Below are 72,089 nucleotides of genomic sequence, written 5' to 3' on the forward strand. Positions count from 1 at the left end.
TGAAAATTGCTCTTCTGAAAAATACCAGTGTTGTAAAGAGAATTAAGGATTGAGCTGAGTTGTTTTTCTTGTAAGAAGCTCTGAGAATTAGGTCAAAATGACCTGATAGATTTTACTGTTTGGGGGAGTTTTCTTGCATAAAAGGCTCTCTGTACTTAAAATTATAGATATCCCTGGGCAAACATAAAATTACTGACTTCATAAACTGAATTTAGGACATTGTAAAACACTTTATTATTTTCAAAAGCATCCAAGCTACTGTGTATATGGCCAAGGCTGTTATGGACACAGGCAAGTAACACTTTTATCCAAAATATTAAATGTGTAATTGGAAAATCCAGGCTATTCTAAGTACCTCTCCTCTTCTCTGTCCTACTCTATCCTTTGTTTTAAGTGTTGGTGTAGTATTGATATCCTACTATGTGCTTTTGGTAGATTACCCTTAATAAAGCAGATGGACCTTATTTAGTAATCCTGTATCCATATGAAAAAAATCTAAATGCCTTCCAGAGAAAAATTCTATATACAAAACCCCTGCTGGTTCATCCTACAGGTTGAACTTGTTAGCCCCACAACGGCATGAGAGTTTCTTGAGATTAATCTTTTTATATAATCATATGTTTTGCTTGACTCTTATCTTTCCTCAACCTTAAATTCAAGGGTATTGATTATGTCTTATGTATCTGAATCCTTAAATTTAATTATAGAACCTTCTCCAAATTCCGACTACTCAATATGGCTAGAATAATTCAAAATGATGGAGCACATGTCTTACATGGATAAAAGTATGTATTTGATCCCTGGCACTTCATGGTGCTTTGAGAACTGTGCAGTGTAACCTGATGGACCCTAGAACCAGTTAGAATAAGTAATACTAAGCACCAAACCATCAAGTCTGCACTATCAGGCCAAGCATCATCAGGAGTGGCCCCTAGTCTCCATGCACTGCTTGGGATGTACCACTAAAAAAATCTACTCCACAAATGTGTTTTTATCTGTTTCATTTTGGGCTGCAACCAGAGGTACTCAGGAGTTACTTCTACACCTGCACTCAGAAATCACTTCTATATCTGCACTCAGAAATCACTCCTGGGGCCAGTGAGGTGGCGCTAGAGGTAAGGTGTCTGCCTTGCAAGCGCTAGCCAAGGAAGGACCGCGGTTCGATTTCCCGGCATCCCATATGGTCCCCCCAAGCCAGGGGCAATTTCTGAGCGCTTAGCCAGGAGTAACCCCTGAGCATCAAACGGGTGTGCCCCCCTCAAAAAAAAAAGAAAGAAAGAAATGATGAGTAAAAGTGAGGGATGGCAAGTATTACATAAAAACAAACCAGATAAACAATGTTTAATATCCTGTGGAACTGAATACAGGTTACTACAGGTTGACAAACAAAAACATCATTCTTAAAATAGCAAATGGTTTATTATGCACAAACTGTTAAATATCCATTTAGAAAATATGTACCCAGAAGCCAATTATATCACTTATAAAATTAATGTCTTCACTAATCATTGTTATTAAACTATTAACATAGTAAAATGTTCTAATATATGAGAAATTTTGAAAATCTAAAATTTCTTTGTACAGTTGTTTATTCTTGCTCTTCTAAAAGATTTTGTAGACTCACATAAAATTAGTTAGGAAAACAAATCCATTTTGCCCAGAAAACCTTGAAAATTCAACATATTTATTTATTAATAAGATAAAACAACTGATAAGAAGCTGTAAAACAAGTGACATTGTTTTGAATTAACATGTTTTAGTCAAGGGGATAAAACTAATGTGATCACCTATCAGTTAGGACCCATTTCTGTGATGCACCTCTGTGCCAAAAGCTTACTAATATGCTATCTTCTACTATCATGACCCCTTAACTCCAATCAAAAGACATAAAAAATATTGCAAGCTCTAAACTAAATTATATTCCAATGCCTATTCTCTCAAGGGCATATTTTGCTTTTAATATAAAAATTCAATTAATCAAATGGATACTATTAAAACATAGTGTGAGTAAAGTTAGGCTAAGAAATCTCTAATTTATGGAAATACATGGAAATGTTATTCACACTAAGAGAAGAATCATTTTTCCAGTGGCCCCACTGCTGTGAATGATATCTTCATGAGCCTGGGCCACTTTATCCAGTGGATACTGAGCACTTATTACAGGTCTCAACCAACCAATTTCCATTCCAGCTTGAAGGGCTGCTGCATATTGCTTAAATTCCTCCTAAGTGAAAGAAAAAGAATTGGGTATCTTGTGGATAGAGAGAGATATGACTTAATTTCCAGTTTTAAACAGCCTCAATATCTAAGAGTTGTAACACAGATTCTTATTAATACCTAGCTTTTTCACAACTTTTACAGAAAAGTAAAAGTTTATTCACATTTACAGCAAATGAAACTCTCTATAGGATAACACATACATCCCAATTTTTCTCATACTCTCAGTTTACAAACTGTCCTAATAATAACTAATAGTATTTCTCAAAAGTGTTCTGCATTTTGAAAAAAATTATATTGTCCTAATTATCTGTTATCAGCTAATCTTTAACCCATTGATAGATAACTAAAAATGAGGCAAATACTATCCATATTAAGATACCGAAATCAGAAACGTAATCTACCTTGGTTGAGGAGTAGAGAGCAACTCCAATTATACTAGATTCTTTTGCCATGGTGTCCCGAGGGTTTATTTCAATAGAACCTCTGTTGCCAACAATCTAATTCAGAAAAAAAGGTATTATATGTTTATATTTCATATGTCTACATTTATATTACTGAAAATAGTGTTAAATTATGGTATAACTTCAAATGGGTTAACAGAAAAAAAAGAATACTTACTATTACTCGTCCTCCATATGACAGAAGACTCAAATCCTTATTAAGATTTACATTAGCTAACATTTCAATAATGACATCAATTCCTTTCTCACCAACAGATTTCTATAAAACATAAGAATACAGTGCTAAATTTATAGACTGACTTATAGGTTTCCTTTTGTGTGTCACCAATCTCTGTAAGATCATAGTGTTATGAAAATTCAATTTTCTTAGAGTTTGAAATCAGCCACTGTAATCAGTCAGTATGGTTGTTCTATCTTGACTGCTTTGACTAGTCCACAGTTTGTTTGTTTGTTTGTTTGTTTGTTTTGGTTTTTTGGACCACACCTGGTGGTGCTCAGGGCTTACTCCTGGCTATCTACTCAGAAATAGCTTCTTGCAGGCACGGTGGACCATATGGGACACCAGGATTCGAACCAACGCCCTTAGGTCCTGGATCGGCTGCTTGCAAGGCAAACACCACTGTGCTATCTTTCCGGCCCCAGACCACAGTTTCTAATGGTTATATTGCACGAATTGACCTAAAAAGCTGAGATTTTTTATTTATTTATTTATTTATTTATTTATTTATTTATTTATTTATTTATTGGATTTCAGTGCCATACCCAGAGGAACACAGACAGGGCGTACTCTTGGCTCTGAATTGAGGTATCATACCTGGCCACACTCAGGGGATCATATAGAATGCCAGGGATCAAACTTGGGTCAGCCATGTTCAAGATAAGAACCCTGCCTTTTGTACCACCACTCCAGTCCCCAAATAGTCTTTTTTGTTAAAAATAAATAAATAAATAAATAATAAATAAAAGAAAAAACGATGAAAAGTTACATGAGAAAGGACACAATATAATTAATCATTAAAGAAATGCAAGAAAAAACACAATGAGATACCATTAGAATGGCCTATATCAAAAAAATATCAAGTGTTGGGGAGGACATAGAAAAAAGGAAACCCTTTTTCATGGCTAGGTAGATGCAAATAAATACAAACACTGTGAAAAACTGTAAGGAGATTCCTCAAAGACCAAAAACAAAGTGAAAACAGAACTCCCATCTATATGATCTAGCAATTCCATTTTTGGTTATTAATCTGAAGAAAATAAAACATAACTCAAAAGATATATACATCCACGCTTATTTAGTAGTATTTATAATAGTTAAGAAAGGAAAGCAATGGAGGTATCCATCCCTCACACACACAAACACACACACACACACACACACACACACACACACACACACACACATACACACGCATTTATTTCAGTATAAAAATGAATGAAATCTTTCCAATTCCCAACAACCTGGATGCACTTTGAGGACACTATGCTAAATAAATTATTCAGAGAGAAGTAAATAACAAATAATTTTACTTAGGAACCTGAGAAAAGGTGAAAAGCATAAATAGGTCATGAATAGTGAGAACAGACTGATGGTTTCAGAAACAAGGGTTGGGAATAGGGTAGACAAAATGGCAGAAGGGAATTGAAAAAGAAAATACTCAGCTATAAAAAGTATATAACATGGGGACATAATATTCAGCATTGGGATAATAATTAATAATACTGTATTATAGATGTGAAATGTATAAAGAAAGTATTACAAATTTATATCAAAAAATTGTTAAATATCTAAAGAAATCCTTTAAAACTACACAGGACTATATATATGTAACTATATAGATATATATAGTCATAAAAAGAAAGAGGAAAGAACTTAAAGAGCTTTTTATTGTTGTTCTTATTATTATCATATTATTAATTTGTTATTATTATTGTTATTATTTGGGGGGAGCCACCCCAGGATTCAGGGTTTGCTCCTGGCTCTTCCTTCAGGAATCAGTACTGACAGGCTAGGGGACCGACCATATGTGATGCCAGGGATCAAACCCAGGCCGATCGTATAGAAGGCAAGTGCCCTATCTTCTATACAATTGCTCCAGCCCTTTAAATAGCATTCTTGATCAAAAGAACTTTAAAAAAACTATGGAAGTCTCCCAAGAGACAAATTTCCTCTTATATAACTATAGAACAATCTTACCTTAATTGCATCAATATAATTAACTTCTCTGTGATTAAACACTTCATGGGCTCCATTTTGCAAAACGATGTTTTGTCCTTCCTCAGTACCAGCAGTGCCCAAAACCCTTAAGCCATAAGCTCTAGCAATTTGGCATGCAGCTAGTCCAACCTGGGAAATAAAATATAGTCTAATTGTTTTTAATTTTGTGCATTCCTGCAAACAACACTTTATCAAGTATATATGTATATATACACACATATCTGTGTACATATACATGTATATTTATATAAAATGAAAAATTTTTGTCTAAGAAATTTCATGTCTAAATGAAGCAGTAAGAACAACAGAAAACTTCTTTTGAACATTTTTAATGTGTCAGAGCACTCAATACTTTCTGTTCACTGCTCTATTGTATCATCATAGTAAGTCTGAACATGCTGACATATATTCAGACAAAACCCACCTAAAGATATTCAGTAATCATTTGGGTTTGGGAATTGAATTAAAAGAATTCAGACTTAGAAGAAAAATAAATTTAAATAAATTTTCTATTCAACTTATAGGTAGTATTTAAAGCCAGACTAGATTAAAATAATAAGACACCCAGATTTAATGTGCTTACTATGAAGAAGAGATAAAATCTGTTAGAAATGTCAATAAAAACCGGATAAAACATATCTGTTCCTATACTAAATGAATGAGATGCTATATAAAGACAAGGCTCACATATTTTTGGAGCAGGGTCTCAGAAACTTGGTGTATGATATTCAATGCATAGTGTTATGCATTGAAGAACATTTCAGACTTATCCCCACTATAAGCCAGTGGCCCCTCTATCCAACGATGATAAGCAGAAATGTCCTCCCAAACTACCAACTATTCTTGGATGGGGCTTGGGGTGATGACATAACTACCCCCTTACAAAAACCACTGCCTTAAAGGAAGGGAACAACATTAAAGATGAGGCATGGCAAAAATAATTAAAATAAAAAAATAATGAAAGAAACTAATTAAAAATATAACAGAATCAAATACTTGAGCTTAAAACGACCTTAAAGACTAATGAAAAATAACAGCATGATGAGCCTGAAAAATGTTGGGTTATGGCAGGAATGTATATGATTTGACCAAAATAATCAATGAAACAAAAAAACTCACTGATGAGTGGGAGGAATATTCTGTTTCATAAAATATGATATACAGTGAGTTAAAATAATTGATTTTGCTACTTTAATTTTCAATTAAAAATAAATATGCCTATATTAAAGCTACACTTTAAAATAAAGATTTAATATAAGCATGTCGTGTACTCTAAAGAGACACAGTAGCTATTCTAAACATTATGTACTCTGTCAACAATTATATTAGTGATATCCTTTCAACAGCAACTACCAGTATGCATTAACTATTTTTCTTCTGTGTATTTTGCTGACAGTAAACAAGGGTATTCCCCATCAACATATTTGGATAATAGCTATCTTCATAAAGACCACAGCACTTTAAATAGCCAGCATAATCCCAAAGGAATTGAATTAAATGAGGACAGAAAGTACAAACAGAATTAAGACAAAACCCAGTGCAGCTTCTTTCTGTTAGGACAGGGAGGATCAGAAGCACTTCACACCAGGCCGCCAGCTTGTCCCTGCCAGCCAAGGATTTAACAAACATAGTCAGCTTTGGGAACAGTGTGGATTTTGCCTTTGGGGAAAAATCATGGCAAAGTGACTGAGCTTTTTACAAGAGGGTAAAAGGAATAAAAAGATTTTCCTTAAACTCTTTTTTTTTTTCCTACTGAAATCTCTTTTCTATGTGGAGGAGCACAAGATGAACTCTGAAAATAAAAAACAATTTAAATAAATGCAACTATCTGACAGATCCTTTAGCAGCTGAGTGGGTTAATTTTCATTTCACCTAAAAATAGTCCCTTCAGTGCAGCTGAACAATGGGAATTTTTGACTAGGTATATATCAGATTATCAGGCTATATAGGTCTTGCTCAATTTTCATAAAGACAATCTTGATGCTTTTGTTTTACAAACTAGGCTGATGTTTTCTGAGATCCTTCAAAACTGGCTTATGGGAAATATATCAGGAGCTGAGTGTGAAGACTTGTGACTCATCTCTAAAGTAATGGAATGAATGTTTTGTAGAAACCGTTAGAGGTTTTTAGGATATAGTCCTTCATTGTCCTCCTGACAATCGTGTCATTAATAGGATTCTTCTTCCAGTCTACTTTGAAAGACACCTTGTCCAGGAAGGGTTAACAAGTGTTCTTAAGGTGAGCTTTCTAGCCCCAGGCCCTTAACTTAAAAAATTCAAAATTCTAGACTCCAAAATTCCTAAAGCCTCCACATGCAGTAGAGAGGTCTTAAGGATTTCTTGTTAAAGTCCATCCTCAAGAGCTCTAACTTTTCCTCTTAAGCTCCTCAGAAGCAGACTGACAGCTAGTTTCTTGAAGAAGTTTCTGACAGGCCCATGCTGGACGATTTCACTGAAGGATTTATTTAATAAATTCCCAGTTCCCCCTCCCCACAGCCCTATTAGCATTTTAAGCCCTGGGTTACAGTGTTAAGGACACAGCTGTATGTATACAATGTGCTCAGAATGCCATCAAAGCACAGCAGGCAAGCAAAGAAAGGGAGAAAGGAAAAACTTAGAACTCAGTGTGGCTTTTGCAGTGCTGTCTGGGAAAAGTAGCACAGGTAAATCTTTAATGAGCCTTAGATTCCTTAGCAAGGGAATAGGGAATTAATATTAACCTTAAGGAACTGTTTAAAATTCTAAATAAATGTCTGATAACATAAAGACTAAAACAAGGTAAGTTTGATCATGGGCTACACCTTTATACTTGTGGAAAATCTAATATAAACATTTCTGGTGGAGTAGTTCTGTTAAATTTATTAATGAAAAAATGCTAAACTAATAACAAGGAATCACCTTCAGAAGAAACAAAATTTAAGGAAACTTAACTACCTGAAGAAAAAAGCCATGTTTGACTATATATATAAACAAAGACACATACACAAATGGCTTTTAAAAATGACTTAAGGCATAATAATGCCAAAGCACAAACATAAGTTCATTTAAAATTAAAAATATATGTATATATTTTTATACTTACTCCTCCACTAGCTCCATGAACCAGAACACTGTCTCCAGCTTTTACATGGGCACTATGAAAGAAAGTACAGATTTATCACCTTACTTTGAAGTTAATTAAGTTTATGTGTTTGTAATTATTCTCAAGGAAATTCTACCCTCAGCTCAGTTCCTTAAAAGAAAACTTATACTAATGCAGCTCAAAATATTCTTCACTTTCCAAAGGATCAAAAATGGCTATTCAAAACCACAGAGTAAACAAAATAAATAAAAATACAAAACCTTCAATAAATGTACTCATTTGACAAGTTTTTTGGTGCCCTATAATGTGCACAGCAATGTGATGTATCCCAAGGTCAAGTATGATTCTTCCAAGAGGCTATGTAGGTATGTAGGTATGTTAAGTGAAACTGCTGAACCTAGAACTCTATCTAGTCCTTCATATATTCTCACAAGTTCCCCCAGAGTCTCAAAAAGAAAAAAAATGTTTATGGTCTCATCTTTATATTGTGGTGCAGAACAATACCCAAGAAAACATAACAGCTGAATTATTTCTTGCCAGGTGTAAATATTTTCACTTTCCTTGCATTTGAACTCCAGGTTGTAGTGCCTGCAAGTTCATCATTTCAGAAAGCAGTGCTGAGTCAGCCAGGTAAAAGAGTAAGAAATACAATAAATCCTGCCCAAAGGCTCCCTTATCACTGTTAAAATGTACAATTCCTCTGGTTAAATGACATGCTGTCTTTACTTCTGGCTCATACCACAACTCTGCAATTATATGGAAAACAAGGAACATGAAGCAAAATAGACTGAGAATGCTTGATCATTCCAGATGGGGCAGGGTTAATGTCACAGGCTAGCAGCTGTGGTTTGATCTAGTTTTGACACTAAATGAGGATCTCTTACTGAAACAATAGGGGTGGCCACATCACAGAGGCATTATGTTCGATCTGGAAGTGAGAACACAGTAACCCAAGGTCCTACTCAAGGCTGCATGACAACTGACAAATGACAATTAAGAAAAAAAATAAAAATACATAAAGTTTTCCCAACACTTTTGCTGGAGAAATTGAGGGCAGTGAGTAAAAGTTTTAAATGATAAACTGAGGCAAATATTACTAAACTACTTCAACAGGTTTTTAAGTAAATCATTGGTGCCAAAGAAATAAAACAGGGGAAGAACTTGACTTACACTACTCAGGTTAGATCTCTGATACCACATTGGTTCTCCCATTACTTTCTGGGAGTGAACCCTGATCTCTGGATGAGAAGTATATCCTAAGCACCTCAGGATGTGGCCCTCAAACAAAAACAATTTTAATATAATTTTTATTTTAATCATACTGGCTTACATATAATTGACAATAATATTTTAGGTACATATTAACATAAAACAGGGGAATTCCCATCACTGAATTGTCCTCCCTCCACCTCCATTCCCATGCTACCTCCCATATCCTCCTCCCTCACCCCTGGGGCTGCTAGAATAAATGGTCCCCTCTGTGCCTAGCTTACTACTTAGTGGTCTTACACCTGTTTGGTCTTGGTACCTCTCTTATTTCCCCCTCTAATTGGGAGGTGGGAATAGATCGTTCAAGTTATGAGTTTGAAGAAGAGAAAAGTAACAAACTGGGGAAAAAAATCAAATATGCCGAAAATGGGCGAAGTCCTTCTAGAGGCTCTCATCCTAGGTTTGAGAGACGAAGGGGAAAAAGAAGGTGAAATACCACAACAGTACAAAAAGAAGTGTCAAATAAAATATCCAGTGAGCACTCCAACAATAAAGATAAGCACCACATAAAAGCCATGGTCTTGAGATAAAAAAAACATGGCAGAGGACATAAAGGAAGAAAAGAAGAAAAAAATATATAAATGGAGACAACTTCAATAACCACACCAAAACAAAAAAAATCGACAAAAAGTAGATAAATAAATAAAATTGTTTTGTGCTTTTTTCCTTTTTTTTTTTTCTTTTTTCTTCCCTCCTGCACATGCACAGTAAATATTGGGTCATTCGAAAAGGAATTCCCTTGGCCTAAGAGATATAGGGTTTCTCCACCCTTGAAGTATATTGTCATGGGATTAACTATAGACTCCTTTCAGGTTCATTTACTCTCCCCTTGGTGCTTTTGTGATGTATGGAAGACTTCTGCTCTGTCCTGGGTGATAACATCAGACCTCTGTATCTAAAGATCTCGGTATCTACACAGGTCAGGGAGTGGAACTTATGATGAAGTCTTTTTTTGTGGTTCTAGAAGTTCTGTTCCCTCAATGACATTTTAATCTGTCTTCTATGGTTGGTGGTTTTGGTCTTTGAGCTGATCCTAGGATGGAGCCTGGGATAGTGTCTTTCGTTATGTTTTCCAGAAGACCCATTCTGTTGCAATTGTCTCACACAGACCTCTGGAACTAGAGATCATGGTTGTTGTGCAGGTCATAGGGCTTTTTTTAAATGAAAAAAGTAAAATACTGGGCTAGATAGACAACTCAATGTACTGAGCACATGCTGTGCAAGTAAGAGGCCTGGATTTGATCTTGGTACGCATATGTTTACTGGAGCACAGAACCTGAGCTCTGGGCCCAGAGAGATAGCACAGCGGTGTTTGCCCTGCAAGCAGCCCATCCAGGACCTAAGGTGGTTGGTTCAAATCCCGGTGTCCCATATGGTCCCCCGTGCCTGCCAGGAGCTATATAACAGAATAGCATACTAACATTATACTACAGAATAAGAAATGCTTTCAAGTATATGTATTTTAAATAATGTAAATATACTCCTCAAACAGTAAAGCACATTTTCCTACTCTTAAATAAAAAGCTAGTTCATTATCTCTAAATGCCCAATGTTATCATGTCAACATATTAACTTGGTTGGTTAGGTCAGATGTCAAGGTTACAGCTAAACATTCTGAATATTCCTGTGATGGTTTTTCTTATTTCTAGTCTTAAACTCTAGTTTTGAGTGTAATTTTTTTTAAATTGTAAGTTGTTTCACATTATTATGTTTAATTCAGCAGTATTTAATTTTTTTCATACACTTCTTCAAAAACATGTTTTTATACCAAACACCATAAAAGTGCCTAAATGTTGCAAGTCAGCCCCTGAAGAGGTTGACTGATGGAGGGATGGAGGATGAGGTCTTTTCCCTCCAGCTCGGAGCACGCGTCTGACACCCTGTTCAGCCGACGGTTCTGAGGTGAAGCGGCGGGTAAACAGCTCAGCTTGTGGAAATATTAGCTTTATTCGGTGGACAAGACTGAAGTCCAAAGCCTCAGCATCAGTTCCAGCCAAAAGCCCCCGTCTTCCACAGACCCTTGCTTTTATCTCCCAGAATCAGGTACTACCCAATGGTGGGAGCAGAATCAGGTGCCACCTTAGGGTGGGAGCAGAATGCCAGGTCACACCCTAGGGTAGGGCACAATCACCGATCAGGGTAGGGGCAGTAACATAATAATCCCATTGAAATGTTTACATACACAACACCTAAATCTCTTCTCCATTTATTGAACTCATTTTAACCAATGTGACTCCCTGTTCCTTCTTGCCTTCTGGCAAAAAGTTTTGAGGTCCTGGGGCCGGAGAGATAGCACAGTGGTAGGGCATTTGCCTTGCATGCAGAAGGACAGTGGTTCCAATCCTGGCATCCTATATGGTCCCTCGAGCCTGCCGGGGTCAATTTCTTATCGTAGAGCTAGGAGTAGCCCCCTGAGCACTGCCGGGGGTGACCAAAAACACCAAAAAAAAAAAAAAAATGAAAAGTTTTGGGGTCCAAATCCAATATTGAGCTTTGGATTGGTTCTGTCTGTTTACTTGCTTTGTTTGTTTACATCCCTCACCTAAGTGAGATTATCTAGTCATCTTTCTCTTTGACGTCACTTAACATATCTTCGAATGTCATACGAGTTGTCCCAAAGAGCATCATTTTATTTTTTCTTGCAGCTGATTAAGTAGTAGTTTATGGTGCAAATTTACTACCTCTTATTTAGCTATTCATTTTCATTGGGACTTGGGTTGTTTCCATATCATTTTATTATTATTATTGTGCAGCAATGAAGAGAGGAACACACACACACACACACACACACACACACACACACACATATATTTAAATTAGAGGTTTTATATCCTTAGATAAAAATAGATGTATTGAATCAAATGCTATTCTATTTTTAGCACCTAGAAAAATTGCCATACCATTTCATAAAAACTCTAGAATTTGCCAACACTAATTTCTGATTTATATGAGCTATATCATTCCCAAAAGTGCAAGGTGATTTCATCATTGTAATTCTTTTTTTTTTTTTTTTTTTTTGGTTTTTGGGCCACACCCGGCAGTGCTCAGGGGTTACTCCTGGCTATCTGCTCAGAAATAGCTCCTGGCAGGCACGGGGGACCATATGGGACACCGGGATTCGAACCACCACCTTTGGTCCTGGATCGGCTGCTTGCAAGGCAAACGCCGCTGTGCTATCTCTCCGGGCCCTCATCATTGTAATTCTGACTTGCATTTCCCTTATAAGTGGTGCTGAATATTTTTAGACATTTCAATTCAACTCTTTGGACAAATTCTTTGTTTGAATTTTATGAGTTCCTTTTGGACCTTGGTATTTATGAACTTATCAGATATGACGTGCAAATATTTTCTTCCACTCAATAGGATATATTTCATCGTGCTGATTTCTTTTAGTTTGACACTGTTCCAACTGCTGTTGGAGTCAAGATAACAAAGACATCTATCAAGCCAATGTTGTAAAATTTTGCCTACAAACTTATTTTTTATGCTTTCAGATCTAACATATAGGTATTTTAAAATATTTCCTGTGCATATGTTGAACTACTTTTGTAACTATCCAGTTTTCCTAGTAGTATTTGTTGAAGAGAATTTTCTTTTCTACACTGTATGATCTTCACCTGTGTGGAAAATTGACTGCCTATATGTGTCTACTTATTTCCAAGTTTTATATTTCATTTCTTTGGATCATATGCCTATTTTATGGTATGATACCATACTGTTAATAATCTAGCTCTCCAATATAGTTTGAAGCAGATACCATGGTTCTTCTAATCATTTTGCCTTAGGAATGCTTTTAATATTTGGAATTCTTTATGTTCTCATATAAATTTCAGTAATGTGTGTTCTACTTCCTTAAGGAATACCATTAGAACTTTGGTAGGTACTGTATTCAGTCTGAAAATTTCTTTGAGAAGAAATATAAGTTTAACAATGCTAATTCTTGTGATCAATGAACAATAAATACTCTTGCTATTTCTATCTTATTTTTATTTCTTTGAACAATGTTTTATAGTTTTCATGTACAAATCTTGTACCTCTTTTGTAAATGCCTACATATTTAATTATTTTGTTGGAGAGTAAATAAAATTATTTTATTGATTTCTTTATCTCATGAAGGAGATTTATAAATAAAATTAATATTTACACATTTCAATTTAAGTAAAACAGATTACCTTCCATAATGGGGGGATCTCAACCAATTAGCTGATGGCTATTATAGAACAAAGACTATTTCCTCTGAACAAGAGATTGTGTCAGAAGACTGGTTTAACTCTTCCCTATCTACTTTATTAGAAAAAGAGAGAAGATATATATACACAGAGACACACATACATAGTCACACATCACTATCTAAATTGATTAAGCATTTAGTTTCTACCAAATTCTGTAGTAAGAGCTTTATATGTATTAGCTACTTAATTCTCACCACAGCCCTATAAGGTAGATGACTATATTTTTCAAATCAGTGAACTGCAAGTAAGAAAGTGAACTACTTGCCCAAGGTCACAGAGCTTCACATCCTAGGTGAAAAAGTACTTTAAACCTTAGATTCTGAAACTACAAGTTATAAGTAAACATAGGGCTTGGGAAAATAAAATTCAGTAGAAACTGAATTTCTGAACATGAAATGACTAAAACTTAATTCAAAACTAACCACATACTGAATCCAAGGTATTTCTGGCAACACATTCTTATACTGCATTTCTCAAGTGAAAAGGGGTCATAAGTGAAAAAATTTTAAGAACCCCTGTTCTAAACTAGCTTTCTAATCTTCAAAGCCCATGATCTTAACAGATATGTAAGGATTCCATGACCTCTAGCCTTCTTTGGCTTTGAGATACACTTTCTTTGGTATTCTTAGGATTTTGTCTCCTGTCTCTGACTACACTATTAAATGATGCTCATCAGGTTTTCCTCTTAATCCGCTGTTCTTTTCTCTCCATGGGATTTCAATCACTCTCACCTTGTCTACTTTCACCTATATGCTGATAACTCCAAATTTATCTCTCCAGCTTTTAAGATTCAGACTCTTTCATCCAAAGGCTGCTGGACTTCTCTATTACAAAGTCTTACTCAGTTTCAAGTTCAAAACTGAACTTAAGTTTTCCTTCAAAACATTGCTTCCTTTTCTTTGTCACAGTCAAATATCATTCAAGCAGGCAGGCTTTTACTTTATTTTATTTTATTTTTTGGTGGTAAAGAGGTAGTAGGGAGCCACAGCTGGATCCATGCTGGGGCTCAAAGAGCCCTATGGGTGCCAAGAATCAGATCCGTCATGCAAGGCAAGAGCTTTATCTGCTGCTATTTCTCTGTTTTCCAGCTGACAGTTTCTTAAGCTCTTCTTACTCACATACAGTAACCAAGTTTTTCTGGTTTTACTCCCAGACATCTCTTCTGCAACCACGAGTGTAACCCTAAAGAATCTTTCTGGACGATGTTCCTAGAAAACCAAAACCCTCCCATCTCTCTCATTCCTGTCTTTAATCATATCCTTCACACAACAGGTGTGATCTCAGGAAAAACAGGTATCACTCTCCTGATTAAAACATTTCAAGACACCAGTGCTTGTTTACAGGATAATGTACAGACTCTATATCCTAGTTTATTATAACCCTAAACATACCTATTTAATGATAACAAGTAGCATTTACAGATTACTTTGTTCTACCTCATTCTTTGCCGCTTTTCCTTTTGAAATATTCTATCTGACAAAATCGAACTTCTTTGCTCTTTCAGATACCAGGATTTTTTTCTCATACAGACCAGTGTATTCCCATCATATAGATTTTCTTTCTTTTCTTTCTTTTTTTTTTTTCAGGTACTGTTACCTAGCTAATTCTCTCTGCTTTTTAAATACAGAAACTGTAGCAAAAATGTGTATTATCACTTCACAGCCATGGAAAATAACCAATGGTTCCAATGGTTTCTAACGTGTACTTTAAAATTGTACAATAAGATACAGTGACTAGATAACAGGGTTTTTGAACCAGGGCCTTAAAATAGTCAAAGTTTTATACCTTGACCACCTCATCATCATCAATATATCTCTTGTTATTCCCTAAATCCCTATCTCTTATCACTGTTTCTACATTATATATAAAAACTACTCTTATATTTCCATCTTCTCGTACTAAACAAAGAGCATCTTGAAGACAAAAATAGTCTTTTGCTTTCTTATTACCCCAGTAATTAAAACAATCTTCGACCTTAGCAGTTTTTACTTTATGAATGTTAAAGAGCATTACATGAGGGAACAGAGATACAGTTCAATGGGCTGGAACATATGCTGTGCAATAGATCCTCAACTCAGCATGATCCCCCAAGTACAGCCAGAGTGATCACTAAGCAATGCCAGCAGGACCCATTGCCATCAACAGAATAACTATATGGTAACGCAAAAATGACAAATGGATGGTAGGGAGAAAGCAATCAATACCTCTCTCCTCTCCTATTAACAATACAGTCAACAGAGTGAGTTATTACCTGTGAAGCAGAGCTCGATAAGCAGTAAAATATGGGATACCAATGGCTGCTCCTTGTTGAAAGCTCAGTTTCTCTGGTAGTGCATAAACAGTATGGTCTGAAGCAAGAGCATACTCAGCATAGCCACCAGTGATCGTGCTGGTAGTAAAAACTCTGTCACCTTTCTTGAGAAAGTAATAATTCAGTAAATGCATCATGAATAAAAATGACATCAAAGGGTTATGATTATCTAAAATGCAGCCTTTTAAATTAATTTACTTCTTATGGGGTCAGAGAGATAACACAGAGGTAAGATATTTGCCTTGCATGGGGCCAATCCGGGACGGATCAGGTTCAATTCCTGACATCCCATATGGTCCCACAAGCTTGCAGGAGTAGTTTCTGAGCATAGAGTCAGGAGTAACCCCTGAGCCTCACTGGGTGGCCCAAAACTCAATCAATTAATAAATAAATAAACTGCTAAAAAATTAATTTGCTTCTTTGGTTTTGGGGGGTAGGGGGAATCACCCAGTGTTCCTTGATCCTGATTTCTTGCTCTGTGCTCTAGGATCACTCCTGGAAGAGGAGTGCAAGGAACTGAACACTTGAACAGTGCCTTGCCTGCTGTATAATCTCTCCAGGCTAATGAACCAATTATTAAACAAGTGACTTTTTGAGGCTAGACAGTAATGAGTTTTGGTTTGTTTGTTTTATTTTTTGTTTTTTTTTGGGGGGGGCACACCTGTTTGATGCTCAGGGGTAACTTTTGGCTAAGCGCTCAGAAATCACCCCTGGCTTGGGGGACCATATGGGACACCGGGGGATCGAACGGCGGTCCTTCCTTGGCTAGCACTTGAAAGGCAGACACCTTACCTCTAGCGCCACCTCTCCGACCTGGAGTTTTAATATATTATTTCAACATCTGTATTTTTATAAAAGTAACTATAAAATAAAAATCTTAAATGTTTTATGAAATTAATACCATTAAGAAGAAAACTGAAGATAGGAAGAAAGAGAAAAGAAAATTTTTCAGAAAATTTTCAGAAAAGCCTTAAGGTAAGTACTTTACAATATGTACCTTATATAGGTAATTATTATATATTACATATAAATATATTATATAACTATTATAAATATAAATGTATATAGATACAGATATTATATATTATAAAGATATTATATGATGAGAAAATTATATTATATAGATGAGAAAACTAAGCCTCAAATAAGTTCTGAAATTTTCTCAGATCAAAAAGTTAATTTGTTGCACTTCAGGGAAACTATTGCTTTTTCCAAAAATACTTGGGAGAAGAAACAAAATGCTCAATATCTTCTATAAGATTTACAACAAAAAAGCAGCAAACTTGCATAAACCAAGACAGGCTCTTTACTTTCCTGTCTACCGGAAACGAACCAAACTCAATACATGTCTGTATTGGTCCTTGTTAGTGAAAAGCAAAAGATTCACTAAGGCTGAGGCAAACACTAAAAATATCAATGATTGATCACTATGCCTACCTGCCCACTCCAACATCTACTCCAATTACTTTATCTTTAAAAAATAACAACTATTCCTTGGAATGAGTAAAACATTAAAGGAATAAATCTTAATATGTTTTAGTTTTCCATATCATAAGTAAATCAGAAAAATGTAATTGCCCTATACTGTTCATCAGAGAGCCAAAAGATGAAAGTGGTACCAAGGACAAAGCACCACAACAATGTTATTTGCAAATGGTCAAGGATAACTATGAGAATATCAATCCTGTTTTTAGAGTTTAAAAACATGATAATTTGATTTCAATTCAATTCAAATATGTACAAAAAAGTCACTATATACAAAGCATTACTTTGCATTCTGTGAAGGGTAATAAGACAGTCCCCTTAAACCGAAGTAATTTAAACCCTAATGGAAAGAAAGAAGGAAGTAATAATTACAAAGCATGGAAAATATGAGGAAACACCAGAGAGTTAAAGGAAGGAGTTGACTCTAAATTGAGGGAATATAAAACAGCTTCATGAATAAGCTAATATTTGAGACTGGTCGTAAAGGAAAGAGAACAAGACTTTTAAAATTAGAAAGGCTGAGTTGTCAGTGGCGAAGAAAAGAAACTAAAAGAATAGGGTCAGAGTAAATAATGAAAAGGGGACAACACAGATACCCCAATTAATTTTTTTATTTTAGTTTTGACACCACACCTAGCTGTGCTTAAGGTGCTCCTGGTTTTGCAGTCAGGGATCACTGCTGGTGGGCTTGGGGCCCATCTTGAATGCTGAGGATCAAAACTGGATGGAAACATGCAAGGGAAGCACCATACCACCTTTACTAATGATTCTGGCCCCGGATTCCCCAATCAATAATTAGTTTCACATATAAAATTACATTTCAGAAGATAAAGTAAAAATAATTGAAAATTAGAGCATAAAATTTCCTTAACTCATACTTGTCAGTTTAACTTTCATTCTTCCAAGTGTAAAAAAATACAATATAAATGAGAGTGATAAAAGTGTATGGAGAGACAGGGAAGAACAATTCATGAATAATCTACAGGGTAGGATAGATCAAAGGGCTGGAGCACAAGCTTTATACCTGAGAGGCCCAGGTTCAAGCCCTGAAACTAATCTTCATTGTTCCTGATTACTAGCAAGACAACCTCTTGAATATCAAGCCAGGTACAACTGCTGAGCACTGCTGGGTATGGTCCTCAAACAAACAACAGGGCAAATGGAATGGGAAATAAGGGTGGAAAATAAGCAGGAGACAGAGCATGGCAAATATCAAGTAACAAATATATCAAGTTACATGTAAGAATTACATCCTAGAAAATCATCATTAAAAAAATCCAGAAATTTCTATAACCAAAGATTCCTGTATTGTTGACCATGTAGGTCAGTCATGCTTCAACTCAAACTTCTTGATGATAAAAAAAATGTTCTCAGTCTGTGATGCTCAGTTGGATAGCCACAAGACAGCTGGGGTCAATAAGAATCTGAAATATTGCTATTATAACTGATATATATTTGTTATTTAAACCAATTTGATTTTAAAGTGCCACATCTAGTTAGTTGGTGGCTACTATTTTATATACCCTAAGGCCAAAGTACAATAGAAGTTCTAAGCTAAATATATTATACATGATTATTGAAACCTGGGGGCATGCAGGGATCACCATCAAGAAGATATGGAACATAAATAGCAGAGGCTTGAGTGACATCAAGATCTAAAGAGTAACCAGAGGGGAAAAGGGCTGGTAAAAGGATTCCTGGAGCAGCAGGGAGATGGAGATCAGAAGAAAATGATGTCATCAAAGCTAAAGAAAATTAATTTTTTAAGAAATAGTGGATGGGAATGTCAAATATCAGAGAAAATTCAAGAGGAGATGACATAAAAGGCCCATTAACTCCAGAAATAGAAAGGCTATTAGTGACATTAGCAAGACTCATTTCAGTAGAGCAAGGGGACAGAAGCCAGGTTGCCAAGGGCTGGAAAGTAGAAAGCCATAGGAATTGGAAGGCCTTCCGCAAGGAAGGGGGGAAGATGGGAGAACATTCATCTTTGTTGAAGTATGATTTGGGTAGATTGTGCTGTCAAACCTAAGCAAGTCAAGGGATTGTGAGGAAAGACACTAAAGCATAAATACACAATGTATGTTTTATATGTCTTTTTGGATGATAAAGAGTAAAAGCCCTGATCATAGGATTTTCATTTGACTCAATCACCTTGGTGTGAATCAGGGCTCTAAAGAAATGTATAATAACCTTGGTATTTTCTTTATCTTTGATTTATTATTCAAAAGCATTGGCATGTCCTTTATTCTGTGAAGCTGAATTATAGAATGAATGAAAGATTATGCTAACTTGTGTTATTGAGAGTTAGGATACAATATAATTTCCTTGTTTGTTGATATTTCTGTTAAATCAAAAGTATCACAATTAAATTCTGTGAGGATGTAAAAGAACATCAATTACCCAACATTCATTCCTAACCATGCAAATAAGCAAAAGTGTCTGAATCAAAAAAAATTAGTTTTTAACTAGAGGAGTACCGCAAGTGACAGAAATCATGTAAGGGGGCCTTTAAAAGACATATATTGTCACATTTTAAAAGCTACCTTAAATTACTTTAAGAAAAACTATTAAGCTAAAATAAAAATAATTTTAAAATGTGATACCTTGAAAGTAGACACATTATCTCCAATAGCTTCTATTATCCCAGCTACATCTGTACCAGGAGTATAGGGTAAGAGTGGTTTTCTACTATAGGTTCCAGAACGAATATATGTCTCCACTGGATTAATACCACAAGCATGTACTTTTATTAGAACCTGCAATAACAATATATCTGATTTCACAAAAAGCACTTAGACATTAATTCACCATCATGCCAGGACTACACTGATTATGAGGGTAGTACAAATGGACTTTCAACAAGCACCTGTTTCAATACAGTAAACCAACAAATAAAAACCTAAGAATAAATGGCTTATAAGCCATAGAAAACCATATTCCAGCTTAACAGTGGTAAAAATATTTTGTGGTAGAGAACACAGTGTGCTCATCTAATGCTATTTCTTCCTCCTCATACATAAGAATATTATTTTCTAGCCTCTCTCATAATGATGAGTAGTCACAGGGCTGAGTTCTAGCAATGGCTAAGCAGCCACTCTCAGACCTGACCCATAGTAACCTTCAGAGGCAATCCATATTGTGCTTCTTTTCTATGTCACCTCAGAAGACAGGTGGACAAAAACACTGAATGGAAGGAGCTATGATTCCTAAGTATTGCAAGAGGCCAGTTACCCACCAATATTTTAGAATTGGGTTTAGTGAGTAAAAAATAATTTTCTATTTCTGAACTCTAGAGATTTCTAGGTTAGGTCTACCACAAAAATTTATTTTCTTTCATATAGAATGATTAACTAGGCTATACGATAAAGAGAAGATTTACAAATAGTGGTATGTGAATGAAGCTTTAAGGAAAACTGAAAATTTTTTAGAATAGAAGAAAAATTGTCACTGACAATGATTTACACTACATTTAAATTCTCTTGTTTTATTGCCACCTTGTTGTGGAGGGAAGGCACCCTGGCAGTGCTCAGAGCTTACTCTTAGCTCTGCCTTTAGGGATCACTAATGGCAAAGTCAGGAAACTATACAGGGTGCCTTGGCTCAAATCCAACTCAGCCTCATGCAATGTAAGCTCCCTACTTGCTGCTCTATCTCTCTAACTCCTGCATTTAAATTATCTTAAAACCACGTGCAAGAAAACCTCACATGTACATATTATTTTCCTATTATGCGCAAAATAAAAATCATGGAAGTCTGTAACAGTATAATGTGTTTAAATTACCTTTACTTTGTGCAGAAAAATCCTACTATAGTACATTTTCCACTTCAATTTTTTTCAAGTTGGGCTATTTCTGTTTGTATATTTAATGAATCATACTTAGAAATAAGTCATCTATGTCATAATATATACATATAGAATATAAACCTGGTCCCAATTTAATATATTAATCACAATTGTGAACTGCTTCCTCTGAAAATGAATTTGATGCGTTAGACTCATAGGTGTCCTCAAATTACAGCCCACAGGCTACATGCAGCCTGACGAAGACATTTATCTGGCCTGCCAGGTATTTTTGCAACTGCTATTTTTCTACTTCAAAATAAGAGACATTACTATGTATAGGAATTTGTTCATAGTTTGTTTTTGTTTGTTTTTTTTTTTAACTATAGTCTGGCTCTCCAATAATCCGAGAAACAGTGAACTGGCCCCATTTAAAAAGTTTCAGGACTCCTATAGAGTTTAGAGAGTCATACTCAGTGTAATCATTTTACTTAATTTTGTAGATACCATGAGACTTAAGTACAATTTTTATAATATAAATTTAGGTTTTTTTGTGGTTCAGGACATTCAACCTAGGGTTTCATGTAATGGAGATATATACTATATATCACAGAACTATATTTCCAGCTGCTTATTTTAAAGTCATTATTGCCACCTGATTGCCTTTTGGAAATGGTACTGCAACATCTGAATGGAGTTTTAGCACTTCTGGTCCACCAAATTCAAAAACTCTGATAGCTTTCATCAACTTCTGTCCAGTCGCCATAGTGATCTAGATGCTAAGAAAAAAATAATTGTCATATTGTAATATCTAGGCTATCATCAACTTTTCCCCTGGAGGGACAGATCAAACAATTTTTTTCAAACAATTTAAATCATGAGCTTACTGCTGATCTCATCTCATATTAAAAGATCTTTCATCTTGCAAATCCTTTGGCTACAAAGCAAAATACTTTGTATTACTTCCTGTAGAGATTCAGTGCTTTCAACAAGGGAATCAAACATGCAAACAAAAACATCTGAATAGACATAGCATGATACAATGGCTTGGTTTTTCTTTTGTGTTGACTTTAAATTTCAATCAATATCTTTGAAATTTTAGATCAGTTTTAACACTAATATTTCTTCTTGTATGAAACATTTCAAATACAGAGAAAAACAAAGACCATAATAAACATATTGACATGCCATCTCAGATTTAACATACATTTTTTACTTCTAAAACCTTACAGAAATTAACAAGTCCCCCAACTCCTTGGCTCACCCTTTTAAGAAAATTATAAATTGGGGCCGGGTAGGTGGCGCTGGAGGTAAGGTGTCTGCCTTGCAAGCGCTAGCCAAGGAAGGACCGCGGTTCGATCCCCCGGCGTCCCATATGGTCCCCCCAAGCCAGGGGCGATTTCTGAGCACATAGCCAGGAGTAACCCCTGAGCGTCAAACGGGTGTGGCCCAAAAAACAAAAAAAAAAAAAAAAAAAAGAAAGAAAATTATAAATTAAGTGCTTCTCATTCCCTAGCCTCATGTTCTACATCTACTCCATGCATATGAATTAATAAATACTGTTACTGTCTTGCATGTTTTCCTTTTATCTTATTGTTGTGGGGTCTGTGAGACTTATAGCTTTGCTAGGAAATGGGCATCAAATCAGGGCTTGAAATATGCAAACCATGGACTCTATTACTAGAGTCATCTCCAGCCCAAAATTTAGTTTTTGATATTTCTTTAGCATCAAAACATTTGGTTTTATAAAATCCATCCGTTACAAAGAGGGAAAACCATTAAAAATGACAAATACTCTTTTGCATGTAAGCTTTTATAAAGTACAGATTTACCATTCTGTCCTATCACAGTGAATATTAAAAAGAAGGAAACTCACAATTAAAATCTAAGACATAATGAGCATCTGTCAAAATTAGGTAACTTTAGAAGTCTGAACCCATATTTATTATATATTATATATAACCCATTTTATTATATATCTATATTATTTTGTGTTATTTATTACAATTTCTTTAAAGTAATCACATCAAATATACTCTGCCATAACCTAGAATATATTTGTTAGTAATTTCTGAAACAATAATTTGCCTCAACCACATAAAGCTGAAAATGAAAGTTTTGCAGAACTAGAATTTGAGATGAAATAATTCAATTTTTACTGTGTAAAAGTTCAAAGCAGAACTTTAGAACAGAAATCTTGCTTGTTATAAAATGTTTTTCAATGGGGCTGAAGAGATGGTACAGATAGTAAAGTCCTTGCCTTATGGAGCAAACCAGGTTTGATCCCATAGACTGCATATGGTTTCCTGATCACATCAGAGCCAGGAGTAAGGAAGGTCTGAAGCACCAAGAGATGTTGCCCAAAACAAAATAAACAAAAATTTGGGGGGCACAAACTATGACTCTCAGGGGTTACTTTCCTAGCTATATGCTCAGAAATAACTCCTGGCTCGGGGAACCATATGGCACACTGGGGATCGAACCAAGGTCCCTCCTGGATCAGCCACGTGTAAGGTAAATGCCCTACAAAAACCTCTTCAATAACTGGTTTTGGGAAAACTAGCCATCTACATGTAAAAAAATGAACTCAGACCTCTTTCAAACACCTTGCATAAGAGTCAAATCAAAGTGAATTAAAGACTTTGATAGCAGATCTGAAACCATAATGTACATAAAGGAAAACAGGAATAAATAACTACCTATGACACTGAAGGTAATGGCATCTTTTTGTTTGTTTGTTTTTTGTTTTTGTTTTTGGGCCACACCCGGTGACGCTCAGGGGCCACTCCTGGCTATGCGCTCAGAAATCTCTCCTGACTTAGGGGATAATATGGGATGCCGGGATCAAACCATGGTCCCTCCTAGGCTAGCGCGCACAAGGCAGACTCCTTACGGCTAGCGCCACTGCTCCAGCCCCAGCTAATGGCATCTTTAAGGTTAAAACATCACTGGCCAAGTAAGTAGAATCAAAGATAAACAAATTGGACTATAAGAAGTTTCTGTACCTCAAATACAGTGAGCAGAATACAAAGAGTTCCCACAGAATAGGAGAAATTACTTATCCAGTATTTCTGATAAGGGGTTAGTATCCAAAATATATAAGGGACTAGTAGAGCTTAACAAGAAAAAAATCATACAACCCCATAAAAATAGGGAGAAAAGATGAGGGTAAAACTTCCTCAAAGAAATACAGATGGTCAAAATACATATAACAAAAAGTTCCACATCATTAATTTTCAGGGAGATGCAAATCAAAACAACAAGATATCATCTCACACCACAAAGAATGCCACACATCAAAAAGAACAAAAATAAGCCAGTACTGCTGTGGATGTGGAAAGGGGCTCTTAATCACTGCTGGTGAAAATGTTGACTTATCAAGCCATTTTGGAAAACAATGTAAGCATTCATCAAAAAAAATCCATAAACTGGGGCCCACGAGGTGGCGCTAGAGGTAAGGTGTCTGCCTTTTAAATGCTCGCCAAGGAAGGACAGTGGTTCGATCCCCCAGCTTCCCATATGGTCCCCCCAAGCCAGGGGCAATTTCTGAGCACTTAGCCAGGAGTAACCCCTGAGCATCAAACAGGTGTGGCCCGAAAAAAAGAAAAGAATGAATTGGCAATGTTTAAAAAAAAAAATCTATAAACTGAGTTTCCATTAGACCCAGAAATAATCTTCCTGGGAATATAACCTAGGGGCCCCAAAACACAATGCAGAAAAGGAATCTGAAAAGGCACTTCTATATTCATTGAAGCACTATTCATAATAGCCAGAAACTGGGAACAACCCAAGTGCCCAAGAAAAGATGGGTAGATAAAGAAACTACTATGATACATCTATACAATGAAATCTCTACAGCTGGTAATAAAAAATTAAGTCATTAAAAAGCATCATGCTTAGTAGAACAAGTCAGAAAGTAAAGAGACAACAAATTGGTTGTATTCATTTATGGGATATGAAAAAAATAGTATAAATAAAAACAAAGACAAGAGAAATAGGTGGTGTGAGTGCAGTTAGTAAGGAGAAGAGACCACTAAGACAATAATAGCTGGAAATCAAGAACTGGACAAGAACTAAGTGCCAAAAGGAGCTATATTGATATGCACAATACTCTTCCAGTAAGAATACTGCAAACCACAGTGCCTAAAAGGAAAAAAAAAGGAGAGAGGGGGAAGAGAGAGAATAAAATTGACTTAGAGGCAGACTGAGGTGGAGGGTAAAGGACAGAAAAGAAACTGGGGAAATTAGTGGTGGAAAATGAACACTAGTGAAGGTATGAATGAGGGAAGATCATATAAATGAAACTCAACCATCAATAATATTTTAATTCTGTATCTCAATGTGAACTGATTCCATAAAAATAAACCCTTTATTTAAAATGTTTTAACCAACCTAGTGACTAATGAAAGTTACTTGTCTAATACTAAAATGTTGTTTAGCAATAAAAACATCCATTTTTTTTTTTTACACCACACCTAACAGTCCTCCTAGCAGTACTCAAAGATTACTCCTGGCTCTGTGCTCAGTGATCCCTCATGTGGTGCTTGTGGGACCATAGGTACCGAGGATCAAACCCTATCTCTCTGGCCACCTAAAAAACATCTTGAATGGCAGTGCAAACAAAAAGGGACAGAAGCAGACAATTGACATAAAAAAAAGTGGAATTTAATCATTAGATGGACTTTCTTCACTTTGTGTGGCAGTCGGATGGATAGAAGTCAGCAACAATTATTCATGAAATATAGTAATCACATTCTTAGGTGAGTAAACAGTTACTATAGATGAGATGATGACCAAAATCTAGGACTAGTGAAAGACAGGCCACCTCATGCTGACACAACATTCCCACAATTATATTTCCACCTGGGTTTTTGCCCAAGTTTTGAATTTCTGGCCAAGACAAATAGATGAATATTTATTTATCTATATTTATAGTCAAGAATTTCTATCCAAGAAATATGGATGGATGGATGTGTGAGTGGATGGAAGATAGGGATAGATAGATGATGATGATGAAGATAGATGATAGATAGATAGATAAATGGATAGATGATATATAGACAGACAGATAGATAGATAGATAGATAGATAGATAGATAGATAGATAGATAGATAGATAGATAGATAGATAGATAGATAGATAGATAGATGATATATAGACAGACAGATAGATAAATGGATAGATGATATATAGACAGATAGATAGATGATAGATGATAGATAGATAGATTAGATAGATAGATAGATAGATAGATAGATAGATAGATAGATAGATAGATAGATAGATAGATAGATAGATAGATCTTTCTAAATATAATAGGCTTGCCTACAGTAGAATTTTTGTTTTAGGAAATAAAACACAATTCTTGAATTTGAAAACTGGACTCCCACTTGTGTTAGATACAAAGCAAGCATAAAGAACAGAATCTGGCAAAAGTTTGCTACTGGTATGTAAGATATCATTGTTTTCTTCCCATCTATTTTCCTTTAAAATTTTATTTATCAAAATATTTTGATTCTACAATTCTATAATCATCTTGAGTTAATGCAACAATTTTATAGGGCTCTACTTATAAAAACAAGCCTTTAACTCAGAGAGGTAAGAAAAGCCTAAAGAAAGCATTAACACCAAATACTGTTATTCACTGAAAGTGTGTTTTGAAACATTAGCCATTTATACTCTACTAATTCCCGAGAATTAGTCTCTGTCTCTGCAGTAGATACAGCTCGTTCTGTGCTCTACTGCATCTCCATATGCACAAACTCAAATTCATACACCATGGGAGATGAAAAGCTCTTTCCACTTTCAGTGTCTATTTCCTAACATTATCTTTCAAATAATCATATCTACTTTTCCACCAAGAAACATTACTACTATGCCCCCAAAATAATTTCAATCATAAGAGTGAAGTTATAAGAAACCAGAAGCTGTCAAAAATACTTAGCACTGTGATCTTAATCCATCTCTGGGCTGGTGTGGAAAAGTTGAAAACCTCTGATCATTCTGTTTATCTGTGGACAAGCTGTTATAAAAAAGGCTGAAGAATGCTGAAGGGTACTGATCTATCTTATATGTTCTTCCCTTTACATTTTGACATTTGCTAAAATGAGAAAGAGATAAAAGTAGAAGGCTCAAAGACAGACAGACACACACACACCACTGCTTTCCCAAATACTACCATCATTCCTTAGCAGGCTTGTAAGGAGATGGGGCATAAGAACATTGACAGCTCTGTCTTCTACTGTGTGTTTCTATTGATCTCATTTTCCCAGAAACCTTTGCTACTCTGATTGATCATGCTCCAATTTGCATTTGTTGTTTGTGAACCATCTCAATAACCCACATGGTCACTATCTGCTTCATAACAGGACAATTATATAAAAAGTAATAATGGTGGAAGGAGGACAACATTGGTGGTGGGAATGCCCCTGATTCAATGTCACTATGTACCTAAAATACTATTATGAATGATTTGTAATCTACTTTGGTCAAAAAAACTTTATTAATATAAAAAAAAAGTAATAATGAAAGTTAAAAGCATGAGATCCCCATCATGATCATTCTAAAAACACTGTGCTATCTTCTAAAAGAGTCTTTTTCCTCCAGTGAACAACAGTAATGATTAGAACCACTGCTTAATGGTGTGCAGAAATGTTAATAAAAAATAAGATCACCAGTTTAGGGATGAGAAAGTATCTTAAGAGATCAAAATTACCAGAGTCACACAGTAGTAGCACTAGAACTTTAATGTTTTAAATGTGTTTAATGCTTTAAATGTTCTGTTTTAAATGCTGTGATATTTACCCCTTTAATGTATGATATTTTTACTTTTCACCTTTGAAATACTGAACAGCTCCTTGACATCTTAGAAGTATAATTTTTGATAGTGAGATGGAGTGCGTTAGGAATACAAAACTGAATTTACCTGCACATAAGATTATATATTTTATTGTTAAAGCATCTGCTTTGAACTTTTTCAAGACTCCATAAATCAGGAAGTCCACTGGAGAATTGAGATTTTAGTAGGAAAATGAGTAATTTCCTCATCTGTAAAATAGATCAAAATTTTCAAGCAGCAGATCCTTGTAAAGATTATTGCTATAATATAATATAATATAATATAATATAATATAATATAATATAATATAATATATATATTATAATAATATAATAGCCAGTAAGTGCATGGTGGTATTCCTTAGCATTTGGTAAATTTCGTTATTCAGACCAAGACATTTACAGTCAGACCAGCGACCACATCACTGTATTCCTTAACTAAATTATACCTATAACTAAATTATTCCTATTTGCACTCCAGAAGTTGGGAGGTCGGTGCTTGGAGGGATTTCACACTGATGATGATCACTCACTGACTGTCCTTACAGGGAACAGTCCAAACTTCACCTTTAAAATGGTTCAATCATTAACACACCAAGATGAGTCTCCTCTAATACTAGATAATAATCACCTAACAATATGTTAACCGAGTGACTATCTTTTTTTTCCTCTAAAAAGTATTAAGAGATTGTGTCCCAATCAAAAAGTCACACTTTGCTCTCCCAAAAGGGGACAAGATTAGTGTTCTTGCAGGAGGCTTGCCTGCAGAGAGATCTTTAGGAATTCTGAATCTGCAGCCTCAGTGCTGGGAAATAGACACTGGGATGCAGGCCAGCAAGTTGCAGAGGCCGCACTGTTGCAGGAATGAATGGCCCAGCTCTGACTGCAGCTCCTAAATTCCACAGGGAAACTGGCACCACCAAGTACAGGGTGCGGGAAGGGCTCATGAGCGCCCCCAAGTGTGAGTTCCAAAGCAGAGCCTGTTAGAAACCAATGGTGGATCTCTGGCTGAGGGGGTGGAGGGTAAAACGACCAGATAATTTTGTCACCTCGAAAGTTGTCCCTTAACAGAAACGACTGAGCTACAAACATTGACTTCACAAGTTCATGGAGAGAACCCCAGATCTTGGAGAGCACCCAGCGCAGAGCTGGGGCCAAATCAAGATCAAGCCTTAGAACTAAGGGGCGTTAGGCCGCCTAAATCTTTTAAGCCACCTACCTGGTCACTAAATGGGAGCGAACCTCCCGCCTCTTCGAGCTCCCCTGGGATCCCCCCCCAACAAAGAGCAGCACTCCTCCGAATCCACGCCGCCCGGTGTGGCCCCGCCCACAGAAAAAAGACTCGAGACTGTCAGGAGTTTGTAACATCGCGGAATTTTGGCCTTTCTCGGCCACCGTTCGCTCCAATATGGCGGCCCCCACGGAGCAACTTTTGTGAAAGCCCGACCCCTTTTTATCCTCATGGCATGGATCACAAGGCTGAATTCAAGAGGTGGAAGACACAGTGTTTGGGCAAAGCGGACCTCAGCCGAAAGGGCAGTTTGGACGAGGATGTGGTCGAGCTCGTGCAACTCCTAAACGAGCAAGAACGATTTTTCACCACTAGTTCCTGCTCAGGCCGCATCGTGCTCCTAGATGGGGTGAGGACCCTTTCGTAGATGGCGTCGGAATGGAACCCTGAAGGGGGGGATCAGCAGCATCAGGAGCCGGGAGCCCACCCAGTCTGGCCCCATCCCAGTCTCTCTCGGTCCTTCTGGTGGTATAGGTTTCTTTTGAGTTGATTTGCTTAAAGGAGGGACAGGCAGGGGTAGGTGGCTGTGCTCAGGGCTTCCTCCCGGCTCTCAGCTCAGGGATCATCTCCTGTCCGGGCTATGATTTCCAAAATGTTGATCCCCTGCGGATCACATAAACAAATTCCAATATTGTAGGTTTTGAATGGGGTCTGATAGTCTTTGTTTCTAACAATCCCCCGCCATGTGGAAAGTGTGGGTCTGAGAATGATATTGATTTGCAAGGGTTAAGTAATTTCATTTCCTAAATGTGCCACTGATTAACTTCTTAACCTGCGAGACTGGTATTTTCTTACCCCGATCTACCAATCAATCCTTTTTCTACTTGAACTTAGTTTAGGAATCCATTACTGCCTTCTATTGGCCTTCTCCATTATTACAACTCTGGTAACATGCTAAATTAGTACATAATGTGAACCTATGTATGGCCAAGCTCTTAAGTTTGGGGGCAATGTGGCCTACACTCGAGAAATATTTATAGACTTTATGGGGTTTGTAACTTTAGGAAAGTTATGCAAGGTAAGCCCCATTCCGCTCTATTCTTCAGGCGAGGAGAACATGGAATATTGGCCTCAAATTTTTAGTGCAGAAAATAGACAGAACTTTTAACATCGTGCCTGGTCCATATTAGGGATACTGTTAAGAATTAGCAGTCTATTGCATTTATTGTTGATTTTAATATTTTAATGCAGAGGTAAAGAATATGCTTATAGGTTTATTCTTCAAACAATTTCATGATTGTTTACTCCAACTTTAGCCGTGCCTGCGCATTTTTATATTGTTTCATTCCTTCCTGAGTACTGACTGACTGCTGAGCAACTGATCCTCGCGCACTCATGCAGTTAACTACTACTGCCCTGTCTCACCTGAATATCTTATTGTACACCTCTGTTATCACTGTTAATTGCAGTAATTTTCAAGCAAGTGCCTGAACTATCAGCCTTTACTCCCAACCCATGATACACATTTTTAACATACCTTTTTGAAGTTCAGCTCTATGCATATCATTTACTTATGCTGAAATCTTTTAGTACACTGTTTTCAACATCAGAAAATAGTAAACTTCTTGTATTTTGCTTTCAATCCTATCTGCCATTACTTCTCTTTATCTTTATTTACTGTTTAAACTTGTTTTCACACATGACATTTAGCTCCCTTTGCTTCCACTCATTTTTATTTTTCTTAGATCTGTGTGTCTGGTACTTCTCCCCAAAATCACCTCTCCCTCTTGAACACAGATGGTACACATTCTCTTGGAAATAATGACTGCTTCTTCTGAAATGTCTTGGGATTTATCCTGGACTTTTTATTTGATCAGTTGTCTACCTTTGTATATTCTTATTTCTTAGTAATTACTTTAATCACCGTGGTGATTAAATTATTAATATAATATATAATATATAATATAATATAATATAATAATAATAAAATATTAATATTAAATTATTCATGATTGAATTTTAGTCAAACAATGTACACCTCCCTACACAAGTGTCCCTAATACCTTTTTTTTTTTTTTTTTTTTGGTTGTTCAGTCCACACCCATTTGATGCACAGGGTTTACTCCTGGCTAAGTGCTCAGAAATTGCCCCTGGCTTGGGGGGACCATATGGGACGCCAGGAGATTGAACCGTTGTCCTACCTTAGCTAGCACTTGCAAGGCAGACACCTTACCTCTAGTGCCACCGGGCTGGCCCCGTGTCCCCTATATCTTAAAGCCTCCTTTCCCCTCCTGTTCAAATGCAGGCAGTCATTTCACCATCACCTCTCTCTCTCTCTCTCTGGCTCTTGCTCTTTCTTGCTTTTGCTTTCTCTCCTCCACACACACACACACTCTTTCTTTCCCCTTTGACACTGCAGTTTGCACTGTTGTTAATGTAGGGGTACCAAGTATATCACTTTAGCCCCTTTCAGCACCCAGATTTTGCCCAGAGTGATCGTTTCAACTATCATTGTCACAGTGGAACATTCACTACCCTAACTGTGGCAAGCTTCCTACCATCATGTCCTCCTGATCCTCATCTCTATTGTTTCTGGATATTATTACCATACTATCTTTCTTGTAGTCCAAAATTGAATGAGATTATTCTATGTATATTCCTCTCCCTCTAACTCATTTCACTCACCATAATAACCTCCGTATCACCCACAATAAGCAAATTTCTGACTTCACTTTTCCTAAAATCTGTAGTATCCCATTGTGTAGATGTACCACAGATTCTTTAGCCATTCCTCAATTTTGAGACACTTGGATTGTTACCAGATTCTGAATATTGTAAATAGTGCTGCAACAAAAATAGGAATGCAGAGGACTTTACTACGTGGTGTTTTAGGGTTCCTAAAGTATATCCTTAGGAGTAATCTTGCTGGATCAAATGGAAACTCAATTTCTAGTTTTTTGAGGATTATCTTTATTGTTTTTTAAAAAGACTAGATCAGTCAATATTCCCACCAGCAATGAATGAGAGTTTCTTTCTCCACACACCCAGCACTTATTGTTCTTGTTCTTTGTGATGTGTGCTAGTCTCTGTGGCATGAGATGATATCTCATTGTTTTCATTTGCATTTCCCTGGTGGTTAGTGATATGGAGCATTTTTTCATGTGCCTTTTGACCATCTGTATCTTTTAGGAAATGTCTGTTTATTTCTTTTTCCCATTTTTGGGTGAGGTTTTTTATTTTAAATTCCATTTCAAGAAGGATTTGGAGCAAAAACCTAAAGCAATACAAGAAAAAAATTAAAATAGGAAAATCTGAAAAAGTGGATTGTAGTAGAATGAAGCAGATATATGTAAGATGAAACCACAGGCCTATTTGGTTTCTCAAAATTGCCATTAGATTATATAAATTTGCTAAAAATGGACTTTACTTTTTGGTTCTAAGATTAAGAACAGCCAGCCCCAAATCAGATACATAGATTATTGAGTTCTCTCATTAAATTGGACAAATTTATCTTTTAGGACAAGCAGAGATCTTGGATCCAATACCAGATAATAACATTTCCTATGGATTTACATAAATAGCTACTTCCTTAAAAATACCGAGATATACAAATGTTGTGTGTTTCTACATGAACTCTCCAGTATCTTGGAGAGTAGAAACTATTTGCAAAGTACCTATGAGAACTTTGCATAGAAACACTTTTTTTGGATAATAAGCAGCAAATTGATGGGCAATTAAATTAAAATTTTGATTTTTCAAATTGTTTTGACATCATGACTGGTAGTCTTTGGGAAACTGTTTAGTGTTGGGACCTGAGTTTTGTGTTTGAAATACTTGTTTTCTCTAGTCATTTAAATGTTTTATGATATATTGTTACTTTACTTGTTATTTTAGGGTGCAAATGGTTTTGAGAATCAGAAACAGAACTGTTGCTGGCTACTCGTTACACACAAACCATGTGTAAAAGATAATGTGGTAAGTTTTATCTATAACTTTAGAAATAAACATTTACTTCATGGTCACTTTAAATACAATGAGGAGAAGAGAAAATATAGTGATTTTTGTGCAAAATTGCAAGACTGAAGTTATAAAACCTAAAGAATGTTTATTCTAGATTGTTTGGAGTCATAAAAAATAGAAGTATATGTATGTAAGGATTAGAACTACTCAATGAAAAACGTCTTGGACACAGCTAAAAATTCACGTAGGATGAACACATGTTGAATTTCGGTTCTGCCATTTGAGGATTCTGTAAGTTGGAGCAATGAGTGAGGACATAGAGAATAACACTATATATTACAAATGTACTGTTATACATATTCATTATTTATCTGGATTGATTATTTAAAAACTTTCTGTTTGTATTGAATTACTAAATTTCCAAAGTTAAATGTTTTGGTGTATTTATTAAGTTGCTATTAGTCATGCACTTTATATTCCTGGTAAATTTAGAGACTCAATGCTAAGTGTCTAAGGCCAAAAAAAAAGGTAATTGAGTTAACTGGCAGAGACATGAGTAGAATTGGAGTTGGGCATTTTACATTAGGTGCTTAAGTGTCTTCACAATGTTTATTTTATCTCTGTCTTTGATTACTGATTCTCTCAGCATACTTGCCCTTAATTGTCTTCTGTAACAAATGATCCTTGTATTAGACAAGGTAGCTGTCAGCAGTCTCAACAGAAAAAAAATGTCTTTTTTTCCCATAATGTCCTGTGCCATTCCTAAAGAATGGATGAGTCATTATGCTTGTGCAACTGAGACCAATTATTTTTGCCAGTGGAATGAATAATAGGCATGAAGAGACCTACCTAGACAGTTGGCATCTCTTACACTATGATAGTAGGTGGGATTGATGAATGGCAGAGTAACAGTTAAGAATCTCAGCAGAATCATAAAGTATGAAAGAAGGATTCTTAGAAATAATTCTCTGGGGCTGGCGAGGTGGTGCTAGAAGTAAGGTGTCTGCCTTGTAAGCGCTAGCCAAGGAAGGACCATGGTTCGATCCCCCGGTGTCCCACATGGTCCCCCCAAGCCAGGGGCATTTTCTGAGTGCTTAGCCAGGAGTAACCCCTGAGCATCAAATGGGTGTGGCCCGAAAAACCAAAAAAAAAAAAGAAATCTCTTGTATAAATTCTTACTAAGATATAACATAGGTGCCTCAAAAATTTAACAATAAAGAATTTCAATAGGCTTTCTAGTAATGTCTTTATGTCAATATTCCTTAATAAGAAATCAATTGTGGAATTTTAATGGTAGATTACTTTCTTAGAAGGATGTTTAGAAAAGTGTTTGCAGGGGCCGGGAAGGTGGCGCTAGAGGTAAGGTGTCTGCCTTACAAGCGCTAGCCAAGGAACGGACCGTGGTTCGATCCCCCGGCGTCCCATATGGTCCCCCCAAGTCAGGGGCGATTTCTGAGCACATAGCCAGGGGTAACCCCTGAGCGTCAAACGGGTGTGGCCCAAAAACCAAAAAAAAAAAGAAAAGTGTTTGCAGAAAATAAGAAATTTGGTCTTGTAACATAAATAAGCAGGGTCAGAGAGAGAATCAAGGATGCTGGTCCATGCTTTGTTTTTAGGAGACCTGGGTTGGATTCCAGGCTCTGCATGATTTCCTCCTCCCCACTCTATTTCACCCCACCCCTGAAGAACAACCAGGATCTACTAGATCATCACACCCCAGCCCAGAGCACTCAGTGTGGTACCAATAATTTTAAAATAAATGGGCTTTTGGAGGATGGAAGAACAGACAGTGGGTAATTATTGTGAAAATAGTCTGTTACTATAAGTCTGAAAGTTTCTGGGGGGAAACTGAAGTTCATTAGGCAATAATTTCACCAAAGAGCACTGCCATAGGTTCGTTTCTGATACTTTTTCATTTATTTAGATTGAAGCACTGAAGAAAGTGAGCGGGGATGCCATTTTGAAATTTGAACCATTTGTTCTTCATGTGCAGTGTCAAGAGTTGCAGGATGCTCAGATTCTGGTAAACCTTTATCAGTGAATTTATAGACATGTGGGTGAACTTAATTTTAAGCTTGAATTCTACAAAATGGATGCAATAGTAGTTTAATCACTCATAATTATTTATTCACAATTATTTTTATTTATTTATAGATTTGTATATATGTTATATATGTTTATGTATGGGTTTTGTATGTTTCTGCACTTCGTAGAGCTAATTTGTAGAGTTCACATGATTAGATTATCAGAATTTAACACATATATTTTCTTACAGCATACTGTGGCAATAGATTCTGGTTTCAAGAATTCTGGCATAACAGTGGGAAAGAGAGGGAAGATTATATTGGTAAGATATGTTTCAGAATAAAAGCAATTTTTTGTACATGAAATATTCCAGATGATAGAATAGACTTCTAATTAGATTCCTGCCTTTAAAAGTCTCTTGAAATTCTTCAGTAGGCTTGGCAAGTAGATAAGCAGTAGATTATTTGCCCTCTGTGTATGAGGACCTGGGACAGAAAGTAAATGTATATATAAACAAACATCTTCCATGACTTATTATTCTTTCCTATAAGGAAGAAGTTCTAAATTGTTAAATTTTCACTTGTGGTCTTATCTTACAGTATTCTTCCTTCTCATCCTAAATAGTCAATACCATTTAAGAAGTAGGATGATAATGTAGTAGAAAGATTACATTGTCTAAAGTACCTACATTATATGAATTTGGGCCAAAATGTCTTTATTCTTTTTTTGGGGGGGGGGGGGGCAGATTCAGCGGCATTCAGGTTACTCTTGGCCCTGCACTCAGAAATTGCTTTTGGTAGGCTCAGGGGACCATATGGGATGCTGGAGATCAAACCCATCTTGGTCCCAGGTCAGCCACATTCAAGACAAATGTCCTACCACTGTGCCATTGCTCCAACTGCTGTTCTTAGTCTTATAGGGTCTGAATTAGCCATATAGATTTGTGGACCAGCAAACTACACTAGGGCCAAGTTCAACCCATTAAGGAGCTAGATCCCACTGCACCTATTTGATGGATTATTGTCTGAGACCGCTTTGTGCTACAATAACAATTTTGAGTGGGTACAGATAACAAAACTGAAATACATACTATTTGCAGTTTTTTTTAATTTTTTATTTATTTTTAATTATGAGAACAAAGATGCACAGAAAGAGGACAAGGTAAAGTTACAGTGGAAGGACAATCACCCATAAACAGAATTCTCAGAAGTCCCCTTGCTGATATCTTAACTTTGAACTTTCAGCCAAAGAACTTTAAGATAAATAAAACAGAACCCATGTACAATAACTTTATCCCTCAAGTCCCCAGATTGTAATATATTATAATATTTCTTAACAGTACACAAAGCAATCTAAAGCCATAAAACTTATGTAACTCCTTGAACATAAAAGGCATAGTATTTTTTTACATTTCCATGCAAATTGCATATTGATTTAAGTTAACCTCAAAAGTTTAAGTGGGTTTTTTTTTTTTTTTAGGATTAGAGTCAAAGGAGCACAGTAAAAACGGTGTTAGAGTGGCAATTACTGTTTGCATAGGCCCACCAAAATATGAGGGACATGGAAAGGAAAAACCTTGGCCTTAATATAAGGAGACCCTACCCCTGAAGGTTCCTGGCATAAGACCAACTCTAGACTCCTGGAAAGCTAGTTTGTCCAATTCAAGACATTGTCTGTAGTGCCAACACACTTTTATTTTTCACACAGTCTTTGTTGTTGGTATCATGTTTCTGTATTAAAAATCCTGGAATCTGCATATTCTACATTGAAGTCAGGATGTGGAGTGTCCTCTTGTTTCACCTCACAATTAAAGGGCAATGCAGAGAGTCCTGTCCTGTAAGCAGGTCGTTGTTAAGTCTTCTCAGTTAAGGGAAGTCTCTTTTGAGCAGGTCGATGTCAGAACAGCGGTAGTGTCTTCCCTGGAAGAGGATTGCTTCCAGGTGATGTCTATAGACAAACTTGGATATTTCATGGATGGCTTCCCTGGTTCAGGGGTGAATGGAGAATAACCATTCTTTTGAGGCCTGTGCCAGGTCATTATGTCAATGTTCAGGGTGTAAGGTCCCGTTGCACTACAAGATTTGTGTGTTCCAATCTCTATTAGATAAGATCTTATTTGCATGTATGGTATTTTCCCACTTTAATGTACCTATGCAAACAAGGAACAATGCCACATGGCGTTATCAGCGCAGATGGGGGCCATAAGAACAAATCCAACAATCCCCATGACATGGTTCATTCAAAAAGTTCATTAAACTGGGGGACTCTTTCACCAAAATTCCTTATTGAACGCTCATAAAGAGAAGATAAAAAGTGGTTAGAATCGTCACTGTATAAGAGAATCTTTAGTAAGACTTATAGCTATCAGAGAAAAAACACATAAAATATTCAAAAGACATACGTGTCCATTTTATGTCTTTTGAAATAGTTGGGGTTAGTTAGATCCAATGCTCAGCTTTGGTGCAGTACTGAAGTTAAAAAGAGTAATATGGGTTACTGATGGTTGGGGTGGGGAGAGTTAAGGAGTAAAAATGAGCTTTCTGGGGTGTGCAAAAGGGCAGAAAACAAAATGGACATTCTGCATATGCAAAACATAACTTAAGGATAGGGAATACTCTTAATATGTATTGTGCGCAGGGGCCCCCACGCAGTTTTGAACATATATACTGGTAAGAAATTGGAAATGACAACCTTAGTGCAACCGAGCAAATCTCAGCACACCCAAGTTAGGACCCACCATTTCTGTAGAGAGCCGGAACCAGGGTCTACCCGCCCTCCACCCTGTGCCCTTCTCACCCTAGTGCTGGGGAAGGGCAGAGAAAGCTTGGGACCCCATCCAGGAGGGATCACCCGACCCCACCTTGTCTGGCCGCCTGGGCTAGCACCCAGAGAGGGCCTGGAGGCTGGGGCAGAAGAGGGGACGGCTGGAGGCCTATCAAGGCTCTCAGCACACCCAAGTTAGGGAGAAGGCCTTTGACATGGGGTGTCTCTCAAACCTCATGCCAGCTAGAGCTAGCCTCCAGATCAAGAAAGGATTCCGTCTACTATTTACTTTTTTATCAAAAAATACTTGCTGCCTTCTGGACTAGATCAGCATGTCTTATTCCAGAGCCACTGTCTCCCCAGGGCTTCGGGATATTCCAAACAGTCGACAGGTATAAATAGTGTAAATAGAGGGTCACAGCATGAAATTAAAAGCCCAAATAATAGGATAGGAGACATAGATAGGAGAGTTGGAAGGAGGCTAAATTTAATAAAGGTTTGGGGCCAGAGCAATAGCACAGTGAGTAGAGCATTTGCCTTGCACGCAGCCAACCTGGGTTCAATCCCCACGTCCCATATGGTCCCCTGAGCCTACCAGGAATGATTTCTGAGTGAAGAACCAGAAGCAACCCCTGAGTTCAGCCAGCTGTGATCCAGAATCAAACAAATAAACAAAAAGGGGTTGATAAACATTGGACTTGATAACCTTCAAAAAATCTGGTAGTTTGAGCAAAAACATACATTCTTAACTTCCATTCCTTTGTCTTCCATGCTGTTAGTGACAAGTCCTATAACTTCTGCCTCTGATTTTTCACATATGACATCACCTCTCCTCTGTACCTTCTTGAACTCTTATTTTCCCTTACCTCTGTCTTCTCGATTGTCTTCTGACCCATCATTCTGCTCTCCATCTTAGTTAGTCACTCCAGTCAATACTGCATAATTCTCCAGTAAAAATAGTTAGGGTTTCCAGATATTTTTCCTGATACTTATGAATTATGTCCATTTCTCACTAGTGTACTGATTGCCCCATCTATACGAAAATGCAAATGTGTTTCTTCTGTTGAAGCACTTTTGTTGTAAAGTAATTCTGTATTCACCTATGTATTTCCTGTTATAAAGTGTTAATTTATGATAGCAGAACCGATATTATATTTATCCTTTTTTTCTACATTTGAAGCCTAAAACATTAAAGAAGGTATTCAGGGTTTACTCCTACTTCTTCACTTATGAATCACTCCTTGAAGATTCAGGGAACCATATGAAATGATGGGGATTGAACCCAGATCTACTGCATGCAAGGCAAATATTTTTTCTACTGTAATCTGGCCCCAAAGGAGTCATTTTTTGAGATAGAAGATACATATTTATTTTCTAAACTATGCTGCTCAAGCTAAGCTAATAGCTCCATGCTGTCCACTTCATTTTTATTTTTCCTTAAAGCTTTTGTTGAGGTTCCTTTTAGTTCTTCTCTTTAAAAAGTATATTAGAGTTTTCTAAGCTTTAGTGAGATTGAAACTGTTAAAGTTATTGGATTCTTTGATATTATCTACCTCTCTGAAAGATAAAGTCTAAAAATCCTTTCTTTAAGAAATGACTTTATAGAGTGGGAAAAATCTAATCTTCTTTGATGCAGCTGTGTTTAGCTAAATTATATCAAAGTCCAAATTTTAAAGTTTTGGCAGAATTAAAATGTTTAAACACAGCCTTGACTGGGACTTTCCCTTAGTTATTTTCAGTGTTTTCATAGTATATAAATATTATATAGTATTTTAATCTTTATACCTAAATTGTTTGTTCCTTATAGGCTGTCCGGAGTACACATGGCTTAGAAGTTCCATTAAGCCAAAAGGGAAAACTGTTGGTGTCTGAGGACTATATTGACTTCGTGTTAAATATAGCAAACCAGAAAATGGAGGAAAATAGGAAGAGAATTGAAAGGTATACTGATTGTATATTTCCACATTATTCTGCTATGATTTGGTCATTTTCAATATGTATTTCTGTGTGTGTGTGTATATATATCCATTTTCTGTTTATACTTCCAATTGTTTTTTAACTTGTAGCCTCATCCTCGTCTCCTAAAAAAGATAGTCAATAGTATATAGAGTTGGACTATGGAAATAGCTTGAAGGGGGTGCTATAAACATGAACCAAAATTCAGACCCCAGCATGTATCCCTAACCCTGCAGACTGTGGCCTTGGTGGCCCCATGCTAAGCTATACTGGACATGGGATGGACTATAGGAGGAGGCTTCATAGTGGCACCCATAATTTCCAGCCACAGACATTAATAGGATAGTATGTAAGTATCCAAATAAGAAAGACCATAGTGACAAGGACCATAGATGATTAAATTTAAGGCTTCTAGGAAAGTACAAAGCCCTGGGTGTGTTCTACTAGAAATGTTCTATTGGCAAGAACATCTTAACCTAATGGAGTTTTAGTCTCTTTTTTACTTTTGGCTGTTTAGTACCCCACTCTTATCACAGATTAGATCTAGAATTGCCGTAATTGACCAAATAAGAACACAGGTTTATAATTCTCTTACTATTTTTTTCTTTAATTTTTATTATATCATAGTGATTGACTAAATTTTTCATAATAACAGTTGTTTCAAGATTAAATATTTAAACACCAATCCCACCATCAGTGTGATTTTCCCTTCACCATTGTCCCCAATCTCCCACCCTCCATCATAGCCTGCCTCCAGGTAGGCACAAACAAATTTACTTGATATTGCTTATAACAATACAAAGGCAAATAGAATTATAAAAATTAGATCAATACATGGGGCCAGAGCAGTAGCACAGCAGTAGGGTGTTTGCCTTGCACACAGCCAATCTAGGACAAACCTTGGTTCGATCCCCGGCATCCCATATGGTCTCCTGAGCCAGGAGTTATTTCTGAATGCATAGCCAGGAGTAATCCCTGAGCTATGAGTGTGGCCCAAAAAAGCAAAAAAAAGAACCTTAAATCAACACAGGTTAATTTGAAATTATTATTATATCTCACTATGTTGTTACTAAAGACCAGATCAAAGGATTTACTGGACTCTGCAGTTGGTGCTAGGCTGAAGTTGGTAGATTACTATGTAACTTTCCCATCAGATTTCCTGTGATATTACTGGGCTGATATTGTATAAGATATTAAGATGCCATGTGGCCTAATGTACAGGAATTACAGATCTAAAATAAATTTGGTAGCTTCGAAATTTAGTTGGAAGGTGTAGGCCCAGGGGGTGGCATTCAGCTATTGTAGTTCAAGCAGTAAGGAGTGCGTGTGCGTGCGTGTACACACACACACACACACACACACACACACACACACACACTTTTGACACACAAGTGCACACACTTTTGAGGTTTCAGCCAGGAGCAGTCTACCTGAGAAATATCAGTGGCCATTATTTTCCTTTGGAGCTTGGTGGAGGAGCTGAGCTGTTTTTCTGCCAGGAAGTAGGTAGCTGTGTGTGGGTCCCCTGGTTTTTCTGCTGGTGAGATGGGTGTGGGAGAGGGTAGGGGACTTGGCACAATCCCATTTCACAAGGAAAAACCCAGAGTTTTCAGCCCTATAGTCTGATCTCACTGGAGAGGATTTAGCTGCTCATTTTATTTGATTTTATTTGCTGAGCTGGACTATGTTTCTGTGAGAAAATGGAGGGAGTGGTGTTTGACTGCTGTAGTTCGTACAGATGAAAACAGTTCCATTTATTTTCTTTTTTAACCTTGTTTTGAAGAAGAAAAAAAATTTTAATATAAAGAAAGAGCTGATAATGCTCTCTAATTTACTCTCAGCAAATGTACTCTTCTCTGAGTTTTTCAAGAAATGATGGCTACCTTGATATTATTTGTAATTTCCTTTTCCGTCTTTCACCTTTTTGGCCACCACATAGCCATATCAGTCACTGCCTCAATAAAGCCTGAATTTTTCACTCCCCTTCCTTACAACCTCTCTCTTCATCCACAATCATTGAAATGGCTTCATTGATGGATTTTATACTACAACTTTTGTAGTATGTTTTTGTTGAGCTTCTCTCATCAGAATTGTCTATAAAATATGAAAGAATATTATTATTTAACTTGCTTACCTAAAATTCAGTTATTCCAAAACTTTTCTGGAAGTACTTAAGCTCAGAAATGCCAAGAATAGAAGTGTAGCTTAATGTAAAATTTAGAGGACTTTTAGAAGTGAACTGAGGTCAAATTCAGGTTCCATCATAATTTAGCCAATTCTATTGGCTTAATTTCCTTAGCACTAATTTAGGTAAATGCCTCCTTTAAAGAATATTGTTGGTTTATTTTAGAGAGCATGTGTAATATGATGGTCCCTTGTAATATGACACCCAGCTATTAACCCAAAACAAAAGCAGTCCCCAATCTTTCTCTCTTTTTTTTAAACTTATCCCTTTAATATGTAACAATCCACCTGGTACTTTGTTTTGCCTTCCTTGGATCTTTCTCGCCAGGTGAATTGGGACTGGTTTAATAAACAAAGGTCAGTTTTTGCTTGCTGCGTGCAGAGACTACAAGGCAAGAAGCCGCTGACTCCATGACGCTCCTGACTGGCTTGTTTATTAATTCTTTGTCACTACCACCATCAGACCCATTCACCTTGGATTAGAAATACAGCTTGTGGGGGCCGGGAAGGTGGCACTAGAGGTAAGGTGTCTGCCTTGCAAGCGCTAGTGTAGGACGGACTGCAGTTCGATCCCCCAGTGTCCCATACGGTCCCCCCAAGCCAGGGGCAATTTCTGAGCCCATAGCCAGGAGTAACCCCTGAGCATCAAATGGGTGTGCCCCCCCTCAAAAAAAAAAAAAAAAAGAAAAGAAAAAAAGAAATACAGCAGCTTTGGTGTGATTTCACAACCTGGGATTTATTTTACAGTCCCTGTTCTGAGCAGACACCTCTTCTTCCTTCATAGACTTTTACTGAAAATACATTCATAATCAAGGTTGCTGTATAATTTGTACCTGTCTAGATACTTTTAAAATAACTTATTCTAGCTACCTTGAAAGAGCTTATTCTGTGAGACATTTAGGACATTAGGATTTCATTTTCTAGTAGAACCTTGGTCGAGAAAAAAAATAACATGGAAGTTGGGGTTGCCTGGCCATCTTAGAATGTTTTGAGCAAACCTTTTAAATAAAATGATATTGGTTAGCATCTGTACAGCACTCAGCCACTCAACCTGGGGGCAGACTCTGAGCTGTTTGTAGCCACTTATTGGGACTATTCAAAAAGTTTACTGCAGTTGTTGGTGTTATTCCAGGAGAATGTTTGCTAAAACATTGGAATAGCAAATCAGTTTTTCTGTTTCCTTACTTGAATTTCAACTAGATTATAAATATAGCTCAAGTTCAACTAACTATACACCTGGTGAAGTTAATTGAGCCACGTTCACCAACTGTAAAATCAAATTATACTTTAAATCCATAGAGTCAAAATTATGTTTTGAGAATTTAGTGTACATGTTGCTATCAGAAAAGCTATGCTCATCATAAAAAAATCAGGGAAAAATTAGAGAAGGGTAAAAAGTGTCTTAAGATACTGATTAGAAGATTACACGTGAATTCAGAAAGGGGGAACCAATTAGGGAGCGGCTTTTGGAACAGCTGTATGTTCAGCTAACTGCTGAGAAGAGTTACTCTTTTGATGTTGAAGAGAGAAAAAAAAAAGCTAGATCTGATGAGTTCTGCAATCAACTAAAATTGGTTTGTCATAAGACCAAAGCTTCACAATTCAGATACCTCGAAGAGAATTTTAAAAATAATTCATCTACATTTCAACAACAGGGAATAGCCTAAAAATGGGAATATCAAAGTTATGGTAAAAATTTTTTTAAAAAGATGCTCTTTTTTCTGAATAACATTTTCCAACCCTACTTCTTAGAGTGAATAGTATGATAAGTTCATGTAAAAATGATTATCAGCTAAAGAGGATGACATTATAGAAATATTTACCAATAAGATTTACCAATAAGATTATCTTTGTATCAATAAGATAAGGACTGATGTGGGTTGGATGAACTCATTAGTTAGCTATAAAAAATAATATTAACCACATATTTTTAGCTAACATAAAATATTAAATAAAATATAGAATAAAAGGTCAAAATATACACGTATATAAAATTGTGATGCAAATAAATTGAGAAATATTAAATGAATCAATTATTTCATTATTATTTTATTTTTGTAGTAAAACACATAACACAAAAATTTACCATTTTAGTCATTTTTATGCTTATATTTCAGTTGACATAAGACACATAAATTTTATTATATAACTCTCACCACCCTCTATTTCCAGAACCTTTCTATTTCCAGAACTTTTCATTAGCTCTGAGTTTGACAATTTTTGATATCTTATACAAATAGAATCATAGAATACCATCCCTTTAAGCTACACTTTTCATTTAGCATAGTAACATAATGGTTCAAATGTTATATTGGAATTTTATTTTTTAAGGAAATAATTTTCATAGTATACATATTCATATTTTATTTATGAAATGCCCATCTATCAGTGTAGATTGATCTTTTTACATAATGTAAGCAAGTACAATTAATATTAGTATGTCCTTAATCCATGTTTTTTGGCTTTTTTGGGTGTATATCTAGAAATAAAATTAATGGATCACAGGGTAATTTTGTGTTGTTTTATCGAAGCATCACCTGCTGATTGTTACAGAAACTGCATCATTTTATATTACTTTTTGTAGACAAAAGTTATTATTCTTGCTAACACTTGTCATCTTCTATTTTTAATTATTACCATTTTAAGGCTTTTTATGTGAGGTGATAATCTGGTTTTGATATGAAATATTTTTGTTTTTATTTTTGTTTTTTGGAGAGGGGACCACACTTGGCGGTGCTTAGGGGTGACTCCTGGCCTCTGCAGTCAGGAATAATCATGGTAGTACTCGGGGACCAGGGATCAAATCCAGATTGGCTGCATGCAAGGCAAACACCCTACCTGCTGTACTATCGCTACAGCCCCATTTTTCTTGATGATTAGTAAAAATATTTTTTTCTTGTACTTATTAGTAAGAATTTCTCTTACATCATTGTGCTGCTCTCTTTTCTGATCATTCTTCTTTATAAACTCCCTTATGGATTTTTCTGTCTGTTTGTTAAATACTCTCCAGGATTCTGTTCTTGTCCATGGTTTCAGTTACTTTCTTATGTACTGGTAGAGCTTCTAAATCTCTTCTATCTTGAACCCAAATAGTCATAACCATATAATCTAGTAATCTCTTGAGTATTTAATCATAATAACTCACTAGCCTTTTCCTAATATCTTAGTTATCCTAGTCTCCACCTCACTCACCACCATTTTCTTGGCTCAGATTCCTATTATCTTTTTCCAGTATCATTACAGTTTATGCCTCAGTGAACCATATTGAAATATATTATTATTTGCACATATCTTTTTTCTTTTTTCCACTACATCATGGTCAGAGTGAAAATAGCACTTCACTCCCAAACACTCCCAAATATATATATATATATATATATATATATGTTAAATTTTTTATATCCTAGTACCTTGTAAATTGTGTTGCTTGTCATAGAAACCCAATAACTGTTTACAGAATAACTGAAAAAAGTTAGAAATTAACATATTATATTGCATTCCCAAGACAATTTATCATTTCTCAGTGGTATGAGAACAGTGGTTAACATTTGCTAATTATAACTGACTTAACTTTTTAAAAAAAATAATATATTTTAATTTATTGAAAGAAATGCATCACATAGTTGATCATAATTTAAAAAAAATAATTTTTAAGGTTTCAGAGATATATAGGAATTTATCTAGAAGACAGAAGATAGCTCAGTTCAGCAATGAAGCAAGTGGGCTCTTGCTGCATGGTGCAAGTAAGAAAAAATAGGAGTGACTAAAAAATACAGGAGTGATATAGCAGGTTAGTACCTCCACATGACAGTAAATTAGAAACAGAATGGAGTTCATTCCATTTCTTGATCTCAAATTGCTAGTCACGGCCATTTAGAAAATGAAATGAGCAGCTAAAAGATGCATACATTCCTCTATGTACTTAAGACCAAGGAATAAATAGCAAAGTAAAAAAAAAAAAAAAAAAAAACACTTCATTTCTGATAAGCGTCTTCTTGGATATCATTTTTCCCCCCTCTTCTTGTCATTCCCATCCCATTACTTAGCCAGCTTCCACCCATCTTTGTAATTTAACCTAGGGCTGTTTTTCATGGAACATTTCAAGCCCTACCTTAAAGTACTTCCACTTAAAGTCTTTTCCACTTCACTTCATCTTCTCGTCTCTTTCTCCTGACATGTAACATGCTTCACAGACCTACATGTGAAGATCCTTTAAATCTGAGTAACTTTAGTGTAAAAGATTTTACCTCTTAACATCTGTTTTCAGCACCCGACACAGGTCCTGTCACATTCATGGGCTTCATTTTTTCATTTCTTAATTCAAATGCTCAATTTTATTCAGTTATAATCTAAGCACATAGATGAAAACCAGCCTTTGATATTTGTGAGCAGTGGGAAAATCTGGGAGGGGTATGGGATTACACCTAGGCTTCATTATTTTTTGGTTCCTCTTTTATAAGTCAAAGAGTTACCAGCTTTTTTATTGCAAATGGTCCCCAAGCTGACCTCAAAACCATGAATTCATTTTTCTAGGGCTGGCCTGGAAACTTTTCTTGTTGAGAATTAAATACAAGTTCCCTTTTGACATCATAATCTTGACAGCAGAGATAGAAGATCAAAGAGAATTTTATTTTCTTCTGAGTGGGATAAAAAGAGTTGCTTGAACATAATTATTTTTTGTACTACAAGTTCTTTTTGTTGCTTCTGAATGTGAGGAAAGTACACCTTGAGAATTGGGCTTTATATTGCCATAATAGTGTCATAAAGGAAGAACATATATTTGAAAGCAAATTTTTAATTTAAAAGGAAAAGAGCTTTTCAAGGACTTTTCAGAAGTTTTCTTTAAAGAATGAAAAAGTATTCCAAGTGTTTATTCTTGACTTTTAGTTTCAGAAGAGATGCTGTTCAATTTGACCAGTCAAAAGACATGATTTGGAATTCTCGATTGTTTACTTGAAAGTTAAAAGTAGCACCCTGTTCTTCTTTAATTTTTTAATGGAATTAACCATTTTATGTTGTTAATGCTGTGATTATGTGATTATAAAGATGTATTTGAGCTTACCTTCAGTCTCCTAGGAATTAAGTATAATTCAGTAAAAAAAAAAAAAAAAAAAAAAAGACTTGACTACCTACATCTAAGTATGGGGTGGGTTGAGGAATAATAAATGAAATTATTGTCAGATATAGCCTCATGGTCAGATAAGGGTGATTCACCCCAATTTGTGTCATGTCTAGATTTATGCTTTAGATAAAATGAGTCATTTTATTAAGTCATTCTAAATGGACAGTGTGGTTGACGAGAAGAGAGCCAGATGATGAAGTCATTCAGGGTAATGGATGGATGACCTGCTGAGAAAGATTAAGCCATGTATAGACATTGTCAAAAATGAAAAAGACTGAAAGAATATTGGTGGATGATGTGAGGGATAGAATTGACATATTTAGTGTGGGAAGTGTTGGTGATGTCATTGAATTCTGACCTCATCTTTCAACTCATAGGTTGGTGTAGTATGGAAAGAATGTACCCTCTCCACTGGAGAGGAAGGGATGGGCTGGTGATGTCTTTGGGGCAAGAAGAAGCATTCAGTTAAGTAAGGATAAGAAGTATATGTTAAATGAGAAACTGTTACCATAGGGAGCCCTACAACTAAAAACTATATGTCAAGCCTTTTGCTGTACTGCTCAATATTATAAATTAATGTAATCTTTGAAAGACTCTCGTTTGACTTATTTATTGAAAGAAAATATTTGTTAAGAACTTATTCTGTGCCGGTGGTATTGTGTAGAAAAGTGTTGCAGTGGGGAGTCTTTGAGTGCTGGAAATATGGGACAAAATGTGGAGTAGTCATATTAGGTGTGGGAATACCTCATCCCCTTCACAAAATTCTCAGGGATAGTATTGCAATGCAAAGGGTTTGCAAAAAATATATAGTAGGAAAGAACAGAATAGTTAATAAATATCTGCCAGTTGCAAAAACTTGCTAGACAAGTTTAGACTAGTAAGACTATATGGGGTCTTTTAGATGTAGGGACTACATGGACAAAAAATATAGAATGGGAAATGATCAGAAATGTATACTTTAAAGATAGCCTCTAAAGCTATGTAAAATTCCCCAGGCCCTTCATGTAACCGATTGAATGTTGATGTGCATACTAACTGTCCTTAATGTCTCTGCCAACAATGGCTTACCTGTGTCTGAGGTGTGGTAGGAGAGATCTCTGATGGCTATCCATTGCAAACCTAAAACTTACATAGTCTCTATAAGCATGGTGGAGGTATGGATTGTTTCCCCATTGTCATACTTGTAGTGTGGTGTTTTCTACATATAGTTCTGGAGTTTATTGAGTAGGAGAATTGCAAGGCCAGTAAAGCAAGGTCCTCTGACTCTGTGCCTCAGGGTGGACCTATGTTCTCTTGACTGGCAGTGGGTCCCACTTACAAGCAGGAGGCTGAGGTTTTTCCCAGGTTCTTTCCCTCTGGGTGGGACCATGCTCACATGGCTCAGTGAATCATGATTTTATTAATATTCTAGAGATGGGTAAAAAGATGTTTCAAAAACTACTACTAGAAAAATGTTTTTTAATAAACTGAAAAATAGTATTTATCAGAATCAAAATGTCTATACCCTTGAACCATAGAATTAACTTTTCTATCTAATCTAAGGAAATAGAAATAGATAACCTTTTTTTAATGTCTCATTGTATTTAGGAAATTTGTAATAGAAAGTAAGGATACTCGAGAATCTAGATAATGCTGTATTTCCACTAAAAATTATTTTTTAGTTCATTTGATGATAGGTGAATGTCTTCAATAAATAATAACTTAAGATTTATAGAGCTATATATGTAATATCACAGTTATGTAAATGATAGGTATGTATATATGTGTATTTAAATAAATTAGTTCTTGTTTGATACATAAACTGGAAAGATAAAAATATTGAGTGTTTACTTTTAGCTGTATGTAGAAATGTTTATAATTTTACATTTTCTTAAATTAGCCCGTGTGTAAGTTTTTAAAATATAAAGAAAAAACAATTTCTGTTCCTTTTAACGTTTTTTGGTTCTTGCATGTAGAATAGAAATTAACATAGGCTAGAGGTTGTCGTGATTGGGGCTAGAATGATAGAACAGGAGTTAAGGCATTTGCCTTTAATGGAAGAATTTTGGTTCAATCCCTAAAGCTGTAGGACCCTGCAGCACCACATCAGTGGGTCTTAGCATTATTGTCAAGATTCCTCAGGAGGGACCCCCATACACACACACCTCTTGAGCATGATGACTTGGGAAATTTAAAAAAAATGTTTATTTCAACCCATATTTTTAGCCTGTTTACTTAAAGAACTGAAAAGAAATTTCTTTCCCTAATTAAACTGTCCTAAGAGCACAAAGCTTATTATTATAATGAATAGATGAATGTTATATTTGAGGCATTTTGTATTTTAAAGTGAATGCAAACTTTCAAATTATATACATTACAAGTCCTGTGTACTTTTATCAACTTAATACTCAGTTGTAATAGTCCTGTTTATGTCATTACAGATTTTATACATGCCTACAAAATATTTTAAAAAGAGAAGCAAGTAGTAACTCTGAGCTCAAGGTGGAAAGCAAAGAGAAAAATAACTCATATGTGCATAAGAAGAAAAGAAAAGCAGGAAAAACACATGATAGATGTACTACTGAAGACAATGATGGTGAACTTAAAAATTATGATGCTATATTATCCCAGATGTTTATTAACCGTTGGTCTGAAAGTGTCTTAGAAGAATATCTCTAATAAGTATTATAAAGCTGCTCTTTATAAGAGTGTCGTAGTTGCTGAATATATTATTTCTTTATTAAAGTTAATTTTTTCTCTATATTTTAGGGAAACTTCTAAATATAGATGACTTTTTTCAAAATAACCATATAATATTTGCTCACTAAATACCATTGTACACACATCCATTGTAAAAATAAAATTATAGTTTTTAGTAACTCACTTTTTTTTTTAATTTCAATTTTTTTGTTTGTTTGTTTTGGTTTTTTTTTTGTTTTGTTTTTTGGGGCCACACCCGGCAGTGCTCAGGGGTCACTCCTGGCTGTCTGCTCAGAAATAGCTCCTGGCAGGCACGGGGGACCATATGGGACACCGGGATTCGAACCAACCACCTTTGGTCCTGGATTGGCTGCTTGCAAGGCAAACGCCGCTGTGCTATCTCTCTGGGCCCTAATTTCAATTTTTCTATAAAATAGGAGATAATAGAATGCCCATTCAGATATCCTTAACATCAGGATAAATATATTAACATTTTTATTACTAGCTTTGGAATCCTTAACATTTAAGTCAGGTTCTTGCTGCTAATAAGTTCAAACACAATCTTTCTGTTTTTTGGTTGTTTTTTTTTTCATTTAACCTTATGGATAAAACAATTAATAGACATTTTTGTTTTGTTTTGTTCTTTGGGCCACACCCTGTGGTGCTCAGGGGTTACTCCTGGCTCTGCACTCAGAAATTGCTCCTGGCTCAGGGGACCATATGAGATGCCAGGATCGAACTCACTTCTGTCCTGGGTCAGCTATGTACAAGGCAAATGCCCTACCACTGTGCTACCCTCTGACCCCTAGAGACATTTTGTCCAGGACAAAATACCCAAGTGCACTTTCCTCATTGTTTCTTACGCACTAGTGTTTGCCACTGGCAAAGTGTCCATGAAACAGATTTGCAAAGTATGGTGAGAAATCATAATTAAGTCATAAATCTTTTTTTTCTGAGGGTTTGTGGAGTACAAAAGTTTTATATCTCTTATTTTAGAGATTGGGGGAGTTTCAAGGTAATGATGATAGGATTGGTTTCTGGCCTTTCTTTGACTTGTAGATGGCTCCCAAGAATCTTAATAAAATAATGTACTGTGGAAAAATTTCAGGGAATTATAAGCCATGGGTTTGAGCTCATGACTGTGAAGCAAAGTTGGAGGTTTCCATCAAATCATTTCCAGGGGTGGTCCTTTTTCTCTCCTGTAGTATCCATGAATATTCCTTTTTGTGAGTATCCTGAATGTCCATTTCTGATTCATTTTCCCATTTACAGGAAAGGCCCAATTCTTTTTTTTCCAGTGTTTAATAGCTTAAATTTTTATTGCATTATTTTTTACATTAAATTTGAAAAAATAATGAAAGTACCAATGAATATCCATTAGAGCTTATATAGATACATAATTTATTTATACGTATCTAATTTGGGAGAGATCTATAATCTCCAGGATAGTAAATATGTAACTTCTCTATCATTAAACTTGGTCTTGAGCTAGAGAGAGTAAGCTTTGATTGGGATTTGCTGGTCTTAGCCTTGTTGACATTTCTGACTATGGACTTTTCCAACTTCTTGTCTGGGTTATATGAGGTTCAAAAACTGTTCACCACTGTTGTTACTTTAAGTATTGAGGTCCCTACTGGTCTACATCCTTTCCTGACCTTTCAGAGTCTTTGGATGTATTTGTTATATGTAATGTCAACAGATTTTAGTTGTTGTACTTAGTGTAGAAATAGGGAGAAATATATCTCATCAGTCTTCCCAGAATCATAAGTCTAATGTAGTTTTTCAGTTATTGACATCACAGTATTAGGATATTGTTGAATCTATCTTTGAAGCCTATCCAAATAGCCGTGGAACTCTTGCCAATCCCCTCACTGCCCTACACCGCCCCCGCATTCATGTATATATTCCTACTGTTTCCAAGCCAATAATGACAAATACAGAACTTCGAAAGGCAACTTCATTGCCCGGGAATTGGATAAACTTGGATATGCAATTGCCACTTAAGCTCTCCACAGCAACAGACTGAGTGAGGCTGGAACTTCATCTGAATTCTATCATGTTTTTCTCCATTCCCTTACTCATATCTCCTGGGAGCACCTGCTTAATAAATCATTTAAGCTAGCCTGTTGTCTTTTGCAAAACACTGACCTCAGTCAGGGTTGAGATTCTTGTTTTTTTAATGTGATGGTATTTAAAGAGTGATGTCTTAATATTACTAAAATTTGTATCATTGGTAATGATTTATGATGTGGACATGAATGAATTTAGGATGTCAGTACACTATTTGAAATTTTTATGTGGTATCTAAGAATTCTATCATAACTTGTATAATATGTATTGTTATAAGAACTTAGAGAACAATTCAAAGAATATAAGTCCAATTCTACTAAAGAACCATGTCCTCTAGATCTTAAAGGACAATAAGCAAGTATAAATTGGCAGAAATTTCTACAGAAAGCTTTTGGAGACACAGAAGGAAACTGATATACTTGTAATACAAAGAGCATCAGTCAGTGATGGCAGATATTCCAGAGAAAGAACAAAGATTGCAGCATAGAGTATGAAATGAGCCAAACTGGTTGAAGGACAGTTGTGAAGAGCCAGAAATAAACCAGTACTTATAAACATTATATCAGTATTACCTGGGCTAAGACAAAGTGGAGGGCCTCTTTTCCTATTTTTTTTTCTTTGATGGTGTGAGGTGGGGGCACCCCATACTGGGGACCAAACTCTGCGGCAAGAGCTTGTAAGGCATGCACCCCTTAAGCTTAAGCTATCTCCCCAGCCCCAGGTAATGTGGGAATACTTTTAAAAACATTGATTCCTGAGGCTGAAGCTATAGCACAGCAGTAGGGCATTTGCCTTGCACGTGGCTGACCCAGGACAGACCTGGGTTTGATCCCAGCGTCCAGTATGGTCCCCCTTGCCAGGAGCGATTTCTGAGTGCATAGCTAGGAGTAACCCCTGAGCTTCACAGTGTATTAGCCCAAAACAAACAAAAAACACTGATTCGTAGGCCATACTCAAGATTCTTCAATGTGATGTCTAGAAATTAAAATTTTTTTAAAAAGAAAAAGAATATTGGTGCCTGGGATTGAACCCAGAATATATATTTAGCAATCAAGCACTCCATAACTGAGTTATAACCCCAGTCCTAGAAAACTTAACATTTTTTAGTTAGCAACTGCTTGGTTTTGATAAAAATCAATCTAACAGCACCAGGGAGATGGTACAGGGTTTAAGGCTTTTGCCATGTACCATTTCAATCCCTGACATCACATCACATATGTCTCTCTCTCTCTCTCTCTCTCTCTCTCTCTCTCTCTCTCTCTCTCTCCTCTCTCTCTCTTTCTCTCTCTCCTCTCTCTCCTCTCCTTTCTCTCTCTCCTCTCCTTTCTCTCTCTCCTCTCTCTTTCTCTCTCTCTCTCTCTCTCTCTCTCTCTCTCTCTCTCTCTCTCTCTCTCTCTCTCTCTCCCCCCCCTCTTTCTCTCACACACACAGAAATACAAATCCAACACTGAGAAAAACCACTGGTAATGGTTTAAAACTGAAAGCTGTGGAAGCAACTGAAGATGCTTTTTAATGGAACTAACATGATCATATATTGTGATGTTCCTGTTTCATAGACTCATGTACATTAGGAGGATGAGCAGAAACTTCTAGTCTACTTTTGTGTTGTCACTGTGCTTATTCTTAGTTTTTAAAGAATGGCAGTGTGTATAGTCACATAAATTGTACTGCAGAGCCCCAGGAAAAGTCATTCTCCATAGCTAACAGGATAGGTGGAATTACTTGAAGTTGTGCAATGTACATTCTTAGATTATCAGCAGTTCTGCAAGAAGGGAAATTAATCAGGGAATATATATTCAAGTGCTAGAATATTTTAAACAATTTTCCTAGATTAATGAATAAATTATAAAAAATAATATGGAAATATCACTCATCCAGGGAAGATGGCATAAATTTAATTTGAACCTTAAATAAAACTTTCTTCAAAAAAGCATCTAGGGTGGAATGAACATATTCTTTACTTGTAAAGTATCTCAAGAATTTATAATCCATTAATTTTTTTCCTTTAATCTCAATTCTAGTTATGTACTTGCCAAAGTGAACATAATAAGACTCATGCATTCTGTGGAGTTTCTTCTGGAAATCAATTGCCTCCTTAATCCAATACCTACAGTACTAAAACTACAGTGGACCTCTTAGGTTAGAGAAGAGAGATCATAAACGCTGGAGACACTGACTGCATTCCTTAGCATATATTTTCACATGGTATATGTTTTTCACTTAAATATTATATATATACCTGATATAATAACTGCAGTGGGTATACTTAAGTAACTTTTACTCTTGGAGTTTTGGGGGAGGGATGCATCCAGTGATTATCAGGAAATACTAACTGCACAGCGATCACTCCTGGCGGAACTCTTGACATCATATGTGACACCGTGTGTCAAACCCTGGTTGTCTGCATGTAAGGCAAATACCTCCCTGCAGTACATCCTGCTGCAGAAAATTACTTTCATATTATTCTACAAGAATAGAAAATAAGCTGTAGGGCTTATTGAAGAATGTACAAATGCTCTACCATTGACACATCTAGCTGAACACCAGGGTATGGAAGCAATACTTATATTTTGATAAGAGTTGTTTTAAATCATGTGGGGCTAAGTGTTGAACCTAAAAAGAACTGTTGGCTTCCTTCTAATCTAATCTTCCTTCTAATCTAAGGGGTGACACCTGGTCTTTCTTTAATTGGGATGGGGGAGGGGGAATCTGACACTGCTAAGAAATGTTGTAATAATATTGTAATTAGGAATAATATTGTAATAAGGAATATTTTAGGCTAGGCTAGGATTTTTATCCTTTAAAAATTGGCCTCTGAGGCCAAAGAGGTTGTACAAGCAGTAAGGCATCTGCTTTGCATGTGCTAGCCTAGGACGGATTAACGTTCTATCCCCGGGACCATATGGTCCCCCAAGCCAGGAGCGATTTCTGAGCGAATAGCAAGGAGTAACCCCTGTGTGTCACTGGGTGTGGCCCAAAAACAAACAAAAAAAATTGGCCTCTGATGCCAAAATTTTCCCCACCTCCTTTCTTGCTCTACCACTTTACTCATATACAGGTATTCTTTTAATATTAAAACCTCTAATACTCATAACATCTTATATTTGAAACTCAGCTCTAGTAATTCTAAATTTTTGTGCATCTTACTCTTGCTGAGCATTCAGCTATCTTTATGCCTTTAAATAGTTCAATTTAAATGTTAATTTTAACTAATTGCATATATATTTATTTTAATGTATATATTTGTGATTTGGGGGCCACATATATATATGTATAATCACTCCTGTCAGGCTCAGGAACCATATGGGATGCCAGAAATCAAATCTGGGTTGGCCACATGCAAGACAAATTACCCACTGTACTGTACTGTTGTTCTTTAATATAATGTTTTACTAAAAGTAATAAAATGTTAGAATGATTATTTCAGAGTATTTTTATATAAAGAAAAATTTAAAAATATAGTGAAATTCTTGGATAGGAATGATGGTGCAGCGGTAGAGCTTTTGCCTTGCACACAGCTGACCCTGGACAGACCGCGGTTCAATTCCCTGGCATCCCATATGGTTCCCCAAACCAGGAATGATTTCTGAGTGCATAGCCAGGAGTAACCCCTGAGCATCACTGGGTGTGGCCCAAAAATAAAAATTATATATATGTGTGTGTGTGTGTGTGTATATATATATATGTGTGTGTGTGTGTGTGTATATATATATATATATATATATATATATAGAGAGAGAGAGAGAGAGAGAGAGAGAGAGAGAGAGAGAGAGAGAGAGAGAGAGAGAGACTGAGTGAAATTCTTATATGTCTTTGTTATCACTCTCCTCCAACCATTCCCTTCAACTCTGTTCCAGCATTGAAGGCCTGAAGATTCAAGGCTTATAACTGGGATGTAGTGTTTGTTGCTCTGAGTCATAGCTTTCCAAGTCCCCAGAACTATACCTGGCTAAGTTCAAGTGTCACTAGGCTATACCCAAGGGTGTTAATGGGTATGAGAGGAGGCAATCAGTGTTGCTACCAGCAATCTGTCAAGCTCTGTGCCTCACACATTATTAAAATGTGCCATTTAAACTGGCCCTATTGATCTTTTTTTGGAGGGGGGGTCACACCCGTCAGTACTCAGGGGTTACTCCTGGCTCCACGCTCAGAAATCACTCCTGGCAGGCACGGGGTACCATATGGGATACTGGGATTTGAACCAATGACCTGCATGAAAGGCAAACGCCTTACCTCCATGCTATCTCTCCAGCCCCAAGCCCTATTAATATTAATATTTTATATTAGTGTGATGCTTATGTTACAATTATGAGCCAATAATAATACAACATTTTTAAATGAGGACATAGATTGTGCTTTTCATCATCTCTATTCTCTCCTTTTAAAGCTACTGTTGGACATTGCACCTATTTTTTCTATTCTCTGTGTCTCCTAAACTTTACAAATTCCCACCCATATCTTTGTTTTCTTGTTTTCACTGAATCTTTCTTATCTGTGCCAAATCTGTCTAACAAGTTCACTGTCTTACATTTCAAAAACTATTTTTGATTCATAAAACTTCTGTTGGGTTTATTTTCAAGTAAGTGGATAGTTATTTAAAATTTCTTTACATTTCTTTTCTCTATACTTCTTTCCAGATATCTTCACTAGTTTTAATAACAAAAAAAATTCATATATTTCACAGAAACTATCTTGCTTGGTTATTCTGAGGATAATCAAAATATCTCCCCTCCAAATGTAAGTCACACAAGAAGAAAGTGAAATCTTTTTCAATGACTAACTCATTTACTTGCTATAACTCCTATCCTCCAGAGCTTGCTTGCCTTTGTTGGGAAAACCCGGACCCACCCTGCATTTCTGGGGATCAATTCCTGGCTCTGTGCTCAGAAGTGACCCTTAGTGGGATTCACTACAGCTATATGCAAGACAAAAGCCTTGCCTAGGCTCCTTTACCCTAGAAACTCTCTATCAAGACCTGGTTGCCTTTCATAACTTCTGATAAAAAAAAAACATTTCAGGACAAATTTCTTCTACCTCTGTTCTCCCAGAGAACATTCCCATTCTTAGACATATGTAACACTTTGTTTCTATAAATGTACATGTTAATAAGCAACTTATTAAATAATATGCCCACCACCAGCACCCCTAAATTTTAACTATATAAAGGAAAAAGCTGTATTTGCATCAACTTTATGTCTTTAAGGCCTGGGTCATTGTTGATTTTTGACAAGTTCTTTCAAAATGTTTTTAATTATTTCAGTGAACTGTTGTGTGGTAACTTACCTACATTATCTCTTTCATTGTTCTAATAAAAAACAATAAAATTTCTAATTAAATCATATTACAGCTATGTTTTGTAAGAATATTTATAATATGATCAGTAAGACTGGGATAAAAAACTTGGAGAGCAATGATCACATGCATAATATTGTGCTTCATAAAAACAAAACATTAATTTTCATGCTTATTATTTCAAGGTTCTAATATGTGACATGAGATGATGTGGCAAATCTGTGGCAAGACCTTTCAAAAATAGATCCAGGTTCGATCCTCAGCATCCCATATGGTCCTGGAGTCTGCCAAGAGTGATTTCTGAGTGCAGAACTGAGAGTAATGACTGGTCAGAGAGCTACTAGATGAGAACCAAAAATCAAAAAACAAACCATAAAAATAATGTTTTCAAATAATTTCAAATTGATGGGAAAGTCTAGTAGTATAAATAACTCATAAATACACTTTACCCTCACCCAAATATATGTATATATATATATACATACAAATATATGTATATACATACATACATATATATGTATATATATGAGATATATATATCCATACCAAAATAATAAGGGTCACTTTTGGGAGGGTTCAGCCCATCCTGTGCTTGTAAAGGTATGCAATGCTGGAGAATGATCTGAGGGTTCAATCTTACCTTACAACATGACATGCTAGGCATTTACCCTACTACTTAAAATATCTCTCTGTTTTCCACAAAGTGTTCTAATACACTCGAGAAAAAATTCAGGATAGCAGTATTCTTTATTCTTATATCCTTTAATATATTTTCTTAAATAAGAACAAAAGCTGTCTCATTTATCCTCAGCATAACTATGAAACTCAGGAAAATAAAAAAAGCATTTTACATATTTATGTAACTAGCAAATCTTATTTAAATTTTATCAATTATCTCATATCTTTTTTAAGATGAAATTGCTTTTGTGGCATAGCATCAATTCTTAGAAAATGCATTTTGTTTATTTCACTTATTTTTATTATTTTATTAATAATAAGTCTTATAAAAATGACATTTTTTAAAGTGAAATTTTAAAAAAGCTAGAAATTTGCATTTTCTTTTATGATACAGGCTATGATTTTTTGGCAGATATACTACATAAGTGATGTGTGTGTGTGTGTGTGTGTGTGTGTGTGTGTGTGTGTGTGTCAAGAAAACACTTGATTTCAGTTTATCTATTATCAGTGATGGTAATTTTTCCCCATTCCATTAACATGGAGCTTGTTTTTTCTGTAATGGAGCACTTGTCTTTGCATGTTGGAGGTTCTAGGTCAAACCCTGGCACCTCTCTCTCTCTCTCTCTCTCTCTCTCTCTCTCTCTCTCTCTCTCTCTCTCTCTCACACACACACACACACACACACACACACACACACACACATATTCTTTACTCATTTTGTTATGTGACTTCTTCCAGATTTTTCCACCTTAAACAAATTTTTTTTTTACCTTTTTTATTTATTTATTTTATTTTGGTTTTTTGGGTCACACCCGGTGGTGCTCAGGGGTTACTCCTGGCTGTCTGCTCAGAAATAGCTCCTGGCAGGCATGGGGGACCATATGGGACACCGGGATTCGAACCAACCACCTTTGGTCCTGGACCGGCTGCTTGCAAGGCAAACACCGCTATGTTATCTCTCCGGGCCCTTTTTTTTACCTTTTTTAAATTAAGATGTATGTCAGATGCTCTACTTTGGTAATCTGAAAATAACCTGTTTCTCATCAAACTTTTACCCATTCATTTTAGGCACTGTTGATAATTCTTGTCTCAATCAGATATCACTATGGTAATTGCAAAATGATAATTTGGTACTTACATTGTCCTTTCTACATTTTTTCAAAGATCTAGTTCAAGAGAAAGCTTATATTTTTATGTCTGTGAGATCATACAGACTCATGGATTCTCATTGTTTTCAGTGGGCTATAATCTTATTATTTATTTTGATCCTTATATTGACCTAAATTTGGCAAATTAACTTCACTTTAACTTGACACCTGACATGTTTTCCATAGGTTCTGAACATTTTCTTATTTTGCACAAGAAGATATTCCAGGTTCGTTTTGTACTGGCAATACCCATAGAATCAACTCAAGAGCCTGGCTCCATGACACTTAGAAATTAAGTTCTGAATAATAATAGTTGTGCTCGTGACAGCAATGATTCATAAATTTTAATAGAAAGTGATCATTATTCAAAGATTGGATGTTACAGTTTACGTCATCCATGAGATGTGTTGACAGAAATGACATCTAAAACTATCAACTTGTGCATTTCTCCCATGTAACAGGTCAGTTCACATTAATACAAATAATGAATTTCTTTGTTCCAAAATGCCCCATGAATTAGTAATAAATATGTTTACTTGTTTCCAAAATATGGTAAAGACTAAAATTGTACTTGTACTTAATTAAGGAAGGTATGAAACAACTATCAAGAAATTCTGACTACTCATTTTACATATTAAAGAGTCCTGTTAAAACCTGAGACTAATTTGTGCTGACACTTTGAAATCATTCAAAAGTCAATTCCTAAATCACATGAAATAGTCAATGTTTCCCACAGCAACAGACATATTTTCAATCTCAAACTAATTTATTAGGTAAAAGAAGTTAAATTGAATGTCCAAATTCTCATGTAGTTTTTTTTCACAAATAGCCACCAGGTGGCAGAGCACTACACTCAGTGGAAATGGTAGAGAACTTTGACCGTCTTAAAATTAAAATGGTTTAAGTGTGAGCTTTGGTTCCTTTTATATTCTTTCTAAAACCAATTCCAAAATATTGTTGATGCTGGCATTTCAAAAAAAATATTTATAAAAATGTTAAAATTGATAATTATGCATTTTAGTAAAAAAAAAAAAACAAAGATGTTTTGTATCCAGACATGTTCACAACTTCATCATTCCAGTAAAGTAAAATAAAAATTGAGAACTAGTTTTACTTCAAATTTTAATCTGCTTCAGTTGAAAATCTAATAGAATTAAAACTCTAAGATTATCTTTATGTCTTTAAGTATTTGCCATAGTCTATATGTAAATAGTCTAGTGTAAATAAACCCAGTAAACATAATTTCAAATATCAATATTAATATCAATATATGTTCATACATACACACATGTATATCATATATATTCACATGCAGTATATATAAAATGTATAGGTGCCCTGGGGAAAAATTGGGTAATTGTACTTAAATTTATCAGAACTAAAATCTATAAATTTGTAGATTTCCTTGTCAAATACTTTAGTATTTTTATAATACTCTTTTTTGGGGGGGGGTCACACTCGGCAGTGCTCAGGGGTTACTCTTGGCTCCACGCTCAGAAATCGCTCCTGGCATGCTCAAAGGACCATATGGGATGCCGGGATTCCAACCAATGACCTTCTGCATGAATGGCAAACGCCTTACCTCCATGCTATCTCTCTGGCCCCTTTTATAATACTCTTAGTTATGTTAAATACAATGTTCACTATTTAGACAAGCAATATCAAATTTTATTTCTATACTCAATCACCAGGCCTATAAATAATCTATTATTATTGGCATAAAACAATTATTTTAAGATTCACTGAATTCTGATAACAATTTTGTGCAAACATTGACATACTATTTCTGACTCCTTGATTTCCAGGGGCTTTTATAATACTAAATTTTCTTTATTATTATATAGTAAAATGTATACTTTCAATCTGCATGCAATACTGAGAATTTCAAAACACAGCAATATTGAGTACTATGAATAAAATAGTGATTTGATGATGAAATATTAGAAATAAATTAATAGATTTTGACTGTTAAACCTGATTTTTAAAAGTGTCCTCAATGCAAAGATAGATATTCAAATACTGAGAAATCTTAAGTGATTTGTTTCCTGGTTACTGCAATTGTATATTAGATATAGTTGCAGAAACATCTGGTTTATCCTTGTAATCTCTGGTTTACAATCTGTATTTGGAAAACAAAGAAGAGTTTTTCTCAAATATTACATTTGTCTTTTCACTTACAGACTTCTGGAGATATTTGGCATGTGTTTCTTTGTAAACTTAAGCCTTCTGCTTTCTTGCCCGATTCTCCTTCCTTGGATCCTAATCTTAACTGTTTCTCCAGACATTTCTATACTGCACTCAAGGCAAATCATTCTCCTAAATGGGAAAATAGAATTTGTGGGGACATTCTTCCACTCAAAGATTGAAAAATAGTTTTTTAAAAGGGCTACATTTCAACAGTGATTTCTAAAGTCACTTATTTTATCTTTCTAAAGTTTTCAAGCTGGAAAGCTACAATATGATGCTTTAACATTAGTTTGGTTGGTCAGTGGACTGTTGCCCTGTTGAGGCTGAGCCATCTAAAAATAGAAATGAGCATATAGTTTGCATCAGTTCCAGTATCATGCTTTGTTTCTATGGAAAATACACGACTCAATTTAATTACATAATCTGTCATTCTCTAAGATGGGGCTTCCAACAGGGCCAAACAATTTTAAAGCGAGTTCGTCTCTCTTTCTTTTTTTTTTCTAAGAGAGCTAATCAGAAGGGATTTGTGATATTGAAATCACTAAGAGGTAATTATGAATGATTTTGTGCAATTTAGAAATAAAAAATTCCTCCCAAAGCCCAAAATCTTTACTCTATTTTGTTTTAAAATAATGAAAGTTTGTTGTTTCACTTACCTTATGTTATGCACAAATTTCTCAAATGCCAAAAAATATAATCCTATAAAAAAAGATGAATAGAATTCAAATCCAAGTGACAATAAAAAATGATATATAATATACTTCTGGAAGCAGAAAATTTCACAATGATGAAAGATGGAAGCACTTATTTCTTGAAAATGATATTAATAATGTGTTTCAACATTAACTTTTTTTCATCATTTCTTTATAATCAGAAAAGAAAAACATTTTCTGTAAAACTTTCCAATAGTATGTTGACACGAGCATTAATTTTTGCTATTAAAATTGAAACTAGTAATTACACTTTAAAAAACTATACTCTGGTAATTATATATTTTAAGTATGAATCCTAATGTTTAATTAGGTCATATGACTATAATATCAGCTTACATTAGCAGAAGATCATCAAATCCTTGCAATTCATCCATTGAAAATATAAGAAGAAAAGGTTGTCATAATTGTGAGATTTAATAGAATAAACTAGAATGCAGTACAATATTCTTTAAATATTTTAATGTTTACCAATGTTATTAAGTAATGAAGTTTATCATCACGGCATATTCTTCTTAGATAATTACTCTGGTAACAAACAAGCACATAGGAAGAAACATGCTTTTTTTTCTTCCAGGAAAGCTTTCAAATTATGTTTACAGTTGAATTCCAAACATATATTTAAAATTTATTTTGTATGCTTTTAATATGCATATTTTTTGCAATTGTTTCTGAATTTATTATGTTATGCCTGGATATTAGGTAAGTAGTTCTAATTTTCTAACCTATATCATAACATGTATTTTATTATCTCATATGTTTTTATGTTCTAATTTTTATTTATAAATAATATGCTATGAATAAAATTATTATTCTGTATTATTTATAACTACTCTATGAAACTATATGTCTATGGACTTTTTGTTAATGTTTTATTTTGCCTTTATTTTATTCACAACAGGTCTTTATGTTACTTTTATTTAACCTTGCTTTTATAAATCTACTAATCAGTGTTCACTAGTTTCTATTTTCCCAACACAAAAGTAAAATACTTTTTACTTATTTATTATAAATCTTAAATAATTTTCTTTCAGTGATCTGTTTACAGTATAGTTGCAACATTTCCTTAATAACTTATTGAACTGTCATCCTTAGTGACACACTCTTCCAAATTTTGGTCTTTAAAGATACTTAAAAATTGTTAAGTCTGTCACAATATTTATTTGTGCAAATATAAATATATGCATTTTACATGCTTATAACATTTAGTATCCTTATAATGTGTCCAATAAATTGGTTACACAGATAAAAACAGCTTGAGCACTTTTTATTTTATCAGAAGAAGGTAGGATTTTTCCATATACAAGTAACTTTGCTACTTTCTAAGCCTTTCTTGAAATTCTATATATTTTCCTAGATGAAGGTACCAGAATTTATTTTTAAAGTCCTGCATTTTTAACCTCCTTATAGCTACATTTTCTGTAATTCGTATTTATAAATAAGCATTTTTAATGAGAGAAAAGTCCTTTAAAATAACACAAATCTAACATTTCTTCTGAAGATCTAAAGACTAGATGTTTTCTTATTAATGATCAAGAGACCAAGAAGCTGCTTTCATCATACATTTGTTGTCATTTTGTGTTACTGCTAAGTCAGCTCAGTGTACTATAGACTCTGGCAAATGTGCTAACCCTCTTGCAGGTATAAACCCTACTTGGTACTGTGATTTGTTCTAAAGGATCTATTTCCTAACACTAGGGGTCATTTTAGCTTCTGGTAATATTCTATTACCAGAATATTGTCAGTCTGAAAAGCAGCCTATGGTAATAAATAGTCTAAGATTTTTCAGTCTTAATGAAAGAGCAGGTTAGGAATAAGACGTTTCCTAGAATCGTGCTGTCCTAAAAAGAATGAATTTTTTTTTTCTGGTCTCGGTTGCCTAATTTTTTAAACCTGTTGGACTGTAAAGAAATTCTGCTACTTTATCTAATTTAAAAAATGTAAAACAATCATTTGTTTTGAGTTTCATATCTGAAATTTGTTTTGAGTTTCATATCTGAAATTCGTTTTTGTTCATTGTACTAAAAGGTTCAGGCTACCTCTAAGAGCATGATTTTTTTTTCCTTTGCCTTGATATTTTGTCAATTTGGGAGCTGGCCTAATTCTGTAATTTAGATATTTTGTACCTTCTGAGCCTACTGACTTTTGTTTTAACTAATTTTTAGATTGCTATGAAATACAGCAAATGTAACCACTTAAAGAATTTAAGTTTTTGTCAAAATGAAAAGTAATGCTTTTCATTATAATATAACAGATTTCCTACTCTAAGTATTTTATGATTTCCTTTTTAAAATTACTTTGTTCTGAGACTTAATAATAGTGATTTCTTGTGTTTATTCTAAGAATTCATTGTAAGGCCAAAGTTCTGAATTTGAGAGATGATATAAGAAAAATGTACTTTTTCTGCGTAGCATTTTGTATTTTTGAATGTGCTATAGATTATGTAATATGAAGTATGGTCTTGTTTATATTGAATGGGGTGGGTAATTGCAAGCTATAAATCATTTTTGGATATCTGAAAAATTTAGCCTTCTTGCTCCAGTTACACACATAAATAAAGTTGTATTTGTTTTTCTAAATCCAATTTTTAGATCTGCATAAAATCTGTTGTGCTTCAGAGAACATAGTGTATTATATTTAAGAATTCAAATTTTTTAAAAAAAATCAAAGTTTATCTTTTGATTCTAAAGCTGGATTTATTTTCTATGTGTAGTTTCATATTAGACACAGAAGAATACCAAAAAATTTATTCTGGCTACTTAAAAGTGAAAAAAGTTCAAGATGCAAGTTTAGCTTACTTTGATTTTAAAAATAAGGAGTTTCACTCTTTTTTACATTATTAATATGAGAATATGGCCTGCTACATTACACACTTCAGTGACTCAATTATTCTCTATATAGATAAATATAGCTGCAGAGTCCTCTTTCTGCACATAAAATTCTGTAAGTTGTGTACCTTAAAAAGAAAAATGAAAGAACAATAGGAAGTTTTGATCCTACCACTAGTTGTCTATTCAGTTTTAGGTGATGGGTCTTAATTGGAAAATAAAAAGAATGGCAGATACTTTTAATAGACTCATGCCTGGAGACAAAAAAGTTTCTAATATGAGAAGTTTTATTGCAAAGATGGAGAAAAATGTTAATAGAGAAACAATATTCTTGCTCCCAATGTAGGCTTCCATTCCATATTAATATGTAGCACTTCGTATTTCTCCAAATCACAGACGTCTTTGCTGTATGAGGTCAATGTGCCACACTCCTAAAAAATGCAAAATGTGATGTCACTTGAAAAGATGACGTTGAAAAGCTATAAAGCAAAGATGCAATGGTAAGTGGGAGTGAGGACATTCCAAGTTTAATTAAATCTTTGTCATTTACCAGCTATGTAACCTTTAGGGAGTCATTGCTGCATTTAGCTTTCATTTTAATCATTTACATGATAATCAGTCCCCGCTATTTTTCCTGTGATTTACTTTATCCTTCTGTTCTATTCTCAGCTAATTTTCTTTTCTTCTTTCATAAAATATAACATTGAATATATAAGCTCATCTGCTTTGTGAAAAGCATATTGTATATATAAATTTATGTGTGTGCATGCATATCTTTGTGTGTCTTGCTTGTAATTGTAGAAAAACTTTTATTTAATTTTCAAAATAGTACCTGCTTAAAAGGTACCTACTTGGTAATGAAATAGTCTGCATATATCTGTCTATAGTTCTTTGTGCTAATATAGTAGTTCAAGAATAACAATATAGAATATAACTGCATCTTAAATCTTACATCTTACTACCTAGTAACAGGAATCTGATCTAAGTCAAATCCACCAACACAGCAACAATTAAAGAAAAAGCTTGTGAAGCATTTAACAACATTATTTTTTTAAAGAAACAAATCCTCAGATAGGTCAAAGTCCCTTCCATATCATACAGTGTTACTCTCAGACATTTCCTCAAACACTTTGAGGGTTACTGTAGGTATAAGTGTATAAAAGAATCAAGAGCTCCCCTCTTACCCTTTTCTTTAGGTACCCATAACCTTGACCATATGAAATGTGTGACTTGGTATAAAGAATCATCATGTAAAAAAAACAAATTTCCAGTGTACACACATGTTCCATTAGCATGGCAGCAATGGGATTCGATGTCATGAAAATGGTAGCCTACAAGAAAACCAGGTTACAAAAGCAACTCCTTTCCACCCTCCTCCCTTCCCCCTGAAATAATAACAATTTGCTAAATTGTTGGGAAGTTGTTATAATTTCTTTTCCAAATTATTACTCGCCCTTTAGATTAGAAATGAGGCCAGGGTTAGCAATCAGCTATAAATGGTAGGATTTTTCAAGTAAGAAGCACTTGTCTGATTGTGAAGTGGAGGCCATTACTGCCTTGATTGGGCCTTTTTTTTTTTTTTTTTCAGCTCGCTTGATTTGTGGTTGAGAGCGCATATTCACTTCTGTACTGCGAGCAATCAGAGCTTACTCCTCTCATTTTTGCTCAGCGATTTAGGGTCCACTACTTTGGCACAGCTGCCACCTTTTAGCCTCCATCATGCAGAATATATCCTTAAAAAAATAGAGTGGGGGAAGGGAACAGGTATCTAAGGTATATCTGGCTTCATGTTTGTTGTTTTGAGAAGAACTTTTTCACACAAAATAAGTCATGTTGAAATATGCACTATTACACATTAATTAAGTTAGGACTGAGACTTGAAGCTTGTTAAAATATAGTTTTCCTATATTTGTTTCCCCTACCAGAGCTGGTGGGGAACCATAAATGGGGCTATAAAACTGGCTCTGAAGCATCAAAGGATCCATTTAGCTTCAGCACTGGAGTAATCATTGTTCTCTGAGAAAATATGCACATGGGAGGGCTTTAATTTTTTTGGGGGGAGGGGCCACACCCGGCGGTGCTCAGAGGTTACTCCTGGCTGTCTGCTCAGAAATAGCTCCTGGCAGGCACGGGGGACCATATGGGACACCGGGATTCGAATCAACCACCTTAGGTCCTGGATCGGCTGCTTGCAAGGCAAACACCACTGTGCTATCTCTCCAGGCCCTGGGGCTTTAATTTTTGTTTAGAAGGCCATTTCATAAGGTTTTCACCAGATATATGGTCATTTAGGAAGAATGTATTAAAATCTCTTGAAACTGGGCATCTAGTTTTTTGTTTGGTTGTTTGTTTGTTTTTCAAGTTAAAATTTCTTTTAACTCTTCTTCTAATTTAAGGTGATCTAGTCTAACCCTAAGCAAATATGTTCTGTATGAGTTGAATTTGACCTATCTTGTTACCTAAAAGAAACTAAAATTTCAAAAATTGGAATTAATTCATTTTCTGAATGAGTCACCTCTGGGTCCTGACAGTCATCATCAAATAATAATGCATATATAAAACCTGTTTCCTACCAACCACAATCCAGCTTCAGCTCCTTGAATTTCTAATTCCTTCAGCTCCTTCAAAATTCCTAACTTCTATTATAAGTGTACCACCTGTGTTTGTGCCATAATAATGTTTAATAAAGTTTAACAAATTGAAGCATACCAACTTAAGAATAGCATATGGAACATAGTAGCTTCAACAAAATTATTTGGTTTTACCTATCATCTTTTTTTGGGGGGAGAGGGCCACACCCGGTGACGCTCAGGGGTTACTCCTGGCTATGTGCTCAGAAGTCACTCCTGGCTTAGAGGACCATATGGAATGCCTGAGGATGGAACCACGGTCCATGCTAGGTTAGCACGTGCAAAGCAGATGCCTAACCTCTTGTGCCACCGCTCTGGCCCCTTGTCAGTCATCTTTGCGGAGATATAATTTATAACCTAGTCTTTATGTTTATAAGTTCACCTACCTTTAAGTTTCCCTAGTTCTAAGTTCCCCTAATTTATAAGTTCACCTAGTTCAATGTACAGTCAAATTAATTTTAGTATGCATATAGAGTTGTACAATTATCACTATGGTCAAATTTTATTATATTTCCACAGTCTAAAAAGATATTTTGTGCCCCAAATTACTTTCACTCATACAATTTTTGAACTTATACAAACACTAATCTAATTTCTATCTTCTTTAGTTTGCCTGTAAGGAACGTTCAATGGACACAGAATAATTTGTTTTCTTTAATATTCACCTCTTTTAGTAAAGTATTTTTGAGAATAGATTTATCCACATTGTTTTTTAATTGATAAATAATGTTCTACTATTTGCATACACTATATTCTTTCTATTGATCAGATATCAGGCATTTGAATTATTTAATCTTTTGGAATAGTGTTCTGCTGCAAACATTTATGTCTATGGTTTTAAATTTTTGACGTTAGTAGGCAAAGAATTTCTGGACTATCTGGCAAATCCATGATTACTTAAAAAAAAAACTGAACAAACTTTTTTTTTTTTTCAAAATTACTGCCTCATATTACATTCCCACAGCCATATGAGTTCCAGTTTCAGCACATTCTTGACAACACTTGTTACTGTCCATCTTTTGTAGAATAATCATTCCAGAGATGAAAATTTATTCCATTGATGTTTTGATTTGTATTTTTCTAATGACTAGTAATAATGACATACTTGATGTATTTATTTTCTATTTGTTTATTTATTTGTAGAAGTATCTATCTAAATCTTGAGCCCATTTTGAAGGGATGTTTTTCTTATTGAAGGGTAAATAGTTATCTACATAATTTTAATTTAGGTTTCTTATTGAATGTATTATTTGTAAATAGTTTTTTCATCTGTGACTTTACTTTTCATTTTCTTGGTGGGTTCATTATAGCACAAAAGCTTTTCAGTTTGAGAAAATCTCCTTTGAGATTTTCAGTGGCTCTATATTCCATTAATTCTGAATATAATTGTTTGAAGAGCCAGAGAAAAAGTAGTAAAGGGTTAAAGATAATAATTATATTTGAGTCAATAGCAGAAAAGAAATTATTTTGCTAGTCAATTTTATTTCAAGATATCTGAAAGTTTTCACTGGGGCAACAGGGTATTTTTTTGTTTTGTTTTGTATTTTAGCTTTTTTATTACTAACTTCATATGAAACACTTAAATCTCTCTTAACTAAGGGAAAAGAAGTTTAAAACAGTCAGAGGGGAGGCTAAAGGGGACAGGACAGGAGGGAATCTGGAGACATTGATGGCAGGAAGTGGGCATGGTTTAGGGATGGGAGGGGACTTTGTATGACTGAAAAGTAACTCTTGAACAACTTTGTAACTGTGTATTTCATGGTTATTCAATATAAAATGATATTTTAAAAAATCAGTCCTGGCTAGGTCAAAACGGGTTTTGAATAATGCACACAAACAAATGAACCATAATTGACAAAATTCAGCCTTTGTGTTTCTGTTTCTGAGTTAGTCAATGACTTAAGAAAAATTAGAATACAAACAAGAACAAGTGATCCTGAGCACTTCTAGGGCCTATGGCAATATCTGATTTGTGAAATAACCACTTCTCAGGTTCACTAACATAAATGATAACTGATAATAGCAACTTCACAATTAGACAGAATGCCAATGTTTATCACAATAATTTGATTAAAATGCACATAAAACCACTACAAGTAAATGTTTATGCATAGTATTTATTTTTGAAAACAACAGGTTAGAAAGAAAGCTTCCCTGTGAGGCAGACCTAGAACAATGTTTTATAAAACCTATAGATCAACTATTAGAGAATATATGTATTTTACTTTTAGAAAGATATATGTATCTTTGTATGCATATATTTGTGCAAATATTTGTACACAATTTTGTATAAAATTTGTATACAAATATATGTATACATATACATTTATATATCTTGCTTTTATAAGAATAGCAAGAACCTCATATTTTTAGCACCTACAATCTGAAAGTGCCCTTTAGTTAAAATCCTTTAGAATTAAATAATCATTAGTGTTTTACTTTTCAAGGTCAGAATTCATATGGCACTTGTGTCTCACAGACAAGACATCTATTATGAGGTGTAGATACTCTCAATGTCTCTTTTCACTCCTACCTTCAATTTAGCTACTGATACATACAAACAAATAAAATCCCTGATAACTGTATGAAATACTGACAAGTTGACTTCATAAAAACCTTCTATTGGCTATGGAGGTGGCGCTAGCATTAGGGCGTTTGCCTTGCATGCCCTAACCTAGAATAGACCAAGGTTCGATTCCCCAGCGTCTCATATGGTCCCCCAAGCCAGGAGCGATTTCTGAGCACATAGCCAGGAGTAACCCCTGAGTGTCACCAGGTGTGACCCAAAAACAAACAAAAAACAAAAAAAGCAAAAAAAAAAAAAAAACCAACTTCTATTAAACCATAGTAAACTTTTGATTCTTTAAACCCAAAATTTCATATATTTATCGGGTACTCATTAATAAGTTGTTATATTCATTGTATAGTTGCAAGTGTTTTATATGGTGTTTTAAAAAAAGGCAGTTGTGTTACCTGAAAGTTTACCTCAGGTTCCTTTGCACAGTAGTAAGAAAAAGTCATTGCCTTTATTATTTTAGCATTGAACTTTGAGTCTTTTGTCACCAGTATTACTTTTTTTTAAAATGACTTCTAAGTGTGACTCTGCTAAGACTAAGACTGATTCTTAAGGACACAGTTAAGGCATTTTTTTTTTACAGTGTTGCTCATTTGTTTAAGTGAGTGTGCTGAACAATGAACTGAAGGATCATGAATTCAAAGGCTGTGATTGTAATCAACCTAGTGAAATTGAGACTCAGTCTTAATAAGGAATTAATTAAAATAGAAATGCCGATTAAGTATAGTCAAGTTTTAGTTGAGAACAAGACCATATCCAGACAAAGGAAGGCATCTAAGACTGTTCAACACACATACCGCAAGACCCTGAACTCCACTCTATAAAGCAAATAATACTAAAGAGGAGGAAAGATTGTGATTTTTTTTCACCCAGAACCGAAAAGAGACATTAGTTATTGATCATGTACCATAAATAAGACATATTTTAAAACAAGGTTATTCTTTGATCTCATAAGCAACTATGTTCACATAACTGAAGAACTTTTTTCGTGGAAAGGAAAAAAGTTACTTTCCCCCATTACAAATGTTCTGGAGAAAGGAAATAGGTTTACTTTGATTTATTAAAGCCAGGATTCATACAAACTCCTATAAGTCTATCTTATAGCTGGAATAATTCTGGCTTCATTTAGTTTTACCCTCTTATACACTATAAGCTTTCAGAACTTTGTAAATTCCATAACTTTGCTAAGAGTTTTCAGAAGATGCTGTGTATTATTTACAAACTAAGCAAATGATACTTAGCTACTTTGTTCTGTTCTTCATATGGGTGAAAATATATTCAGGGAATTTGATTCCACTTCATGGTATGTACCAAACATTAATATTCTTTATCCCCCTCTTTCTTCCCTTTAACTTTCAGCACGTTCTCCACGTGCATTTTTTTCTTTTTTTTATAATATAATTTTTATTTTGATCATAGTGGTTTACATGTTGACAATAATATTTTAGTTAAATATTTACATAACATCAGGGGGGATTTCCATCACCAAATTGTCTTCCCTTCACCTCTGTTTTTGTCCTATCTCCCATATCCACTTCCCTCAACCCCAGGGCTGCTAGAATATGTGGTCCCCTATGTACCTATCCTACCACATAGTAGTCTTGCATCTGATTGGTCTAGGTGTCTCCCTAATTTCCCCCTCTAACTGGGAGGTAGGCCTAGCTAGTTAAGTTTGCGTGGTTTGGTCTGAAGAAGAGAAAAGTAGTAAACTGGGGTAAAAGTCTAATACTCCAAAAGTGGGCAGAGTCCTTCTAGAAGCTCTCATCATCGATTTGGGGGGCGATGGAGAAAAAAGAAAATGAAACATTCCATCAGTACAAAAAAAAAAAAAGTGTCCATTATCCAGTGAGGACTCCGACAATAATGGTAAGCACCACACATGCACAAAACAAAAACAAAAACAAAAAACAAACAAACAAAACAAAACAAAGAAAGAAAAAAAAGGCAAAAACTGCCATGGTCTTGATATAAGAAACATGACTTAGCCCATAAAGAAAGAAAAGAAAAGAGGAGAAAAAACTAGGAATATCTGGAGACAACAGCTTCAATAACCACACCTACACAGCGAAATCGATCAAAAAATAGTTATGTAAGTAATAATAATAATAATAATAATAATAAATGAAGGTACAAAATAATATATAATAAGTAA

At 35.3% G+C, this 72,089-nt stretch overlaps 2 protein-coding genes across 3 annotated transcripts; one reads left to right on the forward strand and one right to left on the reverse strand.

The window, feature by feature from the left end:
* Positions 1 to 1,326: 1,326 nt before the first annotated feature.
* Positions 1,327 to 29,212, reverse strand: CRYZ (crystallin zeta). 2 transcript variants are annotated; one of them, XM_049772076.1, is made up of 10 exons: positions 29,119 to 29,177; positions 21,949 to 21,998; positions 21,717 to 21,840; positions 19,884 to 20,036; positions 15,733 to 15,896; positions 7,981 to 8,032; positions 4,879 to 5,028; positions 2,839 to 2,940; positions 2,622 to 2,717; positions 1,327 to 2,224 (listed from the first exon to the last, which is right to left on the reverse strand). In XM_049772076.1, exons 3-10 carry the CDS (start codon positions 21,825 to 21,827, stop codon positions 2,060 to 2,062), a joined length of 993 nt encoding a protein of 330 aa, XP_049628033.1. In that variant the 5' UTR covers positions 21,828 to 21,840; positions 21,949 to 21,998; positions 29,119 to 29,177; the 3' UTR covers positions 1,327 to 2,059. The 2 variants fall into 2 exon arrangements, with proteins under 2 accessions (XP_049628033.1, XP_049628034.1); XM_049772077.1 differs by lacking the exon at positions 21,949 to 21,998 and having other exon boundaries at positions 29,119 to 29,212.
* Positions 29,213 to 29,303: 91 nt separating this feature from the next.
* TYW3 (tRNA-yW synthesizing protein 3 homolog) lies at positions 29,304 to 49,798 on the forward strand. Its single transcript, XM_049772542.1, has 6 exons — positions 29,304 to 29,539; positions 33,025 to 33,105; positions 35,015 to 35,113; positions 35,366 to 35,437; positions 39,686 to 39,819; positions 49,561 to 49,798. The coding sequence occupies exons 1-6, from the start codon at positions 29,366 to 29,368 to the stop codon at positions 49,796 to 49,798; spliced, it is 798 nt and encodes a 265-aa protein (XP_049628499.1). The 5' UTR covers positions 29,304 to 29,365.
* The last annotated feature ends 22,291 nt before the right edge of the window (positions 49,799 to 72,089 follow it).

The sequence above is a fragment of the Suncus etruscus genome, chromosome 4 (assembly GCF_024139225.1).
Source record: "Suncus etruscus isolate mSunEtr1 chromosome 4, mSunEtr1.pri.cur, whole genome shotgun sequence".
NCBI classification, from domain to species: domain Eukaryota; kingdom Metazoa; phylum Chordata; class Mammalia; order Eulipotyphla; family Soricidae; genus Suncus; species Suncus etruscus.

Coding starts and splice junctions, on each gene's coding strand:
- CRYZ (XM_049772077.1), bottom strand. CDS start 21,827: ATGGCGACTGGACAGAAGTTGATGAAAGCTATCAGAGTTTTTGAATTT. Junction 15,897..19,883: donor ATAATGTGTCTACTTTCAAG/GTATCACATTTT, acceptor TACTTTCTCAAG/AAAGGTGACAGAGTTTTTAC. Junction 2,225..2,621: donor CTCTCTACTCCTCAACCAAG/GTAGATTACGTT, acceptor TCTTTCACTTAG/GAGGAATTTAAGCAATATGC.
- TYW3 (XM_049772542.1), top strand. CDS start 29,366: ATGGATCACAAGGCTGAATTCAAGAGGTGGAAGACACAGTGTTTGGGC. Junction 33,106..35,014: donor CATGTGTAAAAGATAATGTG/GTAAGTTTTATC, acceptor TCATTTATTTAG/ATTGAAGCACTGAAGAAAGT. Junction 35,114..35,365: donor TGCAGGATGCTCAGATTCTG/GTAAACCTTTAT, acceptor ATTTTCTTACAG/CATACTGTGGCAATAGATTC.